The following is a 72,089-nucleotide window of genomic DNA, read 5'->3' as shown; positions in this document are numbered from 1 at the left end:
CAAACAACATCTTAAAGATAAATAAACACAGCAGACGGGTCAGGTATAGTTATGAAGAAGTTTAAAGCATGGTTAGTATATAAAACAATATATCAAGCTTTGTAAATCTGACTCAGGACTGTTCAATCCATCCTCTGAAAATGGAAAGAGTGTGGCCAGAAACAACTAGAAACATGGCCTAAACTGACAGGCTTGGCAGGGAGAGCATTAACTAGAGAAGCAGCCAGGAAACCCGTGTTAAATCTGCAGGAGCTGCAGAGTTCCACGGCTTAGCTGGGCAAATCTGCTGGTGGCACAACAATTAGTCATGCGCTCCACAGATTTGGCCTTAAGAGTGGGGAGAAGAAAGGCATAGGGGAGTACTGCTTAAAGTTTGCCACAAGCTATGTAGACAGCAAACATGTGGAAGAAGGTTTGTTGATTATATGGGACTGTTACGACCCGGCTCAGCCAGGGGTGAAGGAGGGGAAGTAACATAAAGAAAATGGAGATATGGGAAGTCTAATGAATGTTGTTTATTTGTAATGTTTAAAGTAACAGACACGTATGCAAAAGAATGCACCACTAACAGGAGGGAACAAACCAAACAGCCTGTAGCACAAAAGAAAAGAACCCTAAATAAATCACTCAAAGTTTTCTTGGTGAGTAGGCAATTAGCTAACATGGTACCAAAACAGTCTAAGCACACACAAAGGAGATCAAACCCTAGGTTTGATACCTATTTAACAAGTCTAGCTAATAACAAGCCAGCCAGCTCTAACCAAGTCGCCAGGGAAAACAGACAGGTTAAACAGTAACCAATAGCTTAACCACAACCAACAAATACCAGCACTAGCAAAGCTTCACAAACACACGAGGCGAGCTGCTCAGATTAAATCACAGCCGCGCTTATTGACAGGTGTAGAGAGTTTATATAGGCTGGACTCCGTGATGATTGGCGGCGCATTTGCGGAAGTAGAAGATAGACAGTCCATAGGATATCTTGGCGACATCCAGGAAGATCCGCCTCCACCAGCAACCAGCGGAGAAGAACACAAAAGGGGAATCCCACCGGGAGGGAGTCCCGCGCAGCCAAGCTGCCAGATATGAAGGAGCAGGGATTGCTCCTCTTCAGTGGAGCACATCAGCAGCCTGTACACAAGGTTATAAAAACAAAACACACCTACAACTACTGGTCGTAACAGGGACCAAACCTGAACTTTTTTGCCCTGCATGCAAAGGGCCCCATGCAGAAAAAAAGTAACGCAGTTAATCTCCCTGAACACATCATCCCCACGGTGAAACATAGTGGCGGTGGCAGCACCGTGGTGCAAGAATGCAATTTTCTTTATCAGTGACAGGGAAGTAGTCAGAGTTATTGATGTCAAGCAAGACAACAACCCTAAGCATACAGCCAGAGCTGCAATGAAATGGTTTAGATTAAAACATATTTATAAATGTGTTAGAATGGGCCAAAGTCCATCATGAAATCCAACTGAGAATCTGTGGTAAGACTTGCAAATAGTCTTCACAGGTACTCTCCCTCTAATCTGACTGAGCATTAGTAATTTGGCAAAAAAGAATGGGCAGAAATGCCTCCGGATATGTGAAAGAAGTCGTGGCACAGGCAGGAGCTAGGCAGTATGACAATAGTATTGATTTACAGTATTTAGTGAATAAATGACAACTTACAAACTAAAAACACAGAGGAAACCACAGGAGGACCCTTGAGCTGTGTGGAAGAGCAAAAGAATCCAGCAAACTGTCAATAAAAACAGATCTTAAATACTGAGAAAGACTGATGGCTGGAGTGAGGAACCCATATGTGTAATTATCTGAATGTGCTGCTGTGGGTGGAGCAAAACAGGAGTAGCTAAAGAAAAGTGACTAAATGACACAGAATCGGTAAACAGGGAAACATTCATATCAAGGAAACGAACCAAACATGGGAAACACTAAAAATGAACAGAGATACGAGGATAGCCCATAACTGAAAACCCAAATAAACTATAGTCAAAGAGCTCAAAGGGTTATGACAGGCAAAGACATAACTGAAAGTATTACAGCTGTAACTGCAGTGAAAGGTTGTTTCACCAAGTATTGACTTGGTGAAAAAGCCATGGAAAGCCATGAATCATTTTCCTTCTACTTCACAGGTATGTATGTTTGTCTGTCACATAAAATCCCAAAAATGCATTAAACTTTCTGCAATTTTATGTGACAAAATGAGAACATTTTTTAACCTTTGTGTATACTGTTGTAAGACACTGTTTAACCGCAATGCATGTGTTACAGTGATAAGTCAATGCTTAGACCCAGCCATTACTACTTCCTCGTTATCTTCTAGAAATAGATATACATAAGACTACTGAGTCTTTTTCTGCTCCTCCACAAATTACTACTGGGAAAAATCAAGGCTGCACCTGTGGAGATGCTTGGTCCTGCAGTAAATTAAATGTCACACCTACACAAAGCCTTCACTTGCTGCCCTGTAACAGAAAATAACACAGAAGGGTGTAGCTATTATCAAGAAGTTTTACTACAAACTCTTGTTTGAGCCACTGATGGTTTACAAACCTGACAGTCACCAGAGACAGTATATGCTCAGTAATGAGAGAGGGGCTGATCGAAGTGCAGAGCAGGAGGTCCACAGTTTAAGATATAATACATTAGCCATCAGTCAACCTGCCATGTGATGTCAACTCTCATGTCTCTGTCCACTTTCTAGCTGTTTACTAAAGATGAAGTTAAGGAATTGCATCCTCCTTTATTATTCTGTCCACCTTGTGCAATCCACCATTACACTGTGGGCTAAAAACTGTCCCACAGCATGATGGTATCACTATGAATATGTTATTTAATATCTAATATTAATACTTTAATATTTTATTAAATAATATTTTGGTGTGGCTGCACGGTGGCGCAGTTGGTAGCACTGTTGCCTTGCAGCAAGAAGGTCCTGGGTTCGATTCCCGGCCTGGGGTCTTTCTGTATGGAGTTTGCATGTTCTCCCTGTGCATGCGTGGGTTCTCACCGGGTACTCCGGCTTCCTCCCACAGTCCAAAGACATGCCTGTTAGGTTAATTGGTAACTCTAAATTGCCCTTAGGTGTGTGCATGTTTGTTTGTGTGTTGCCCTGCGATGGACTGGTGACCTGTCCAGGGTGTACCCTGCCTCTCACCCATAGACTGCTGGAGATAGGCACCAGCTCCCCCGCGACCCACAATGGAATAAGCGGTAGAAAATGACTGACTGAATATTTCAGTCTGTTAAGGGTTGTCCTGTGAATACCAGCCTAATAAGGTGATGGTATTATGACAAAACTGAAAGGGATGAGCCAAGCTCTGACATTATTGAACAGCATAAACTCTGCACACACTCAGAATGAATTCACACAATTTCTTAAAATACAACAATTTATTAACAAAAATAAGTTAACTCAAAGTCAAACATATTTCAATCAACAAACTCTTTACTATGCTAAAACAGTCCAACTAAACTACCAAGCAGAATTAAAGAATAACAAAGACTAATGGGCTATGTACAATATAAACAAGTTGATTAAAGATGACCAAAAAGAGTGATGCAACATTACCATGCAATGTTTATGTTTGAGAACCAAGGATTATCTTGAAGAATCTGGAATTGAAGTTAAGTTAGTCTTGGAACCAACTTAGGCAATAATCAGCAAACCTTTAGACAACCCTTCACAATGCAAGATCAGATAAAATATTATTTTGATAAAATAATGTTTTAAAGAATGATTTGCTGAATAAAACCAACCTTCTGGATGACCAATTCTCAATGGTGTTTAATTAGCTGCCTTTATTTATTAAAATAATATTTAAAGAAATATTATTTTGAATAAGAACCAAATCTTTGAGAAATGGGCTTAATTGTGTTACTTAGTTATCAAGTTTAGTAAAATAATATTTAGGGAAATATTATTTTACTCGATTGAAAACTAACAACCTTTTTGGGTAAATGATCTTTAGCAGCAAGCACGTGCAAAAGAAGCTGATAGCTTATCATCAGAATCAACACTTACCTTTAAAATGCCATTAATAAAAGGGTTAAAATGCATAAGCGTGGACGGTGCGTTATGGCTGACCTTCTGTGTTTAAAATAACCCTTTAAATAAAGTTTTAACTTAAAAAAAAAACACAAACAAAGAACACATAAACTGAGCACATGTGCTGAACAGACAATCTGCTAGTACTAAGATGGCTGAGTTTCAACACAAACAAAACCAAACGTCATAAAATGAAAAATGTTTAGATTATTTCATTCTAAACTACTTCTCTCTGCCCAAAACATAACCTCTTATGTGTGAACCGTGCTGAGGAAAGGTTGTCGGAGCGACGAAGTTGGAGAAAGCTTCCACAGTGAACAAAGGGTTAGTTGTAGCTAACCTCCGTAGCTGTGGGGAGGGGCGGCTCGCTCTGCCGGCCGGCCAAACTGCACGTTACTGCTGTAACCACAGGGATGCGGTCCTGTTGTCCTTCCTTCAGACCTGGAAAACTGCTCCACTCTGCGTTGTAGAGACAGAATCTCTGCTGGGAACACTCTGTAACACAGTTTGCTTCTGTAGACTTCAGAGAGAAAGTCAAGCAACGCTTGTACCTTAATTACCCCGTTCATGAATGAATAACGGATACAGAAACAGCAATTCATTCCTACTTAACTTAGTGCATATGATCGCGTGATCGTATGACACTCTTGGATCCAGTTTGAACAGTTATGTCTGTTTGCCAGCAAAGAGACATTAGCTCGCTGTGTCCCTCCGCCCAGTTCTCTGGGGACCTGCGTGGAAGAGGTCAGTTTGTTGCAAAAGCTGGGTTTTTATTTGGACAGTGATGTCACGGGAAGTCCGCTGTTACCCCTTTTCCTGGCTGTGCTGGAAGTAGGTTAATGCGATTTATTTTGAAAGTTCCAGAAAGGTTCGTACTAGCCTTTCATTTTGTATCCATGGCTGGGTCCCAACAGTGTCCAGGTTTTAACAAACTGACTGATTGATTTGAAGTGATGTGGATGGTTAACACGCACATGGTGTTACTGCCATCATGTTTCACTGTGGGGATGGTTAGTTTACAGTCATGTGCAGTGTAACATTTCTTGGCCTCCTCTGATGAGAGCCCCTTCTTACCCATGTTTCCTAGGTCCTGTACATGGATTGCTGCGAACAGAGCTTCCAATGGTTTGCTTTCAAAACTGGCTTTCTTCTTCCTCCTGCTCCTCCTCATAACCAGATCTGTGGAGTGCATGGATTATAGATGTCTTGTTGGCAGATTTCCCCAGCTAAGCTCTGGATATCTGTATCTCCTCCTCAGTTACCTTGAGTCCCAAAAGGTAAGGTACTCTAAGCTTGGAATATTGGTCAACAACGTAAACCTGCTATAAACTTTCTGAAAACATTATTTTTTAAATGAAACTGGCTGCATTAGGTGCTGATGACATTAGCAGATTTATGTTTTAAAAACATGTATCCTATACACAACTAGTTTGTGTTGTTGTATCATTAAAATTCCAATAAAATATATCAGTCCGCAGTTTTTGCATGACAAAATGGGAAAAACTTCAAGGGTTGTGAATATTTTTCCAAGGCACTGTGGGAGCCTAATTTAGAAAAAAAAAAAAGATTTTTTTCACATCTTGCCTGCAGTATTTTGCTGCCTGAATAATGTCATTGTGGAGAACAGGAAAAATGCTTCTAAAGAATGTTGCAGCAATCACAATGTCCTTTTTATAAACCTGTAAAAAAACTTTACATCAGACTTTTATTTGCTTGGAAGTTTTTACAGTAAAGACCATGATTGTCTGTGGTCCATTGCTAATACTGCTTCATGCAAAACTAAGCAAAGGAAAAGTAATCAAATGTTAAAAATTGAATTAGTATAAGTATGGAATTAAACTTGCTTTAACAAGCAAGCCTTTTATACTGCAGGACTTTTTAGTTAGTAACTCTGCCTGGTTACAGTTAACACACTCTATTTTGTAACATATATTACTCGTGAAAAATACATGATAGCAGATCAGAGGCTAACTCTGTCTTGATCTGTAAACCCACAGACTTCTATGCAAACAACTGCTGAATCAAAAGTGATGAAAGTGTTAGGGTTTATAAAATGATTTTTGATACTGTAGTTGTTTTAAGATGACTGAAATACACAATCATCCTGGCCCACCTAATATTTGTTAATTGAAATGTTCCCCGTCTACTGCAGGGAAGATACTAACTTTGATAACAACTCCAGAGAACCCCATCTTTAAATAGGTAAGCAATCCCTTCCCAGCACATTGCTGGAAAACGGTTGCTCTAGCTTTGAGATTACATTAAAATGTGTGTGTGTGTGTGTGTGTGTGTGTGTGTGTGTGTGTGTGTGTGTGTATCTAAGTAGAATTGTACATACAGTCCTATTACAATGTGAACCGATTCTCACGGCTGTAGCCTGACTTTACTGGATATATATGGATGCTGCTGCAGCATAATGTTAAATGTAACAAGAAGGGAAGGAGAGAAAGAGGACTTACTCAGCAGTGTAAAGGTGGTTCAACAAATATAAAGCCTTTAGAAGGAAAAATGGGTTTCCCACACCTTAAAGAAGAAATAACCCTGTCCAACTTTAGTGAGAGCTTATGGTAGGAACTAAGGATGGGAGAACAATTAGGAACCCCTCAGCATCTTTTAGCAAAAAAACAGGACAAATCTTAAGGTCAAATATTAATAAATTTAACATTTCATTTAGATAATGTATTTAAAAAAACATCACAAACATAACTGCAGACAGTTTTTATAGAACAGAGATGAGTCTAAAGTGCCAGGAGAAGTTAACTGTGTCTTGAACATAATGAAGTATCCTATTGTCGCAGGCTTGAAAACCATAATCCTGCATGACCTGGGTCAGATATAAACGAGTTAACAGAGTCTGTACATGACAGAGCTTTATTTGGAAAATGCTTCAGTGCTGGATAAGAGCATGCAGTTGGGCCAGCTTAAATATTCGCATGCAGCCTGTGTGAGAAATTCACATTTAAGACCAACACTCAATTGCAGAGCGTGAAAAGTAAAGATAGAGACATGGAGGACTGCTTCCTGATTGGCAAAAGATGGCACAAGGATTTTATAAATACAACACATCCCCTTCTCAATCAAATTACTTTGGTCTGTTAATATGTGAAGGGAATGTAAATCCCTGGCTGAGGTGTCTCTACTTAATTTGCAGGCGCAGAGAGGTTAACACTGAACCCTGCAGGTTGAACATTTACTGCAAAGTCTCGACTTCTGTGTTAAATCGAGAATGAATTAAACGCCTGAAGTGTTTTTTCATTTCATTTTCAGTTCACAAGACTTTTTTAAGATACTCAAAACAAGATCAGACCCAATTATTAGATAGATTTTTAGCAGACAAGGTCTTCATCATGGGTGAAACACTGGCAAAAACAGCATCATTAACCCTCTCATTTTGTTCCTGTAATGTGGTTGGCATCAACTTTAAATCCAGCACAGACAAGGACAAAATTGTTGGCAACTCTGATATAAAATAAATCCATCTTTTATTGCGGAAGCAAAATCTCACACTGATAAATTGGGTTTTACGTTGAGTACATTTACACAGTGGGGAATCACATATTGCTCAGTGGGGAGTCTCAATATAAGAAATAATTGCACTATTATTGTGCAATTATTTTTTCACATAGGGCAGCACTTAGACCTTTCCTTTAACTGTGGAATATACAGAGAGAGGAACCATTCCTCTTTGGACAATCTCTTTAGATCTTTCAGGCTTCATTGCTCAGGAAACATTGTTAAGATGCCACGCTATGCTGTGGTTCTTAACAGTAAGTATTGAAGCTTATTTAACCTCCTTGCCATCCTCCTTACTCCTCACCTCATCCAACCAAGCCACCAGTGGCTACAAAATTACAAATTATTTAAAGATGTTTTGCCAATGGTGATTTTGTTGAAAAACACAATGTGATTTTTTTTTTGTCCACGGAATAATGTAAATGTACAGGTCCTTCTCAAAATATTAGCATATTGTGATAAAGTTAATTATTTTCCATAATGTCATGATGAAAATTGAACATTCATATATTTTAGATTCATTGCACACTAACTGAAATATTTCAGGTGTTTTATTGTCTTAATACGGATGATTTTGGCATACAGCTCATGAAAACCCAAAATTCCTATCTCACAAAATTAGCATATTTAATCCGACCAATAAAAGAAAAGTGTTTTTAATACAAAAAACGTCAACCTTCAAATAATCATGTACAGTTATGCACTCAATACTTGGTCGGGAATCCTTTTACAAAAATGACTGCTTCAATGCGGCGTGGCATGGAGGCAATCAGCCTGTGGCACTGCTGAGGTCTTATGGAGGCCCAGGATGCTTCGATAGCGGCCTTTAGCTCATCCAGAGTGTTGGGTCTTGAGTCTCTCAACGTTCTCTTCACAATATCCCACAGATTCTCTATGGGGTTCAGGTCAGGAGAGTTGGCAGGCCAATTGAGCACAGTGATACCATGGTCAGTAAACCATTTACCAGTGGTTTTGGCACTGTGAGCAGGTGCCAGGTCGTGCTGAAAAATGAAATCTTCATCTCCATAAAGCTTTTCAGCAGATGGAAGCATGAAGTGCTCCAAAATCTCCTGATAGCTAGCTGCATTGACCCTGCCCTTGATAAAACACAGTGGACCAACACCAGCAGCTGACACGGCACCCCAGACCATCACTGACTGTGGGTACTTGACACTGGACTTCTGGCATTTTGGCATTTCCTTCTCCCCAGTCTTCCTCCAGACTCTGGCACCTTGATTTCCGAATGACATGGAGAATTTGCTTTCATCCGAAAAAAGTACTTTGGACCACTGAGCAACAGTCCAGTGCTGCTTCTCTGTAGCCCAAGTCAGGCGCTTCTGCCGCTGTTTCTGGTTCAAAAGTGGCTTGACCTGGGGAATGCGGCACTTGTAGCCCATTTCCTGCACACACCTGTGCACGGTGGCTCTGGATGTTTCTACTCCAGACTCAGTCCACTGCTTCAGCAGGTCCCCCAAGGTCTGGAATCGGCCCTTCTCCACAATCTTCCTCAGGGTCCGGTCACCTCTTCTCGTTGTGCAGCGTTTTCTGCCACACTTTTTCCTTCCCACAGACTTCCCACTGAGGTGCCTTGATACAGCACTCTGGGAACAGCCTATTCGTTCAGAAATTTCTTTCTGTGTCTTACCCTCTTGCTTGAGGGTGTCAATAGTGGCCTTCTGGACAGCAGTCAGGTCGGCAGTCTTACCCATGATTGGGGTTTTGAGTGATGAACCAGGCTGGGAGTTTTAAAGGCCTCAGGAATCTTTTGCAGGTGTTTAGAGTTAACTCGTTGATTCAGATGATTAGGTTCATAGCTCGTTTAGAGACCCTTTTAATGATATGCTAATTTTGTGAGATAGGAATTTTGGATTTTCATGAGCTGTATGCCAAAATCATCCGTATTAAGACAATGAAAGACCTGAAATATTTCAGTTGGTGTGCAATGAATCTAAAATATATGAATGTTCAATTTTCATCATGACATTATGGAAAATAATGAACTTTTTCACAATATGCTAATATTTTGAGAAGGACCTGTACTTTATTTATTTAATGGTATTTTTGACATACTTTTGTGAGTGCTGTCAAAGTCTACATCTGGGTCTAATGCAAATCCATCATTAAGAACCCCCTCCTTTAGACTTACAAGCACTGTATTTTCATAAATGTAGATTACTAAAGATGACTAAGTGGGAGCATAGTGAGAAAATAACCATTTGGTGGCATTCAAAATCCAAAAGTTCAGATAAAAGACCACACACTTTGCCATAGTCCTTGTACAAGACATTGAACTTAAAGCTGCGGCCAATACCAGGCCTTTTCCTCTAATTGGTGTGTGAGTGGGTGGACAAGGCTGTGAAGCTTTTACCATCTGCTAAGGTTATAAAAGCAGTATGAAAAAAGAGCCTATTTATCATTCAACAAATTCTGCTAAAGGTTGTAATTTGCAAGCATTGTTGATGTGCATATCTTTTGTAACTTGCATAGAAACACCCTTTTTTGTCTGCTTTTTCACGGTGATATTGTTGAGGTCATTTAGGAGTTTTATCTTTTCACATGAAACAGTGGGATGCAGTGTTTTTTCAACTGGATTATAATCTAAACTCATTAGCAAAACTGTTTTGTTGCTTGAATTATGTAATATGAAATTCAAACATAGGTACATCTTGTAAAATGTTCTGGAAAAGTGACCAAGTTGTGTATAAAGGGGCTAAATTAATCCCTCTTTGCCCAGTTCTGAATTTGATTCTAACATGATAAACAGCTGGTTATCATTGCTGTCCTGAGGGGGATTTCATTTTATAAGGAAAAAAAAGTCTTGATGGTGTTATTTAAATGAGTATGTCCCACAGAACAACTCGTACCGCTAAATACAATCACATAGTTATAATTACAAAAATTCATGCAGGCCAGTGTCACCTCTGTGTTTCTATGGCTACCAAAAGTGTCCAGTTTAAGAGCTTCTTGATGCCACTTAATGGTCTAGTTTGGCCCCAGCTAGCCTTTGTATTTTGGACTAGTGTGTGATGGTGATGATGACGATGATGCCTATTCAAAAATCTAATGAGTCAAATCGGGCAGATGATTGCTGCTATGTTACTGTCAGGCACTGATTCCCATCACTCAGCATCATTACCATATTACTCCAGCAAGTGTTATAGATGGAAGACAGAAAAACTTATTCACATTACCTATTAGCACATTAAAAGAGTAGATTGTTCATGTTTTACAGCTGCTGGGGTGTCCACAAAAAGAACAACGTGGGATCAAAGTACAAGCACCATAATCTCTGTAGTTGAAATCAATATCTAATCAGAGTTGATCAAGAAGCTGAAGATTTTCACCTCTTGCTTGCAGTCCATAACACCTACACATTGAGCAAAGAAGAATGCACTATGAGGGATTTCTTAAAACTGAGCCAAACATTAATCAAAAGCTGACGTGAAAGTTATGAAATAGAACAGAGAGTCATACCTGTAATTGCTGCTATGCGATATAACGGCAATATGTGCGGAAGACACACACAACCCCATTTCTTTGTCCTTTTACTCATACCTAGATTCTTCCATTATGCTTGTTTTTCCTGCGCAAGATTACAGGTGAGCTAGAGATGATCATGGCTAACATTAAACAACAGGTAGAGCAGAATCTGGAAACATCACCAGTCTGTGACATGGCACAACCAGACATGTTCAACCCCATCTTTAAAATGACCAATTACCCCAACATACAATACTGTGCAAAGGTTGTTTGGGATGTTGAGAAATATGTGTTTTTAAAAGGAGCTGTACATAAAAGTAAGTACTGTAAGTAAGTAAAGTTTATTTGTTAAGAGGCTTTAACAGATTAAACTCATCACAAAGCAGCTGTACAGAAAACCAATAACATAACTATTGAAATTAAGTGCTGATAAAAAAGATTAAATAACACACAATGGAAATAAACATTCAACCGAAAGCCTGTTTACACAATAAGGATTTTAACTGCTTTTTAAACAGGGGCACATAGTCAACTAAAAGTAGCTGTAGAGGTAAGCTGGTCCTCAGCCTTGGTGCCGCAGACTGGAGGCTTTGTCCCCCTCGGTCTTCAGTCTCTGAATGGAGACAACGAGCAGCAGTACGGTTTGTAAGCAGATTAGATAAGTAATCTGGGGCTTGGCTGTTTAGAGCTCTGTATGTTAGAGTGAGAATTTTAAAAAGAATCCTAAAATCTATTGGTAGCCAATGTAGAGAGTATAAAAAAGGGGTAATGTGAGCTCGCTTGTTGGAATGTGTTAGTAGTCTGGCTGCAGTATTTTGTATAGCTGGGAAGTGTAAAAGAAACAATTTATCCAAACCAATAAACAGGGTATTACAATAATCTAAATGCAATGACTCCAATGCAACAATTATTCTTTCCAGTTCAGCTGAAGAGACCAAATGTCACAGTTTAGAAATGTTCCTTAAATGAAAGAAACGAGACAAAGATTTTACATGTGAGTCAAACCCCGGAGAAAAATCAAATATTACACCAAGATTTCAAATGCTGGACTAAGAAGTTGGACAAAAAGAAGCAAGAGCCTGAGTGATTTTTGTATATAGTGCAGGGGGAACTATAATCATGTGTTATGATTTGGGGTTGTTTGGTGTTTGGTTTCTGGTTTTTTCTTATATGTTCTCACAGTTTTTGAATCATGCTTCTGTTTATTATTTTCCTGGTCATGCTTTAGTTTTTGTTTTGTATTCAAGATTCTCTGTTTTTGCTCCAGCCCCATTTTGTTCTGTCTGTCAATTAACCTTATCTGGTTCACCTGCTCCAAGCTAATCTGTCTCCTTGCTCCACCTGTTTCACACTCCATATATACACACCTGTTCAGTTATTCGGCGCGGAAACATTTCTCAAATCATGTCTTGTTGCCAAATCCTGCTCACGTCTTGTTTTGTGAATCATGCCAAGCCTGTCTTGCCTGTCCGTTTATTGTTTTGTTCCTGCCTCTCCTTGTGAGTAAGTTTTTTTGTTATTAAATCCTTTTGCACTTAACATCATGCTGCCTGCTAGTCTGCATTCCGGGGTCCTCTATCTCGCAAGCCCTGACATCATGGTCTCAGTCTTTTTGGTGTTTAAAACAAGATAACTGCTGGATAGCCATTCACTAACCTGAGGTAAATAGTGGACTAGGGTGGACAGTCCATCCAGCTAATGAGGCTATAGAGGCATACACAGCTGAATATCATCTGCATGAAAGTGATAATAAACGTTATTTAAAGACTGAATGATGAGCTAAAGCAGGGGTCCCCAAATAAAATAGCAAGAGGTCCACTACCTCCATCATTCAAACACTTTGGGGTCTGAACATTTTAAATCAACTGACAAAAATATTTTGTTTCATTTTTATTTAACATTTGATTAACACTAGTTTTTGTTTTTTCACTCCTGATCAATTATTCATATGCCCATGAAATCTTCTGCTGAGCAGAAAAGTGCAATCCAATTTAAGAACCAATATTAAACGCACTTTGAATGGCACAGTCGAGCTGGGTCAGTACATCATGGTAGAACAATTCTGCTCTCCTTGTGCTTATGGCAGGCAGGGCAATATCAGCCAATATCATATCAATATGATTCTGTCCATTCATCTTTAAACGTGCGATTTTCAGAGCACAGCACAGCGCACCACGCTGACAGCTGGAGGCGGACCTTCAGCCGCCATGGCTCGAGCGGTCAGTGGGTCAGTAGAAACACAACAACTATTATACAGAGTCGAGTGAAACCGAGTAGAGAGAGACCAAGTAGAGCAGAGCCGCACCGCCAAAATAGAGCCAGTGGAAAAGGAGCATTAGTAACCCGCGTTCAAGGACCCCGCGTAGCTTCTTCTTTGTCATTTTCTGGTGGTTGGCATATAAAGATTTGGTGCATTAACGCCAGCAGCTGGTTTGGAGTGTGGATCAGAATGACGCTGACCCACATAGCTGCATGTCCTGCCTGTTTTAAAAGTCAGACACGGCAGCCGACAGGAATAAAATATCTATATCTACATAGTAAATGGGAAAATGCTTTATGGTCCAGACAAAACTCTCTTTGAGTCCAGATTTAGACCAGGGTTTGGGGATCCCTGAGCTAAATAATAAAAGCAAGGCAGGTTTATTTGTATAGCATTTTTCAGCAACAAGACAAAGTGCTTTACATGATGAAAAAAGGTTTACTGTAGTGGCATGATAAAGTAAAGTAATGAAACGTTGGACTACAGGCTGAAATGAATGAGGTTTCAGTTAATGGTTTAAAAAGCAACTCTAAGCAAATGTATCCTTGCTCCAGATTAGTTGAGCTTCTCCATGTTTGGTTCTGATTCTGGGGAAACAAAGTAGACTTGAACCAGAAGACCTGAGTGGTCTGGAAGGTTGATACAATGACAAGTGTTTTGGTGCTAAGCCATTCAGTGACTTACAATATAACATTAAAGTCTATTCTCTGAGATACAGGGAGCCAATGTAAGGACTTTAAAACTGGGGTGATGTGCTCTACTTTCTTAGTTTTAGTGAGGACCAGGGCAGCATCAATCTGGATCAGCTGCAGCTGTCTACTTGACTCCTTGTGAAGACTCTGGGGGGGTGATCAAGCAAAGACCTGACAGAGGACCTGAAAGTTCCATCATCCTTTAGTTATTTATCTACTGCCTCCAATGCTTTCAGCCAAAAGGTACAGATGTCCTGACTGACTGCTGCATATTGGATTAGGGTCCCAGTCAAGGTATATTATCGGTTTCACTGTCCCACGCCAAGTTCAACTGCCAATCCAGATACAGGGAGCCAGTGTAGGGACTTTAGAACTGGGGTGATGTGCTCCACTTTCTTAGTTTTATTGACGATTTAGGGTAGTAGTGTTCTGGATCAGCTGCAGCTGTCTGACTCAATATGCAGCATCAACAAGGATCAAACTTTCATAGCGGAAACTGTATGCTGCCATGTAAACAACAACACTATGAGAACAGCAGAACTGCTGAGATCAGTTTTCTTAAGGTATGTACCAGACAACAACAAGGAGAACTTAAACTACTTCCTGTATTATTGATATTCAGTTAACACTCAGGAGAAGGTCTGTCAAGTCTTTCTGATGATGTTATCGGCTGCAATGTTTTAGGTCTCAAGGCAATCGCTGCATTGTGAGCTGATATTCTGCATATATTTGTAATAGTCTACATATTTCAAGTTTAAACCAGTCACAATGAGACATCTGTTTTTTTCTTTGGAAGTTGTGATCAGTCACAACATTGAAATGTACAAATAAAGAGAGATCATGTGCTCCTATTGCTTTACAGACCTTTGTTTTGCAGTGCTGTGCCCAGTAATGTGATGAAATGGCTGTGTCAGTGCAACAGTATGCAACTGAACCAATATCAAAATTTAGCACTTTGATGATTTTTTTTTTTGTGCCAAAGGTGCTGGATTTTGTAAATCCATATCAAGATTATTTTAAACCTTTGGTGACTTTCTGTCAGTCTCACAAATCCAAGGCATTATGGAAATATTGTGTGGGGGTTTCTTGCATGTAGTGATGTGAGTGTTGCACAAACGTCAGCTTTAAAGTGAAAGAGACATATGCAGCTTGGAGGGTTTTGGTTTTCTCAGCAATTAGCTTCTAAGCCCACATCTCAATTACACGGAACAGAAAATAATTTTCAAGACTGTGCAAGACAGATGGCTGGTCAAGGTTCATGTCAGATTCTTTGTAAGGGAGCACCCATAATGATCTGTCTAAGCCTAAAACAAAATTGGCAGATTGGGAGACAATTTATACAACAGACATGCAGGAGGTGGAAGTGCCTCAGTATGAATGTTCTCATGGCAAGGCTGCTTGCCTGCTGTATGGGTCTTTCTTTGCATGACTCAAAAAATTGTGGCTTTCCAAAGCTCCGGTAATGACGTACATCTTTGTGAAGGAAATTTATATCAAATCCAGAAATAGCAGTATTGGTCTGTCCACAAAAATCGTCAAAGTGAAAAGGAAAACCAACAAGGCGTCTATTCAGAACGTCTATACAGTAGCTACCAAAAGTATTCATATCCTGTTAACATTTTCAGACTTTGCTTTTCAGGGCTGCATGGTGGAAAAGTTGGTAACACTGTTGCCTTGAAGCCAAAAGGTCCTGGGTTTGAATCCCAGCCTTTCTGCATGGAATTTGTGTTCCCTCTGCTCCGGCTTCCTCCAACAGTCCAAAACATGACTGTTATGTTCATTTTTGTCTCTAAATTATATCTAAAGGTCTAAGTGTGTGTGCATGGTTGTGTGTCCTGTTTGTCTCTCTGTTGCCCTGTGATGGTCTGGTTTCCTGACCAGGAGGGTGTACCCCACCTCTCTCCACATGACTCCTGGCGATAAACATGGAGTTTATCTCCAATCAGTCTTGGTCCAATCTGATCAGGGTACCTTATTCCACATGTTTGCTGCATTTCCTGCATGGCTTGTTGCATGCAAACTACAAATCAGACTTCTTACAGCTTTCTTTCAACAACGGCTTTCTTCTAGCAATATTTCCATGAGGGAGAGATGTGTGGGGTGCACAAGTAATAGTTGTCCTCTCAACAGATTTTCCCACCTGAGCTGCAGATCTCTGTAACTCCTCCAAATATACGACACGCCTCTTCTCTGTTTACTCCTGCCCTTGCCGATCCTGTCAGTTTGGGTGGACAACCACGTCTTTGGACAACCACGTCTTTGTAGGCTTGCAGTTGTAGCATATTGTTGCCATTTTCTCTTGTTGGATTGAATAGTGACGGATTTAATTTTTTTTTTCCCCAATTCTGCTTTCCTCTCCACAACGTTCTCCATGACCTGTAAGTTCTGTTCCTTAGTCTTTAAGTTGGTGTTGTTCACTGTTCTCTAACAAAAACCCGAGGCCTTTACAGAACAGCTGGAGTTTTAATAAGATTTGGTTGCACTAGATTTTATTCAAAGGTACTGGAGTAAAGGGGCTGCATACAAATACACACAACATTTGTAATGTGCTACTGTGTCTTTAAAATATCAATATAATGGATTATAAAATGGTTGAAAGTGTTAGGGTGTAATGCGACAGAATGTGAAAAGATTTAGTCTGCATGGATTCTTTTTTGCAAGGTGCCGCACCTGGTTAAGGTGTCAAAAAGGTCAAATCCCTATTTGACATTGTGATGATTACATTCGCAGTGGAAGACCCTTCCAGAGGCCAAAGGCCACAGGATCAAAGTGGTCATCAAACCCCTCCACCATGTTAAGATTGCCATTCTGTGTAGATCGAACATTTAATGTTTGACTGGATGCAGTCTCCACCTACATTCTCTCCATGAAATATTCTGTTCATGCAACCAGAGAACTGGAGATGGATATAAAACCCTTCCCAAACACTTTAAATAAGTCTGTGTGTTTTCAAAGTACCTGGAAGTCAATTATTCTTCTAGACAACCAACTTTTTCCTGTGTATGAAATAAAAATGAAGATGAGAAACAGGCAAGATTTCCTCTTACTTTTTGAAACCAAAGCATTCTGAAGAAGACTGGGTCACTTGAATAGATTTTTAAAAAGAATTATATATATAGCTACCAACACCTTTGATGCTCCTTTAAATCTACAACTTACAAACATTAAACAATTTTAACCTGAAATCTAACTAGCATCACTGCAACATTTAAAACAATTATCAGTTGGTCCTGGACCAGTTCATTTAATGTTTGGCCCTACACCAGATTACATGAGTTAACTATTATAGTCCTAAAGCACCAAACACCTCTGTGCAATATGCAGCTCTTTCTCCTTTGTGAAAAGGAGTAGACATCATACCCCTCTCTAACTTAGAGGCGGTCTCTAAGTTCGGGTAACACTCTAGGCCATTCAGTGGCAGGAAGACAGTGTGTCATAAACTCTACATAATATGATCAGTGCATGGTGACACTCACAGAGAACATGTGCTGTGAAACTCAGCTCCTCCTCCCGTCACATCAACAAGCAATAAAAATTGGAAAAAACATTGTCCATTTATTTTCTATATTTATACTTTTAAAGTGTAGCTTTATCTTTTTTATTTCATTGTTTTTTATTTCATCCTTTTGTTTTTATTTTGTCAAATTAATGCTTAGACTGGGAAAAAAGTCACTTCGACTACATAGAAAGTTTTCGTTTGCCAGGTGAAAGTGCTAGTACCTCATTTTTACATTTTTTCATGTTACAACCTCAAACTTAAAAATATATGAGTAGGATTTTATGTGACAGAGCAACACAACGTACTGCACACTTGGGAAGTTGTGGGAAAATTATAAATGAATTCACAAATTCCAATTAATTTACAGTTCAAATTCAGATGTGTGCATTAGGGTTGCACAATATATCACAAGCAATATCATCATCATAGTATCAATGTGTGCAATATTCATATAAAAAAGTAATGTCTGGAACTCAATAATTGGCTCAAAATGTCACAAGCTCACACCCAACGTGTCGCTGTAATATTTAGTCTGTTGAATGAAGTTTTAATGCGGTAGATGCTCACACCTGACTCAGATGTTCAGGATGCAAAAAGACACACAGAGTCTTGGAAGCACAGGAGAGAAAGAGACATACAACTGATCATCATCGTAGTATTAACCAGTATCATTATTGCATGATTCTCCATTATTCTGCAGCCCTATATGACATTAGCATGACTTTTGACAGTTTGACTAATAAACTTATCTCTGGTTCTAAGAGCAAAACAGAACCAATAGACAAAAAAACTACTCACAGTAACCTGGGCTGTAATACCAATTCATTATCTGCTGATCCTTACATGGGTTTAGGTGTTTTTAAATAGAAGTCCTCAAAGGTTCAGTCACATTTTAGTTGGTTAGTATCATGGAGTGACATTTTGGACTTTGTGGGTTCTTGTGATGGTTTATTTTGTAATTTTGATTCTCCTTATGGCTCTTTGTTTATTTCTTAAGTTATTGTTTCTATGTTCCCCTCTAGTTTCTCTGTTTACTTAGTTCATAGTTATTCTAGTTCTTTATTTCCTCCTCTGATTTATTCTCTTGCTTAGTTTGTGTTTTCTGTTTGTTTAGTCCTTTCACCCATCCTCAGCCTTTGTATTTGTTTCACCTGTTCCCTGTTTCTTTGATTACCTGCCTTTTGTTTCCCTCTCTGTGCTCTGTGTATATTAGTTGTTCTGTGTGCTTAGTTCCTGGCTGGTTCCTAATGTCGAGGGAGGATTTTGGGTCGGACCAAAGTGCAGACAAGAGCTCGGTAGCCACATCATAGTTTATTTATTAAAGGGTCAAAAACGTAGCAAAACACGGCAGTTACCTTGGCAAAACGTAGCATAAAATCCAAGCGAAGCATAAACAAAGCATAGACGTGGTAGGGAACGGGGTAGTAACAGAAGGAACCAGCGAGGAACTAAGCACACAGAACAACTAATATACACAGAGCACATAGAAGGGAACAAAAGGCAGGTAATCAAAGAAACAGGGAACAGGTGAAACAAATACAAAGGCTGAGGATGGGTGAAAGGACTAAACAAACAGAAAACACAAACTAAGCAAGAGAATAAATCAGAGGAGGAAATAAAGAACTAGAATAACTATGAACTAAAGTAAACAGAGAAACTAGAGAGGAACATAGAAACAATAACCTAAGAAATAAACAAAGAGCCATAAGGAGAATCTAAATTACAAAATAAACCATCACAAGAACCCACAAAGTCCAAATGTCACTCCATGACGGTTAGTGTTTGTGATTAACAAGATGGGAAAGAATAACTCATGTTTCTCCAAGTAAAACCAAGATTTTCTTCTTTTATTTGTTGCTTTTTATTGGTTGTAATTAAGAGTAAAACACATACAGGATTTTTCGTCATTTATTTGCATCTTGTGCCCAATTTGCAGCTGGATCGAAGCATGACAAATCTTTCAGAAAGAGCTGAAATAACACTGTACATGATTTTAGAAAACATTTGAAGTTTTTTCACACTCTCCAGGGTTAAATGTATAGAAATTAAGAGTGCAGAGAGGTTGTTTTTCTTAATTCTCTCAGTGTGAGTGTAGGTCTGTTCTGCAGAGTGTGAAATAACCGTGAGGAAAAATGTTCAACTTTATCATGATTTTCTATAGAAAGGTTAAGTGGTGAAATATGTTTGAAATCAATTTATGTACCCTGGAAAGTGGACCTAAGTTTGTATGTTTTACTAGTAAGTAATTTATTCTCTTAACAAGAATAGAGCCGGAGGAACAGACACTTGCACAAAACAAGAAGCAGATCAAGAGTCATCTCCATTTATTCCTTTATTTGTTTTATTATTTAGTACTTCACACCATTTTTTTTGTCCGCTAATTTCTTTGTGTATCTGGTTTTAATTGTGGACACAGCAATTTCTCCAGCAGAAAGAGATCAATTGGTCCATATATCAGCTGCACTGCTTTTGTGTTCATTATATTTGCAGGAATAAAAAAGGGCAGAACATCCATTCTATAAATCCTTGACCGAAGCCACTTTTAAGCCACTTAACTCTCACATATTAATTAATCAGTCGCTGAAATTACCTAAAAGAAGCCAGTGTTTACACATACTGTATGTAAGGAATAGACTGTCTCAGTAATAATGGATCATTTACTGTAACAACGAGCCACAAAAGGCTTCTTAATTATGTTCTTGTATTAAAATTTTTATGAGTTAATATTCATGCACACATCCTAAAAAGAAATAAGATAAATAGAATAGGAAAATGTTCACAATATATTCACAATATTATATTGGGTCTGGTCATTAATATAATCACTAGCAATCTTACCAGCAACCAAAATTATATATTTCAGTGACCAACATAAAAACCAACATGACATCTAACTACTTAAAGAGGGATTCTGAAGATCTGAAGAAGATCAAACAAAAGCCTTAATCATAGAACGAGACTGGAGTTCCTACATTTGGATCAGATGGCCGTTTTGCTTTCTTGGAACCATCATGGGCGTCTGCTCTGGATTCAGTCTGGCTCTTTTCTCTCGTCTCTCTCTCAGCCGGAGGAAATAACAGCCTTGGCTTCACAGCTGCTCTGTCTGCCCAGGGAGGCCCATCTCAGGCTGAGAGGCTGTTGGATGGCTGGAAGTTCTTCTCTTTGTGATTCAAAACTGAATTGTGAGCAATTAAAAATATATATATATATATATATATATATATCTTGCCGGCTTATCTCTGCAGCTGTTGCATCAAAGAAAAATCAAACCAGGCTTACTAGAACTTTTAACGAATAATAAGCTGGACAAAATTAAACCAAATTGTAGAACAAGTGGTGGAAAAGACTTGTCTATGGGTGTCTTGTCTTCTTTGACATTTCCGTGTGCCTCTTTGTCCAGCCTTATCTGGCATGCATGTGAGTAAACAATTTAACATAACAGCTACATAGTCATTTGAGCATAGTCTGTAACAGAAAAAGATTAGTTTAGCTTAATAAATTGTAACAACGAAGGACTTTTTAACAGTCTTTGTTAGAGTGGGATTCAGTTAAACCCATAATTGTTCATCCCCCTGGCAGATTTAGGTCTAAAGTAATCTTTTAATGTTCTTCTGACTGGACCAGCCAGAGTACTAAATTCAAATCTATTTTATTTGTATTTGTGGGGGGACCAGAATACATATTAGGGTGATAGCAAGTAGGCCTTCCAACCTTAAAGTCCTAGAGCTCAACTTAACAACATTAATTGTCTCTGTGGATTCAACAATTAAAAGGTTCTCATTGCTTCAATGCCAACAAAGCATTTTCCACCATGAAAAAAGTATTACTTCTAAATCTGCTACAGGTCCTTCTCAAAATATTAGCATATTGTGATAAAGTTCATTATTTTCCATAATGTCATGATGAAAATTTAATATATTTCATATATTTTAGATTCATTGCACACTAACTGAAATATTTCAGGTCTTTTATTGTCTTAATACGGATGATTTTGGCATACAGCTCATGAAAACCCAAAATTACTATCTCACAAAATTAGCATATCATTAAAAGGGTCTCTAAACGAGCTATGAACCTAATCATCTGAATCAACGAGTTAACTCTAAACACCTGCAAAAGATTCCTGAGGCCTTTAAAACTCCCAGCCTGGTTCATCACTCAAAACCCCAATCATGGGTAAGACTGCCGACCTGACTGCTGTCCAGAAGGCCACTATTGACACCCTCAAGCAAGAGGGTAAGACACAGAAAGACATTTCTGAACGAATAGGCTGTTCCCAGAGTGCTGTATCAAGGCACCTCTGTGGGAAGTCTGTGGGAAGGAAAAAGTGTGGCAGAAAACGCTGCACAACGAGAAGAGGTGACCGGACCCTGAGGAAGATTGTAGAGAAGGGCCGATTCCAGACCTTGGGGGACCTTCTGAAGCAGTGGACTGAGTCTAGAGTAGAAACATCCAGAGCCACCGTGCACAGGCGTGTGCAGGAAATGGGCTACAGGTGCCGCATTCCCCAGGTCAAGCCACTTTTGAACCAGAAACAGCGGCAGAAGCGCCTGACCTGGGCTACAGAGAAGCAGCACTGGACTGTTGCTCAGTGGTCCAAAGTACTTTTTTCGGATGAAAGCAAATTCTGCATGTCATTCGGAAATCAAGGTGCCAGAGTCTGGAGGAAGACTGGGGAGAAGGAAATGCCAAAATGCCAGAAGTCCAGTGTCAAGTACCCACAGTCAGTGATGGTCTGGGGTGCCGTGTCAGCTGCTGGTGTTGGTCCACTGTGTTTTATCAAGGGCAGGGTCAATGCAGCTAGCTATCAGGAGATTTTGGAGCACTTCATGCTTCCATCTGCTGAAAAGCTTTATGAAGATGAAGATTTCATTTTTCAGCACGACCTGGCACCGGCTCACAGTGCCAAAACCACTGGTAAATGGTTTACTGACCATGGTATCACTGTGCTCAATTGGTCTGCCAACTCTCCTGACCTGAACCCCATAGAGAATCTGTGGGATATTGTGAAGAGAACGTTGAGAGACTCAAGACCCAACACTCTGGATGAGCTAAAGGCCGCTATCGAAGCATCCTGGGCCTCCATAAGACCTCAGCAGTGCCACAGGCTGATTGCCTCCATGCCACGCCGCATTGAAGCAGTCATTTCTGCCAAAGGATTCCCGACCAAGTATTGAGTGCATAACTGTACATGATTATTTGAAGGTTGACGTTTTTTGTATTAAAAACACTTTTCTTTTATTGGTCGGATGAAATATGCTAATTTTGTGAGATAGGAATTTTGGGTTTTCATGAGCTGTATGTCAAAATCATCCGTATTAAGACAATAAAAGACCTGATATATTTCAGTTAGTGTGCAATGAATCTAAAATATATGAATGTTAAATTTTCATCATGACATTATGGTAAATAATGAACTTTATCACAATATGCAAATATTTTGAGAAGGACCTGTATAGGTATGAATAATTTTGGGTTTGACTGCATGTCTGCTTCAAAGTCAGATTTCTGTGCATCTCAACACCAAATGTAACACAACCTCGCATAGATAATATTTTTCTTAAGGCATTTTTTAACAGACATTCACAAAGACATTCACAAATTTTCAAAATACTTTGGTTAATTCCATAAAAGTATCTTAAATATAACATTTTCACAGACTTTAATATTATATTAAACAGAGCCAGCAATGTAAATCCCATGTCATGTTTAGTAGATGTAATGGACCCAAATGCAGGCAGACCAGAAGCAGGGTGGAATGAAAACAGATTTAATGAAACAACAAGACAAACATACAAAATGGCACAGAGAGAACATGCCATTCTATTGGCAAGCACAACTGAAGAAACCAGCAGTGAAGAGTGGAAACCAGGGAGCTTAAATACAGAGGAGGTTTGATGAGTCACGCGAAAACCAGGTGAGACTTATCAGGACAATGTTGAACACCTGAGGGAGAGGACTCAGCAGGAGAGCTAGGGGAAGGAGACTAATTAACACAGAGGGAGCTGAACAAGAGACAAAGGAACATGAAACAAATAACCCAAAATACACAGAGAACAGAACACAAATAACTAGCAAACTCAACATAAGGAATGAACTAATATAGAGAGATTCTAATGACAACAATGCACAACAGAGAATGAACTAAATATGGCAAGACCTTACCAACAATAATAAACCTAGAAAAGACCAAAAACCAAAAACATGAAAAAAACCAAAGCACAAAAACCCACTGATCAAGAGAACTGCTGGATCTCTCCTGTTAGGTTGGGATGAATATTTTCCTGTTTACTTAAGACATGATTTTCAGACTCTTCATCTGCTGGAGATAGTTTTTATAAGCCAGACAACTGGTCTTTTGTTTTCCACTTGTCCAAGGATATCATTTTTAAACCATGCCCTCCGCACTTCCATGCCAGAAAATATAGTAAGTAATAATTGATTAATATTTTATTGGATTATAATCTGACACAGAAACAAAATCCAAAGCCGTTGGCGCAGCTAATAAGTCCTCCAAGGTAAAATTGAAAATTGAGTTTCTAGGAATGTTTAGTCAGTAATCCGTGCCCTGCTGGTTCCCTCGAGTACATGTGACTCGATGAAACCCTCAGCCATATATTAATCCAAACTCCCACCATAGTTTCCATTACATCTATTTTGCAGTCACTCAAGAAGTTTTCCTATCACAAAGGTTGTAGCTCTGAGCTTACTAAACTGTATTAACCTCTGAACATGTTTGTATTATAATTACAGTGGCTTGTAAAAGTATTCATACCCACTGTAGAATGTACATAATTCCAACCTGTCTGATCTTGAGATGTTGCTTTTCCTAAACTATTTTGAAGATATTTCATCAAAGCCTTCCCAGACATATAATAAGAATTTAACTAAACCCTTTATGACCTTTCATCAGATTTTTTGCTTCTTTTGTGGCTGCACACAGCTTTTGCTGCACAAAGCAAGTTTTTAAAGGAAATTTCTGAGGACATGATGAGGTAATTGTGTCTCAGAACAGTCTTATGTGAAAGTTTGCCACTTGTCTAAAATGAAAGAGGATTCTGTGATGTTTCCACCGTTTTGATCTGTCTCTTTTGTGTTAGCACTTGTGCCTCCTTCTTAGATGCCATTTTCTTACTGTCAATGCTGCTGCCCTTTAATCTCCGAATACTCAGAGAGAGTAAGGGAGTGATGACATTCAGGGTCTAGGAGACACCTTTAAAGTCTCACTTAAGCTTCCGGTTCTGACTCAGTCCTGATTATTACCATACAATGTGATACAATGTACTTTGACTGTTACTCCGTCTGAGTACAAGCTGAAGATATTTTATGCTTATCTTCTTTCTCTGCAGTGACCATGTAATCAGTGAAGATTGTGGTTTTAAATTGGCTTGGTAAGTGTATGGACACCACCTGAAAAGATAACTTTTACAAGGACCACAAAACAATATCCTTGGACAGCCCCATACTGTATCAGAGCCTGGGTTTTTGTTTCAAGGCAGAACTTTTTGGATCATCTTTCACCTGGAAACATAGGATGCTGTTTTCATCCACATAAAGATATGTCAGATTCACCTGACTAAGATACACTTCATGATCCAGTCCACACACCCATGAGCCCAGAGAAGTTAACTACTCTCCTGTGCCCCACAGCTCTTTGTCAAGATCTCCTTTGTCCATTTATTTCTTCCAGCTGTTACCTGTTTTTTGGCACAGCAGAAGATCAGGGGATTTGGAGAGGATGGGTATGTTCTTGATCTGTGGATTTTTCTCTATATTCTTTCCAAAACTTACAAACTTTAGGCTAATAAATATGCAAACTAAATATCCACTTCCCATCTTTGCTTCACAAAGACTCAGGCTTTTGTGGATACAGCATTTATGCAAAATCATGATTACAATCACCTGCTTGAAATGACATCAAAGCTATGTTTACCTCACCGATCTAAAAACTATTTTCTTTCCTGTTGAAAGTACTCTTGGCTCAGTGCTTCTGTATTTAGCTGTGTCTCATATTTTAGGCAAAGCTATTAACAATGTGTAGTCTTTTTTTTTTCTTCTTTTCTATAGAAAGTACTACTGGCTCGCTGTTTAGCTGTGTGACCACAGGAATAGAACCATTAATTTCTACCCCTATTCCATCCCATTTGGACCAGTAATGCGTCTTTCTGTATTATAACTGTATTATAATTTAGATTGATTTGGACCAATTAAATACTGGATCTGAACCTGGATATATGATTGAATTGTACTGGAATGAGTGAGATTGATTTGAATTAATTTTGGACTAAATTGGATTCCTGTTGGTCTTGCAAAGTACCCTGAGACAGTATTTTATATGCATTCCCCATTATTTCAATACCTTGTAGTTTCATTATTTTCTCCTGATGTTATTTCCCAGATAAGTCTTCACAAGAAAATGTATCTAATCCTTTGAAAATGGGACCTTGTGATAGCACAAAGGTTTAAAATATGCCAGAAGAGGGTTTTTTATTATTTTTGATTGTTTAAATTATTTTTTAAACACATCCCAACATTGGGTCTCATACACTTTTCAGTTCTGTCAAAACACTGCACATTGTTTCACTGCATCAACATTCATTTAAATGTTAATGCTTTCTATCACCTTTCATCCCCGCAAACACTTTAGCATTAATACAACTCAGTCCATTTTTTTAACAAGGAAACCATCAACTTTAAGTTTGACATGTGCAACACTTCCACTGCATATACACCATTTACATTAAAATGCAGGATGGAAAAACAAAAGCTGCTGCGCCTGGAGATGAGGTTGGTGTCCAGTGGAATACAGATGTTTGCAGATTGCTGCTGTGCAACAAAATCAGGCAATACGTTTAGACAAAGGATCTGACAGGTACATTATTAAGAATAGGCTTGTGATATTTATGGTAAATTTAAAACAACTCTACATTAAAATTCAGATGTGGGAGTTGTTTGGACGCTACTACTTTTATGGACATAATGGTGAGAGGAAATAAAGATTCAAGAAGTTGTAGAAAGAGTTTGCATTAAAAATTGTCAGTCTGAAGGTAATTTGTCCATCAGTTCAGCTGTGTGTCCTGTCTAATTACATTCAGTGAGTTTTCCATCCACTGTGGAACAGTTTTTTTTCCACAATGCTTATTTCCATTTAAATTACCTGTTTACATAGGACAAAATGAACCATAAACCATTTTTTTTTAGCTGCAAAAGGCCTGTTCGCTTATTCACATTTACATTTTGGTGCTTGGAAATATCTTTGCACATCTAAAGAGGGTTTATTTAAAACTACCACATCCCAGTTAAGCAAAGTCATGAGTATAAACAGTGAAATGCTGTCCCCTTGTGTTAAAATGCCCAAATAGCAGCAGGAAGCTTTACCTTGCAGGTAACCGGTGCTCAGGCTCATCATGTTTGCAAATCTCCTCTACAAGCTGAGATCCATATCTGTCTTTTTGGCGTTTATTATGGAGAACATGACTTCTTTTTTCTTAATGGAGCCACTTTCTAATAGACCAGAACATTATTTTGTACCCCTAACACATGTTGAGCCACCGCTCTTTACTAATTTCATCCTGACAAGAACATGAATATAAATCAATTACAGTGATGCTGGTTCTGTGCAATAGCCGGCCTCGCTTTCTCGAGACTTTGAAATCAATGAGGCAAAGGATCTTCAAGGAGCTGAGCTCAACGGACCCTGACGGCTAGGAAGATTAATGAGGGGAGCCTCTGCTGAACAAGCAAGTTGTCTCTCAAAAGACACACGTAGCTGAGTTCACCGTGGCTGGGGAGCACAAGTATGATCCCCGGTGAAAAGTTTATCTACCTGCCAGGTTACAAAAGACAAAAAAGTCTGAATATTTTAGTTCTATTGATGTATTGCTTGACTTCTGAGGGTAGATACAAAGGCCACTGTCTGCTAGAGCCAATCTTTTGTCCTGCATGCAAAACATCACCCTGAATGCGCCATCACCACTGGTGGCTTTGGGATTTTTTTTTTCTGTTGGAAACGTGGTCAGAGTTGAGGGGAAGATGGATGGAGAACCCTGGAGAAAGCATGTTGGAGCAGGAGTGTCCAAGGGGCTGTTGTTGGAATTATGATTATCGATTCATTAATATTTATCAAGAATTATAATTAACAATCATAATTTCACCAAATTAATTTCTTAACCAAAATCCTCATTTATGAATCAAGACCAGAGATGTCTTCTGGTGTTGTAATTGTGGCTCAACGCCTTTGATAATTACAACCGTTAAATACTCAGTAATAATTAATAACTATTACCAGAGATGTCACTGTTTAATTGACCATTTCTGCCGAAACGTGTGGAACTTTAACCTTATTTTGACTGACGAATCACTCTTGCAAAAAATAAACACAAAAAACGCCTTTTCTTTATCTATGTGAATATTTATTAAATCACAGCCTGATACAATCCGCTCTTCTGATTTAATAATCTTCACCTAATCAAACGTGCAAAGTTCTACACAAAAAGGGTAAAATATCTAACTAAACAAAATAACAGCAGTATGAGATCAAACCAGCAGTTATGGCAAAAGTGATAATATGACAAAGGGAATATGGTGTTGAACGAAGGTTTGGGATCGCAGCCCGCCAGAAAGTGTAGCTCAGTGAAATGCAGGCAGTCATAAAACATTCCCCCCCCCCAGCAAGGTTGTAAACCCAGAGGACAAAGGGTAATAAAACTTTTGGTGGCAAGCCAGTAAGCAGTAAAGTTGAAGACAAAAAAAATGGTTGATTTTCACCATAAGGTTATTATAGCGGTCCAGTTTCACAGCGCACCTGCGCTCAGGTGTTTGCACGGTAAAGACACACTTGTGAGACACGGCGGCCTCCGACAGTACCAGCAAGTTTCACAACAATGGCATGTACATACAATTCAGAACACATGAGACTCTAAATGGCGACTCTAATCGCACTAAAAATCCTACTCTACCCTGCCCAGCTATTCCTAATAAAGAAATAAAAAGAAAAAGAAAAGGATGGGTATTACTTTGTTGAAGTCTTCCTTCTGAGCAGAGGGAGAGACGAGGAAGGGGAAAGTTGGAAGTTAATGTGCGTCCACAGTTAACTTCGGGAAGAGCGGTCAATCTTCGTCCTTTGGCCTCCTTGGCGAAAGGGAAAAATATGATCTGACCATCAGCAGTCCACTAGAACCAAGCAAGGAGGGAAAGTTGCGTCTTCTTGAAACTCCGTGGTTTTGGTTACGTGTTAAACTCACGTCTTCGATAGACAAAGTGAAATTTCTGGCCTTCTCATTCCAGAAACCTCTTTCATGAATTTTTCGTTGGCCAACGAAGGAGAATAAATGAAGACTCCACGTGGGACCTCTTCTTCTCCAGAGAGAGATGCTTCAGTTGCGTGGTAACCGGGTCAAGGTCTCCAGCTTGAAAAGCAGCTTCTTTCAAATGTTCGCCTTCCTATATTGCCTCCTGTGACGTCAGACCTGGGACAGCCCCGTCATATCAGCTGCAGTGGCTGCTGGGTTTTGTAGGACAGACTATCCTGCGGTACAAAATGGCCGATGACGTTGGAAAGGCATGGTGGCGTCCAGCAACGTGCAAATGGTCCAATATTCAGCAAACAAGTGGTCCAACACTGTCCATAGGCTTTTTGTGCCCCTCAGCATAATTGAGTGGGACCTCAGGACTTCTACTCCAGAAAGATATAAATTTCACCCTACAGCCATTGGTTGATGCAGATGTACACTATATTAAAGGTTTCTAACTAAAATGGACTATGTTAGGTACAACAGAGAGAATTTGTCATTTATCAGCTATTTGTTTTTGCTTTCATTGTGCTTTCATGTAATAAGACAACAAACATCGATTTTCAGTAAAAAGCTGGCCTGGGTTCATTATTCTTAAACTTGGCAGCTTGCAGTAAATGTTTCTGAAGAAAGAGTGACCCGCATCCAGTTCTTGCTGAGAATAAGGCATGATTTGGCTCTAGAGTGATTTACACATCCTTTTTTCTACTACTACTCAAATATTGTGTTTAGTTTACTGTGGAAAAAAATACGCTCAAAATGAAATTATTGCATTTTTAGGAAAACAAATTTTTGTGCCTTCAACTTGATGATTTTGGCCTGCTTGGAAAATGTCAGGACACCATTGTTTGACATACATTTAATTGAGAACCTGTGGCAAAACATGGAAATTAATGTAGATTTTAATCCCATCTCAATGAGATTAAGCTATTTAGCAAAGAAGAAGGTCATTTATTTTGTCTAGATGGGCAACGCCAGTAGAGACACTCAACAGACCTGCAGCTCTAATTGCAACTAAATGTGGTTTTGTACTGAGTACTGACACAGGGAGACTGAATGCAAATGCATGCCATACTTTTCAGATGTTTGTTGCTAAAATGATCTAAAACTTGATTATTCAACAGTTGTTCATGCATACACAGAACATGGTGTGAATGGCATCTGGTACTAATCCAGAGCTAGCCGTTCATAGTGGTGATAAATGCTGTTCACATGGGAATACTGTTTTATGCACATCCACCCTGAAATATTGTTTAAGAGAAACAGGTTTTACCTTTGACGTATCTACATCACCTTTTTCATTTTTGGTAAATTTCCATGGCAGCAATATGGCGCCACATACAGGCCTGGCATGAATAATACAGCATGATTTCTTTTTTAAATGAATGTTTTAGAAATAAATACAAGATTATCTTGGGAGAGAAAACATTTCCTGGGGACTACATGTTATTTAGTATTAACAACCCCCATTTTTTGTTTCCATTCGTAAAATATTCCACATGGACTCCAATAAAGCAGAGATTTATTTTCATCCCAGGACCAAAATCAGTTTTTTATTTCCATCTTGGTCCACAATTTACAGAACAGATACTCAAAGGCAAGAGGAAAAAAATAGATTTTTTTTTTTCTGTCCAGGTCTGGGACACAGTGAGGTAACAGACAGAAATAAATTATTCAGTTACTTAAAAACACTTTCCATTAATCATATCAATAATACAAAAATGGTATCAAACACACATGATGCAATAGTTTCATGAACACATTCAGTATGTTTGCTCCCCTTCCATCCCGTCTGTTTGTTCAAAAGTCAGCAAGTTGTTTTTTTATGAGTCTTTCTCTGGAAAAATGTCCCTTTTAGCAGAAGCTGCTGATAAAAGCAGAGTTTCTTCTTCTGCTGAGGTTCCACTTCCAGGCGTCGGTCATTCAGTCAAACATCATATATAAGCACCTTAATTTAAAACTGGGTAATAATGCAACTTTTGCTTCCCATACAATTTCAATGATTTCACCTCAAATTAGTTGATCTGTTTTACAATCATGGCCAAGGCAACAGGCATACGCAGGCACACAAGGCTAAACTCCAATCAGCGGTTTGCTTACTTTATCATTTTACATTCAGATATACACATACTTGTTTAACCGTGCCTTTCAGCTCACTTACAGGTTTAAAAAAGAAAACAACATGCCAACAGGAAAAAGTCAGAGATTGTTTTCAAAGTGCAAAAACGTATTCCTTGAAGAGTTGGTGCGCATCCTGAAGAGAAAGCCGCCCACCAAAACTTTAGTCTAATAACAGTACGAGCCATTTTCATAGATTAATCTGCACGTTCCACCTCACCGTGACACTGATCTGGTCTGTGGCTACTGTAGGACAACATGGCTTCATGCCAGAAGAGCGCAACACTGCACTAACCTTCAAGCAGGATTCCTGACACTGACCGATTCCTCCTCTTACTTTACTGAGCACTGATCACCGTATGTCGTAGTCCTGAAGTCAATGGAGGAGGCAGGAAATGCCCCTGGATTGAGATAAAGTGACATCACATTGTTTTGGTTTGTGGCCAGTGCAAATCAGCAGCTCCAGCCCCTTGTCTGCTCATTTATCTCTTATCTATTCTATTTTATTAACAAATTCATAGATTTTATTTTCTGGGAAACAGCAGTGAATTTGTCAACATTGCCACATATAGTTACATATTTTTATAATCACATCTGTCATTTGTACAGTTCGAAAGTAAAAAAAAAAAAAAAAGAATGAGAGGAAACAAAACATAATGCTCATACAGTATTGATCAAGGATCATCACACCACTTACAAACACACAAGAGATTAACAAACACACATTTTTAAATAGGTATAATGAAGTGGCTCTTGTTTGAGTGGGGAAATAAAATCCTGTAGAAGTATCTGTAAACATGGCTCTTACTAGATCTTAATACATAACAATAATTTATTATTTTTTTAATTATAATCATAAAAAGACATACTCCACAGCTGACATGGCCATTCTATACGACACATTTCTATTTCCGTGACCTCATGATGCGTGTTATACGCTTAATACACCAAATTAACTGCAACGCCACCAAAATAACCATCACCACTTCCACATTCAGTCATACCATCGCTTCTGATGCCCACTCTCTAATAAAAGAAGCCCACTGGGAAACAACTGTGGCTTTATTTCCCCCCGAAGCTGTTGTAGTGAGATAATATTTCATCAATGAAAAAACAAGAGGCACCACTTTGTGCCAGTTATTCCCTTTTCCTTTGCTCCCTCTAAAGGGCTCAAACAAGTTTCATATCTCCGTATTTTTCTCCCAGAGGGTTTGAAGTCTTGTGTCGGAGTTAGTTACGCTCACCAGTCCAACAGTCAGCTGTTGTTCTGCTTCAGTGTTCATTACAAAAAGAGGAGAGAGGCTGGAAAAAACCTCTGACAGAAGAGGAGAGTAAAGCAGTCTTCCCGATGCACCACGAAGGACTGAGCAGACACCCGTAAGTTCAGCCTTCATCTCTCAGGATCCATGAAGCTGTTCAGTAAAACATCTACCCCCTTCTGGCTTTTATGCTCCAGTAGTTAAACACTGCTGGGGAGTTCCCTGACATCCAAAGCTGTTTTGTTTTTTTTGTCGGTTTGTGTGTGTATGCGATGAATGATGCAGAGGAGAAGGGAGGTCATAATATGGAGCAGTGGAATCTGTGGGAACCAGTGGAACGTTCTGCCCTCCACTTCATCTTCTTTTTCTTCTTCTGGTTTCGCTCTGGGACCTGTTGTCTGCAGGTGGAAAAAAAGATTTTGATATTACGATACAGTGCCAAAATGTTTGAAGCAATTAGTAGTTTCTGATCACAAATACGTATTTTGAGATGCATTTACTGCATGATCAGTAATACTTTCGTTGATACGAATCATACTCCTCAATGCACCTGTATTTATATATTATTACCAAAGCATTGCTGAATAACTGTTCACAAAAGAGAACAAATGCTCAGTTTTAGGGTGGAGGTTTTGAAGACCCACAACTTTAGTTTGTGGGTCAAGTCAAATTATGCTATGAGGCTAATGATACACCACCCAGTTGATGCAACCAGTGGAGGCTACTCTGGGTAAGTCCCATCTCTGTTTTAACCCATTACCTAATTTCTGAACAAATTAGTTTTGACAGCCATCTGCTGGTCACACTCTCCGACGGTGTGGAACGTGATGACGGAGTTTGCAACGCAGTTAAATGAAGCAGTAAGCTTGACTGTGTCTCTCCCCTCCAGGGTGGGCAGCCGCTCTTGCATCGTTTTCATCCGCTCTGGCTTTCACACTGGAGGCTATTCTGGGCCCGGGACCCCTAGACCCATTTGTCCACACCAGGCCCACCTGTGTGGATTACAGGGGTTGCTGCAGACATCTGGAGTGAATTTTATGTCAATGGCCACATTAAAAATATTTTAATATTTATATTTGATCTTGCTTTCCAACTGTTGGCCTGTAGACTGATTTCTCTCAGAATTATTTGCAGCTAATATTAAAAATGATTAGTGACTGGCAGCAACACGAGTCATACCACACAGAATAATATATCATTTGAACAGTGCTTTATTAAAAGTACCTATTCATGTGTTTCATATTAAAAGGGGTTTACCTCTAAGCTCAATAGAAATTTGACATGCCACGCAGACCAACTTAAAGAGAAGAAAGAATGACTGCACTGCTGTTGATTGAGCCCTTTATACTACTGCAATACTACTGCAATACTACTGCAATACTATACTCTTACCTCAAGATGGTAATGTTGATACATCCAGTTATTCTTCATGAGTATCTACAACAACCTTGCAGCAACTCCTCTTAGAACTGAAACCCTACAACAGTTCCTAAACCCTCTGACTCCAGCTGTGGACAAATATTGAGACTGGAAGAAAACTTGGTTTCCATCAGCAAATTTATTGAAAGGAAATTCGAATGAACATAGTCACAAACAACTCTTTTCGACCCTGCCTCAAAATGTGGTGATGCAAATTGATGGATGGAACACCACGCCACAGGGCAAAAGTAATACTCCCTAAAGTGACTCAAAGATCAAACCTTTCAACTTATGTGTCCATGGCCAGAGAACCTTGAGCTCAAGCCTCAAAAGGTTAGCAGGCCAAGTACTGACCATCAGTCACCATTGGTTAGGTTTAGCCCTGAAGCTGACATCCAGTATGATTGGGAAAATTGCAGAACTCTTGAAAAAGAAATGTCAAAACTGTAAATATTGTTTGCCAAGTTAAGCTGAGGGCATTTTCCAAAATTTGCACCTTTATAATGTTTAATATTAACATTAAACATCTGAAAGAATGACGTAACACTGAAGCAGCTTGAGAAGAAAACATTTCTGATCCAAACCTTGGTTCCCCTATAACTGTAAGGTTCACTCCTTCCTCTGACAGCAATACCACACTGTTACCACAAGATGGCATCGGAGATTCATCCAGATACCTTTCCCTCATGGATCCTGCTAATGAGAGCCTTCTACCAGCTGAGGAGATAAATCAGCTATTTAAGTCAGGTGCTGGAGCTTAGACTCATCTAAAGCAGGCAGGACACCAGAGGATCATTGTTAAACCATCTGATCAAACTCAGTCCAAGCAACAGCAATCAGACTAAAAGGCCACCATGAAAATGGATGCTTAAGCAAAATTCCTCTGAAATTATACGTCAAGACAAATTGGGTTAACTTTCTAAATACCCTTTCACTGCCTTCTTATGACTATCCCAACCTTTGGAGAGCTCAGATACACTAAATGTACCTCATCCTAAAATTAGAAGGGCATTCATGTTTGTGAAGGACTCGAGTGAAGCTGAATTTACCTTATAACTCGGACCAGTTCATGAAAGGCTTTGTCCACATTCATTGGAGGATCCTTGGCACTGGTTTCAATATAAGTTATCTGAGGAAACACAGAAATCATCAGATCTAATCCATGCTTACAGGTGTGGCACAACTTTCCATTCAACCAATTTTTTGGATTGTACCGATTATATATTGCTCTATAAAAATCATTTATGTTTGTCTCACATGATGTAACTTCAGCAACATTAGCCAGCATAGCCATCATCAAGCCAGACAGATTTCCTCTGTCTGCAATAATTAGTACTGTCTTAAGCTTTTAAACACCAATAAATAATCAAAGGAAGTCAGTATAACAGGTTTTCATTGTAATAGCACCTTTTTTAGATTACAATCCAATACTTTTTTTTTCTACCAACTGCACCATCAGAGGCTTTAATTCTTCTCTCTCTGCAGGTGATACCCACGGTCCAATGATGGTCTGACAGCCTCACAATGTCATTCATGACAACGTACTATAAGTTCAGTTGGCAGATAAACACATTCATAGATTATTCTGGTCCATATTGTCTTAACGTTTTTTTGCCATTGTGTATTGTGTTTGTAGTGCAGACTACCTCAATAGAAAGGTTTTCATACAAAGAGAAATTAATGCTGCATGTGTCCAATAAAAAGGCCGAGAGGAGAGCTTTAGGACTTACATTATGTTTGGCAGCCATCTCTTGGCCTTGGTCTGTTGTCACCTTCCTTAGATGAACTAAGTCAACTTTGTTAGCAACCAGCACCATGGGGAAGGCCTCCCTGGTTGTAAAGGAAAAACAACAAAAGTAATTTATTGTAGAAAAATGAATGTGAACTCCTCCATATAGTAAGTAAAGATACTTATTATCAACTGCTGCCAAATGATTAACTGGTAGTACACTGCTCAAAAAGATTAAAGGAACACTTTAAAAACAAATCAAACTCCAACTGGAAAAAAGCAATCATGCTGGATATCCACGCAGATAAGGAATGGGTAATGTGTTAGGAACCAAAGGATGCCACATCATTTGATGGAAATGTAAATTATGAACCCACAGAGGGCTTAGTCCACAGACACAGAGGAATTTAATCTGAAAAACCGATGCTGCAGGCTGGTCCAATTTGATTAAATGTCAATGCAGCAACTCAGATGCACGCCTGACAAGGTCAGAGCTTGCTCCTTATGAGATGAGAGATGGACCTAAACATGATGCCCCAGAAATGTTCTATTGGATTTAGTGGAGCATGGAGGCAAGTCAATGGTATCTATTCCTTCATCCTCCAGCAACTGTCTGTATACTCTTGTCACATGAGGCCAGGCATAATCATGCCCCCAAGAGGAACCCAGGACCCACTGCACCAGCAAAGGGTCTAACAATGGGTCTAAGGATTTCATCCCGATACTTCATGTCAGTCAGGGTATCATCGTTTATCCTGTACAGGTCTGTGTATCCCTCCATGGATATGCCTCCCCAGAGCAACACTGACCCACCACCAAACTCATCATGCTGATCGATGTTGCAGGCAACACAAAGTTCCCAGCAGCTTCTCCAATCCCTTTCACTTCTGTCACATGAGCTCAGCGTGAACCTGCTCAAATCTGTAAAAAGAACTGGGCGCCAGAACCTGCCAATTCCGGTGTTCTCTGGCAAATGCCAGTTGAGCTCCACGGTGCCGGGTAGTGAGCACATGGTCTACTGGAGGACGTCAGGCCCTCAGGCCACCTCATGAAGTCTGTTCCTAATGGTTTGGTCAGAGACATTCACACCAGTGAATGCTAATGGGTAAAGGACCTCCAATGGCCCTGTCCAGCTCTCCCAGAGTCACGGCCCATCTCCTGGCATCTCCTCCGTGCTCTTGAGACTGTGCTGGCAGACAGAGCAAACCTCTGTAGGTTCTAGGTTTGGCCTCATGCTGCCAGTAGTGACAATGACACTGGTCGAATGCAAATCTACTGAAAAGCATTTGAGGGGTGGGGGGAGGGAAATAATGTTGCTTTAATTTTTCTTAGCAGTATATGTGGCATTAAATAACATTAAATCTGCCTGCAGGCATCTTAAAATGTTCAAACTGTCCAAGCACAACAGTTTCTGAGAGGTGTCAGATTTCTGCAACACTTCAATCTTCTGACAAAAAAAAACAAAAAAAAACTGTTCACAATCTAAAAAAACGTCAAAAACAGACCGACAGCAGTGTGCTCAGTTCTAGCTTCTATTTTTATTTCATTTGCAGTTACTTTTAGAGAACAGAGGCCTGTCTTAAACAGTCTTTTACATCTCTGACAGAAAGCTGTATTTGAGGCCTGCCGACTCAACAAAGCTAAAAAAAAAAACAACCTGAAGGAGGTGCTGACGACACCAGGCGCAAGATAAAAATGTCAGCAGAAAATAATCAAGAGCCAAGTCCTTCGTGTCTCTCAGACAAGTTTCAAAACAATTTAACTCAGTTAAATAAATAAAAAAGACTGAATCAAAATAATTAAGTGAGAAGTAAATGTATACACCGTTTAACCACAATGTAAATGCCTGTTTCATTTAAGAGAGATAGTTCCTCTTATCTTAGACTTGCTATATTTAGCACTGCTGTGCACTCATTCTTTGGAGGCCCATGGTTGAAAGTATTATGACTGCAATCTGTCTTTTGTCCCACATTTGTAATAACAGTTATTCAATCCAAACAACGCAATGATCAGCAGCTGATATTCAATCTGTCAAATAAAATAAGTTAAAAAAACAATAACTTCAAAATTCAACTTAAAAAGACTCTTTTTTTTTTTTTAATCAAGTTAGGGTATTCTCAGAGACTAACTCAAGAGTTACTGGTCTACATGGAGAGCCAAGGCTGTTCCCGTTTACCTGTCTTTGACGCGTAGTATGAGTTGATGGAATCGGTCGACGTGTTCGAAGCTGGCCTTGTCCGTGACAGAGAAGACTATGAGGAAACCATCTCCTGTCCTCATGTACTGCTCCCTCATCGCACTAAACTCCTCCTGCCCGGCGGTGTCCAGCACTGGGTACATGTAAGCACACCAACCGATCAGCTTAAACTCCCTTAATAACCAAAGTTACTGCTTGATATCGCACACGTTAAACACATTTCCTGCTTTCCAGAAAGCATTTAAAACATTTGACCACAAGATTTCCTTTAATTAAAATTCTAGGCCTTATGCCCTCATGTGTTAAGGAAGTGGTGTAGTTCAACTACTGTTTTATAAATCACATCATCATATAATTATCTGGTCTTAATCAGGTTCTAAAATTAGGTACACCTAACCTTATGTGTGGAAAAACATTTTGCTGTCCTCTAGATCCTGCAGCAAAGCAAGCCCAAATGGTCAACTCTCCACCAGCATGCTTGACAGCTGTAATGAGATGTCTGTGCAGTTTGGTGCTGAGCTTTATGGCCAGAAATCTCTACTTTTCTGATACATCAACTGGTTCAGCCAAGTGAGTTTATCTCTTAGAAAATCCTGTTTGTACAAAAGCATTCTTATGGAAACTTAGTTTTGGTATTTTAAAAAAGAACTGAGAACTAACTGCTAAAATGCCTGAAGATAAAATACATGAACCCATTTGTTATTTGTATGTAGTAGTGGTTTATTCCTCGAGTTGGTATGCGTCCTCATTTTTGACTCTACGACACTTTGGAACCCAGAGAGGTTAAGGTCTAACTCCCTGACTGCAGGGTTCCTAGGTTTTATGGCTGCAAAAAGCCCAAATCTTAAACCCCACTAGTTCCATACTGAATAATTTCGGTTGATTTTTTTTTTGCATTTCCTTTTCTTCAAACTGTGCATTTTGGCCAAACTGTTCTCTTCTGTGTTTTTGTGGTTTATTCAGATGCAACATTGTAAATCTAAGTTGTGCTGCTTTGATTATAGAGGCAAGAAGCTTTAACCTGGCAACTCTTCCAAACAAGCCACTCACCATCTTTTTTATTGTCCTGCCATGAACTTTAACATTACCTTGCTACACCCCCACATGCAGCGAAGCGCATTCTTTAGAGGTCACTGATGCATACAACCCTTACAGATAATAACTTTTTTTTTTTTTTTTCCCTCATATTTTCAATTATGTACACTTTCCCCCCAAATAAACCAGGCACTTTGAAGCAAAACAATGAGCTGTTTGATGTTACATAATTTATTCCACATGCAAACCCACAGTATGTCATTCCTGCCGTCAGAGAACTGCTATTAACCTGGGGTGTAAACAAAAAGAGCAATGTAGTCCAAGGCAACAAACATTATCAAAAATATCCATCCAACTCACCATCCAGTATCGCCCACTGTCCATCTATTTCAGTGTGTTTAAGATACGAGTCCTCTATAGTGGGGTCGTAGTCTGGCACAAAGATCTTTTGGAAAAATTGGATAGTTAGAGCGCTTTTCCCAACGCCACCGTCCCCCACCACCACCAGCTTGTAGGTTGGCAGGTTGTCGCTCGGCACGGCGCTGGTCGCCATGGCTACCTTGACAGTGGTGGGAAGAAGGCTAGAAGGTGGCTGGTGAGACACACCTGGTTGAAATGGAGGACAGAGAAGAGGGGTTGGGAAGGGGGGCAGGGAAATAAACAAGGATTGACAACAAAGGAGGAGAACAGGAGAGAGATGTTAAGGCTTTTTTGTTGCAGCTGCTTTCTCGTCACCATGGAGACGACAGAAAGATAAAAAGCATGCATTTAAAATTACTTTTACCCAGAGCTGAGAGGCATTAAATTACCACTTAAAGCTGCACAGAACAGAAAACATTGGAATGTCATCTAAGAGAGAATTGAATTAGATTACAGAGTAAATATAAAATAAAAATAATGATGGTTATCATTTATAATGAGAAAAAAAAAACATTTTAAATGTTCAAACCAACGTGGCCCAATGTGACCTAAACCTAATAACTGGTTGGCCAACCCGTCATTATGATTTTATTTATTAAATGGGGGAAAAAAAAGTAAAACAATGTAATTTCATTACCATTAAGATTTCATAAAGCAACAATCAAGCAGTGCCCTAAAGAAATTCAAGAACAAATGAGACATCTATTATTCTGGGAAGGGTTAACAAAGCCATTTCTAGGGCTCTGGGATTCCACTGAATCACAGGGAGACCCATTTTCCAGAAATGAAGAAAAACATAAAACAGTGGGAAACCTTCCCAGCAGAGGCAATACCACAAGGTTGCTCTAAAACTGCATTGATGATTCATCCAGGAGGCCACAAAATAACTCAAACCAAAATCTGCAACGGTTAGGGTCAGAGTTCATGAATCTACAATAAGATAGACTGGAGAAAAAAATGGCATCCATGCAAGAGTTACAAGGTGAAAACCACTGCTCACCAAAGAGCAGAAAAGCCCATCTCATATTTGCCAAAAAAAAAAAAAAACACTTGACTTCAGGTCAAAAATCCCGTGGACAGATGAGACAAAAGTAGAACCTTTTGGAAGCTCATATCACATGTGACATAAAAACATCAGAAAGGGAAACATGGTGATGGTCTAGGGCTGCTTTAGGACCTGGACAATTGATGGATCCATAAATTCTGCTCTCTGTCCGTTAATCAGTCTATGACTTTAAGCTCGAGCCCAATTTGCAGCAGGACTATGATCCAAAGCATGCCAGCAAGTCCACCAAAATTTATGCAATTCCTCCACAGTGATGTCACAGTGATGGTGTTTTTAATTCGGTCATCTTTGTCGGATAATAAAATGTACATGATAATCTTAAATATGATAGACAAAAAAGTAGAAACTGAAGAAATCTGTAAGGGGGAAATGTCAGTCCTGTATGAGACCTTGCTATTTAACCTAAAGGAGCCACTAAAAACAGAATAATGAACCTCAGATGTGTCACCTTGTGAAATTATGCAAGTAACATTCTGGATATTTCTGAATCATTTCCGTTTCTTTGTGGTATTTTGTAGACCAACACTACAGTAAAGACTAAAATGATGTAATTCCAGCCTTTTTGCATGGAGTTTGCATGTTCTCCCAGTGTTCTTGTGTGTGTGTGTGTGTGTGTGTGTGTGTGTGTGTGTGTGTGTGTGTGTTTCCAGGGTGAACCTCACCTCTGGCCCACTGACTGCTGAAGATATGCACCAGCCTATCTGAACAGATGCACTCCAAGCTGATCTGCTTAATCTCATTGCACATAACATATATTGCACACACCCACTACTTAGTCATCTTGGGGTATTGCACCGTCCTTCATCCTTAAGCAGTATTAATTGACAATTGGAGGAAGTCGAGGATAAGTGAGTTCTTAAACTTGTCGAATTCACTGTGGAAGACTTGATTTCTACCAAATGGCAGGAGGTTTTAAATTCACAGGTTAGGGTTAGTGGATTTTTTAAACTGAAACATAGGGTCTCATATTCCAGGCCGACCGGCTTTAAAAAGCCCAAACAGATAACATATGTTAAAACACACTATAGACAATACAATTCATACAACCTGGAAATAAAATATTAAGACAGAAAGAAACAATAAAACGTTAGAAACAGGAGCAGCGATCCACTGATGCTTTCTCAAATGTCCTTCAAACACGTGAATGACTGGGCCTGAAGCTGTGCAGAAAAGTCAACTGAAGGATTTTAGTTTGTGAGGAGTCGTTCGCTATACCCGGTCCCTGGCTAAAGACAGAAAGCCAATAAATCATCTGGAGAGCCTGGTATTCCTGTACCTCCACTTTCGCGGCTGTATAAACCAAACAAGTCAGTTTAGATTTCGGTTCAACTGTGAGACATCATGATGACATCCCACAGACTCTAGAGTTCAGGCTTCTGTAATTAAAATCAGGATCCAAATCCTTTGACTCAACATAAAAAGAATCATCTCTGCTGAATCAATATGAACCGTACAACTTTAGCTGTCATATAGTGAAAACATTTCTTGGACTTTAGACAACAAAAAGAATAAATTCAAATAATCCTTCATTTGTCACTCAGAGGGGAAACACGTGCACGTGAAAATAAGCAATAATAATAAATATAAAACATTTAGCCATAGATTCTAAGAAATGTACAAGTGTATTTAGACAATATAAAAACTGCACCTGCTGTGCTGTTTGCATATTTGTGCAAAAACAAGCAATTTGCAAGAATATGGAAACCTGTGCAAATAATAGCACAAATGTCAACAGCTTGTTTGGTTTGTTGGGAACACTGATGATGTGACAGTGTCACTCATGGGGTGTGAGACAGATACATATATATGCCAAAACCTAGAGGCCCACTGTTTAGACCCATTTGTTTTAAAAGGTCAGTTAGCAAATCGTTCAAAATCAAGGGGGTTGGTAGATTACAGAACCCGTCGCTTCATCCATCTTCCAACTTCAGTTCATGCCACAAACTAGAGATGGGACTGATTCAGTATCTGTTGTGACCCGATACGAACGTCATTCTTGGATCTGATATCTGGCTGAGGCCATCGATCCAGACTTCACGTTTCTGTATTGCTGCAGGTCATATTCTGGGTTTTTTTTTTACTTTGGTGGTTTTATACATGCAGGTGGAGGTCTTGTTACCGAAGGCTGGAGCAAGTCTCCACTTGCTGTGGGGAAAGCTGTGTGGAATTATCACACAGAAGGATTTCTACGTAATTTTAAAAAGTCTGAATAAGTAGAAGAATTAAATTAAGAATGGAAAAATAGCTTAATTTATTTCACATTTCTTTAAAAAAAAAAATGTTATATGAATTATTGAACAGATGTTTTACGTCTTTTACAACTTGGGACAAAATGACTTCTAAAAATAAAAACAGATCAGTACAAACGTCTAAATATTTCAGAATTAAATTGTGTGCAACTTTTTTCTTCTTCTTGGGCGTGTTGGGTGTGTGTCATGAGTGTGAGAAAAACAAGGAGGAAAACAAGGTAGAGGAGGTATAAAGCAAAATAACCATAAGTATCCTTTAATGTGAGGCGTACTGAATTCGGTGCATTCCAATGAAAAACGTCCCTCCGGGAGGAGGGAATGCTGCAAGTCACTGACTGGATGCAATCTGCTGGGTTTCCTTAGACAGAAAAACTTTTTATTCAATTTGAATAAATAACTGAATCTGACTGCACTGTTCAATGATTAGGATTAATTGGAATGTATGAACCTGACTGTTGTGAAGTGCCTTGAGACAACATGTGTTGTGAAATGGCGCTATATAAATAAACTGAATTGAATTGAGTGTTTTTCTGTTTACCTGAAATCAGAGAAATGTTCTACAGAGTCCATCTTAACATGAAGACAAAAGGACCCACAGACAGAGAGACACAAATAGATTAGGTGATGTGGAGAGAGCAGGAGACGTAAGAGGAACAAGATGATTAGATTATTCATAAACTGTAGAAAGAGGCTGAGGAAGCAGGGGCACACGAGGACAGAGTCCTGCAGTTAGAACTAGGCCTGAGTCACCACAACAAGCACCACCGTTTCATGGGTTGCTTCCTTTTTTTTTTTTTTTTTTTGAGTAAATACACTTTTAGACCCAACCAGCTCTGTTCTGCTTGTTCCTGTTTATGAAACACAACTTAAAGCTACACTTAGCACCACAAGTCTGTTTTCTTTCAAGCAGCCAATAAATATATACAAACATTAGGAGCAATTAAAGGTGTACTTCCAAAGAGAACACGTTGATCAGGATTTTATGCAATATTTTGTGCTGCTAATCTAGTATTAGCCTGATTTAACAATGTCCTATTTTGTTCCACAGCTAAACATTTCTGCTTGTAAAAGATTTCTGCTTTTTAGTTCAAAAAGAACTCCAAATAACATTGTTCTGCTTTTATATTCAATATACAAACATATCTAAAGCAGCAAGCATTTCATTTTCTTTAAAAATGGCTGTATATTGTTTAATACACTAGAAAAGCCATGAAATACTTTACCTATTTCAATAAAGACAAAGAAATAGGTGACACGTAGCAGAAGCAAGTTCGTCCCCCACAATTCCCCATCTTTTCTTTGCTACATTAACAACTAATTTTCACTAATCCTTTAAAAGGCAGCATTAACAAGGGACACACTGGAGATTGAGGGTTCCGTGGAGCTGCTAAAGTAGTTAGTATCTTACTTCCAGCCAGTAATTCTCTTAAAAACCCCAGCTTGGATAAAAAGAAAGAAGTTCTGACTGTTCAGGAAAGCCGGTAGACTAAGACCAAGACTAAACGAGATTTCTGAAAATATTACATTTATCTTACCATCACATTTAGCTTAGACAGTCCTTTACAAAGAAGAACAAAATGTGGTCAAAATAACGATCCAATGGAATAGTAATATGAAGAAAAACAAATAGAACAATGTTTGCTCTTTTCACTATGAATCTTTTGCTTCTTGAAGTAGATTGCTTTTTCATCTGACAGTTACGGAACAACTCATCAGCATAAATAACTACTTCTATGTGAACAAGCATCCTTCCAGCAATTTTATTTACCTGCCAATTCCTGATAAAAGTCACAGAAGAACAGAATCTTACCACAAAAAAAAGATATGCTTTATGCTTCTATGGCATATAAGATTACACAGCTTTAAGTAAATGGTCTTCCAGCACCTTTTTTACACAGCTGATACTATAGAAAAGGTAACTTGAACCCCTACGGGGGCAGGTGGGAGCACTGGACCCTCCTGAAATCGGATTGCCCCCCCCCCCAGATGATTCACATGTCACGACACCAGGTCATTCCTCTACAGTAATAAGTGCCTTGTAATTTCCCCCATTTTCACTGTGTAACAAGGGGAAGGACCAGACCCAAGAAGAAGAAGAGCCACGTAAAGAAGATGAGACCTGCCAGGAGATGTACAACCTGTTTGACTCCAAGATAACATACCAGAAAAACAACATCCAAAGTACGTTTAACGATGGTTTCCTGAAAAGGCGATATTTAAATTAACTTATGTGTTCACATACGAGATCCTTTTTGGTAGTCCAGCAACAAGCTACAAGTCATGAGCATCAAACTAACGTTACCCAGCATCTACGAACAGCCGCTCCACATTTATGTCTACATTTAATACGGGTTGTCGCACATGAATGTGTTTCTCTAATGATTTAAGAGCAATGAAACTAGCAGGCAATCAGCTTGCTAGCAGATTGTTGCTCTGATGGTTAGGTGAGATGTAACAGGATTATGCTACCCTGGTCAAGAAGCTGAAAAGTTTTATTCAAAGGCTCAGAACTTTCTAGGTATTCCATGCAAATAAACTTTACTTACTAACGGTTTGAGTACTCAAGTTTACAGCTACAATCTGTCTGGCATAGCTTTTTGAGGTAATAAGAGGGAAATTGATAACATTGTGCAAGTAGTATTTGGAGCGATATGACTGATATGATTGAGAATAAAAAAGGCAGGGAGACAGGAGACATGACTTCTTTTTAAAAAGAAGCAAATCAGGCAGAAATTAAATAGAGATCTGCTCTGGTATCAGCACCCCTGATGGCTCCCATTCTGAGACCAGTTAGGAGAGGGAATGTCAGACAAGCCAGCCAACCATCACCAGGTCAGAGTATCTACAGAAACAGTCACTACCCAGTTCAGTAATTACCTTCAGATTTCCATTATTTTGTGTCGTTTTTGATAAATTTGTGGTTGTGTTTTTATTTTGTAAATTCTCATATTTTTGATTTAATGTAGTTCTATCGAGGGAGGAGTCTGAAGTCACAGAGGCCTCTGCCTCTGACCAGGATGACGGTGAGCCAGTCCCAGGAGATACCACTGACCTCTTTCCAGCTGTGTCCAGTACTGCTTTTGCTCCTCCGAAAGGACCCAGTGGTAATTCTACTTAACTGAAACCTGCTAGTTAGCTGCCTTGACTGTTTTTACTTTTTTTTTTTTTCATTTATTTATTTTTTTAATTAACTTCATTCATCTATGTTCTATACCCGCTTCTTCCGTATAGGTCTCCTTTTGAATACATAATGTGCAAATAGCGTAAAAAAAAAAAAAAAAAATAGGGTGGAAAAAAAAGAATATGAAAAGAAAAAATGTTGACAAGTACTCAATTTTAGGTGTACAGGTCCTTCTCAAAATATTAGCATATTGTGATAAAGTTAATTATTTTCCATAATGTCATGATGAAAATTTAACATTCATATATTTTAGATTCATTGCACACTACCTGAAATATTTCAGGTCTTTTATTGTCTTAATACGGATGATTTTGGCATACAGCTCATGAAAACCCAAAATTCCTATCTCACAAAATTAGCATATTTCATCCGACCAATAAAAGAAAAGTGTTTTTAATACAAAAGACGTCAACCTTCAAATAATCATGTACAGTTATGCACTCAATACTTGGTCGGGAATCCTTTTGCAGAAATGACTGCTTCAATGCGGCGTGGCATGGAGGCAATCACCCTGTGGCACTGCTGAGGTCTTATGGAGGCCCAGGATGCTTCGATAGCGGCCTTTAGCTCATCCAGAGTGTTGGGTCTTGAGTCTCTCAACGTTCTCTTCACAATATCCCACAGATTCTCTATGGGGTTCAGGTCAGGAGAGTTGGCAGGCCAATTGAGCACAGTGATACCATGGTCAGTAAACCATTTACCAGTGGTTTTGGTACTGTGAGCAGGTGCCAGGTCATGCTGAAAAATGAAATCTTCATCTCCATAAAGCTTTTCAGCAGATGGAAGCATGAAGTGCTCTAAAATCTCCTGATAGCTAGCTGTATTGACCCTGCCCTTGATAAAACACAGTGGACCAACACCAGCAGCTGACACGGCACCCCAGACCATCACTGACTGTGGGTACTTGACACTGGACTTCTGGCATTTTGGCATTTCCTTCTCCCCAGTCTTCCTCCAGACTCTGGCACCTTGATTTCCGAATGACATGCAGAATTTGCTTTCATCCGAAAAAAGTACTTTGGACCACTGAGCAACAGTCCAGTGCTGCTTCTCTGTAGCCCAGGTCTGGGGAATGCGGCACCTGTAGCCCATTTCCTGCACACGCCTGTGCACGGTGGCTCTGGATGTTTCTACTCCAGACTCAGTCCACTGCTTCCGCGGGTCCCCCAAGGTCTGGAATCGGCCCTTCTCCAAAATCTTCCTCAAGGTCCAGTCACCTCTTCTCGTTGTGCAACGTTTTCTGCCACACTTTTTCCTTCCCACAGACTTCCCACTGAGGTGCCTTGATACAGCACTCTGGGAACAGCCTATTCGTACAGAAATTTCTTTCTGTGTCTTACCCTCTTGCTTGAGGGTGTCAATAGTGGCCTTCTGAACAGCAGTCAGGTCGGCAGTCTTACCCATGATTGGGGTTTTGAGTGATGAACCAGGCTGGGAGTTTTAAAGGCCTCAGGAATCTTTTGCAGGTGTTTAGAGTTAACTCGTTGATTCAGATGATTAGGTTCACAGCTTGTTTAGAGACCCTTTTAATGATATGATCATTTTGTGAGATAGGAATTTTGGGTTTTCATGAGCTGTATGCCAAAATCATCCGTATTAAGACAATAAAAGACCTGAAATATTTCAGTTAGTGTGCAATGAATCTAAAATATATGAATGTTAAATTTTCATCATGACATTATGGAAAATAATGAACTTTATCACAATATGCTAATATTTTGAGAAGGACCTGTATATGGGTGCAGAAGTGAGAAGGCAGAGGGTTTGGATTAGGGAAGGTTTTCACCACTCTGTTGATCATGTTTAGTGTCTATACTTCACACTTACCAGCTATCCATCATGTCTGCTATTCCAGACTGTCACTTTGATGTTGGACTATCATCTATTTTAAAGTTGGTCAATAAATGGGAGCACCCCACAACTTTTTTCCCCAGTCTGGACATTTTGTTTATAAGCGCGTAGGAACCTGGATCCGCCCAAACCCGTAAGAGAGCAAAGAGATGAAATCTTTTGATATAATTGATATATTTACAAATAATATATTATACATTATATTTACATACAAGGAACAATATTTCTACCAATAAAAGCAGGAACAGCAACATTAATAATAACAATTACAATAGCCTTAAGTGTAATATCCATTTCTAATCTTCTTTTTATACTTTTTAATGCTTGGACATTGCTTCAGCTCCACATTTGGAATATTCCAAAGCTTCATCACAATGGTGTCATTGTTCAAAAGTTGATGCGAAGTGTTGTTTTATTTGTTTCATTTTGTTTATTTTTTGTGTTACATTGTTAAACTTCAAATTATATACCCAAATCTCATCTCCTTAGTACTTAGTACGTACTTTAATATAGGTAAGTTAGAAACGTATTGTTAGAGAAACAAATTCATTCTCATAGTCTGTGGACCCCCTAAGATAGTCTTGGCCTCCCTCTGGCCCCCCCAATGATAAAAGTCTAGCTCCGTCCCTGGTCTTAAGAAAGTAAACATTTGGAGGGAAAAAAGCGAACACCCCCCAATTGGAGGTGGCATTATTATGTTGCCAGGGTATCTCGCTGCAGGGGGGGGATTGGTGTAGTTTCAAAATAAATGACCTGAGGAAAGAACACGTCAAAATATCAAAGCAGCATCTTATGATATAGGGTCAGACAAAAAAAAATAATTTTATTTTTATAAAGTGTATCTGATTTTACTATACTAAAAAACATGTTTAAATGATGTAAAGAAAGACTTTGTTTAGATACTTTTGACTCCTAGCAGTGAATGGGTTAACCCATGAATCCCCCGCTTTTTACACAAGTATGCAAGTTCAACATAACAAGTCTTCTCTGTCTTACTTTAAAGCCTCACGACTGAAGCTGAAGCACACATTCGCCAACCACTCGCACAACACCCCCACCCACGTACCCATTCCTCCTCCATCCACCAGGAAACAGCTGTCAGCTGGCCGGAGTCCATTCTTTCCTGCTCGGCACAATAGAGGGAAGGAAGATGTTTCCTTCCTTTCCCGGGCTAACCAGTCATTTACCCAGGCTGAGCCTAAGAGCCACGTTCCTGACATAAAAAAGCCTCACCAGTTGTTGAGTTAGTTTGGCTGTCAAAATGTTGGGACTAAAATCTGAACCACACTAATCCAGCAGTGCTGAAGGCAGATCCTCAGGAAAAAAAAACCCATCAAAAACAGCTAAATAAAATACCTGCCACCAGTTTTGGTTTTCAAGCTCGTTATGCTTGGGGAAGCTTTGCAGTAACCCAGTCAGGTCACAACCCAGCAGGGCTGGTCAGGATTTCCCACTGGTGAGGCGAACACTTCTCTGAAATGCCCCCTTAATTCAATAATAGGTGGGAATGAAAGGCAGTAAACTGATTTCAGATGCATCCGATCACTGCTCTCTCCAGCTTTGGAAACCTGGCCATGAGTTCGCTCTTTAAATATTACAATCAGCAGGGCTGTACTTGGAGTACTATCCACATGAGGACCTCCGTTAATTTTGTTTTAAACGCATGGATGTTTAATCTGCCAAACCATAATTAATAGTAACTTTCCACATTTAGTGAGACAGCCAAAAAAAAAGTGCTCCATCTAAATGTCACAGAGCCTGTAAATTTCAGACACATCTGCTCAGCTGACATACAACCTTAGCAGCTACAGGGACATTAACATGTTAAATGGCGGATGTTTGCGTTTTAGCAGCAAATATTTTCTCTTACAATGGCTTCGGAATGCCTCTCAGGGCTTTTCAGATAAATCGCCTGTTGCCGTCTTGATTAAGGATTAAGAGACCTCCTTGTTCACGTGGGAACGGAGCTGCAGCATAACTCGCACAACACCAAAAAGGAAGCACACACCCCAGCCTCCAGAGCAGCACCGTTACCAACACTCATCGATCATTGATTCAGAGGTCTTGAAACATCTGACACATGAAAAGCTTCAAACGGCTCATTAGACCATTTTAACAGCAGATACATTTATATCCCTCTGTTGCTGTTTTTTAATCCAATCTAAGATGGATCTATAACAACTAGGACTCAAAATCTAAAACACATTTTCTTTTGAACCGTACCATTCAGGAGGACAAACAAACAAAGTCAAATAAATACTCCAGTACAGATTAGAGTTATGCATTAAAAACTCACAGTACTTTTTTCCTATGGATAATAAGGTGCTAATAAGGTGAGCTCGAGAGAGGAAAACACGAGCGCTATTGTTTTATGTTCATCAGCTTCCAACACCAGAATTGCTACAGATAAATCTGCTCTCTCTCTCTCTCAGCTGGTGGAAAGTTGGCTTTTCTTTTCTGTCTGCCTGAGATTGCTCGGAAAGGGGAGGCTATATTGGTCTCTAGCCCAGATCCTCCCTTTGGATTCAGAATTTCTCTTCATTCTCTGGGTCAGAACACACACCCCAGCTGTTATGCAGCTTCCGGTGAACAAGACTTCACAAGCTTCTTAACTAGTGAGAAAAGGACTTTGGGAGATCTTTGTCACATTACACAGCTAATCAAAAAAATCAGATCTGTTATGTTGTCCAACTACATTCCTTAAACTGTCAAAGTGAAAATACCATCTATTGCTGGTTGGATCAGTCAAATCCACTGTCAGACACGTAGTCATTCTATGAAATAAAATAAAAAGACTGGCGTACATTCCAGTGTTTCTAATACAATAATCACCATTTCAATGTAGAACTAGTCACAAATGGGTTATTTTATAGGCTCTCTGAATTTTCAATGGATAAAAATTATATTATGCATATTTAAAAGGGACACTGACATGTTTGACAGGCGTCCAAACAAACAGCTTTTAATTACAACTGCCAAAGCAATGTCTTAACAACATCCATATCTTCAAGATTTAAGATTATGAGATGCAGTCTGCATGGAGTAAGCGGTCATATAAAGTGATGGCGAAACCCACGAGTCACGCAAAGAGATTTTTAAAAAGGTACTTGGAGGAGGAAGCTAAATGTGTGTGCCAGGTCAAGCTTTGGTGTTTATGGTTACTTCATCATTAGGTTGCAAGACAGCTCTTTGCTCATTTGGGTATGATTTTGATAAGTATTTTAGGTTCCTTTTGCTGGATTTGAATAAACATCCAATGGCCTGAAAAAGAAAAAAAAATACAAAAAGCCTACTTGAGGGCTAATCTCTTAGTTACATTGGAGCTTCAATTTTTGAAATAATTCTGCCTAAATTCAACAACCTCTAATGAATTTCTATGAATAGTCATGCCATACACACACCCTTTCATCAGCTACAGACACTTTCTTTCCTTTTTGGAGATGAACAAGGCTGGACCTTCACTAGCAGACAGTTTCCATCCAACCATGACAAGAAGAAAGTCTGCAGGTTTAAACATAGATTTTGTTTTAGCATGAGGCAACATATCTGACACAGACATACGTTACACCCTGCAAAGTCCAAGCACTTCAAGAAGTTACTGTAGTTTGCAAAGACCATGTCCTGCTCTAACCTTTGTCAACACTTGGACAACTTTGTTTTCCTTTACTGGCTTTTAAGGAATGTCTGGATTTTCATGACGGAAAACTCTCTGCCACACAGACAGAACCACAATTTATGAGTGAGGCACAATTTACAAGGCATGGGCCCGTTACCAGTATTAGGGTATAACAACAAAGGGTTGCATTGTAAGGTTCCTACAGCTTAAAGTCCTTCTTATGAGATACCAAAGAAAAAGCTGGAGTGACAGGTTTTCTCAAACTGCACAGAATGTAGAGTAACACAGAGCTGCCCCTCCCCAACCTGTTGCTGGGCACTCTGTGAGCTAGCTAAAAGAAGGCACCAATTTGCTTTCTTTTCTTAGCAGAAAGAAAAAAAAATTTACCATTAGGAAAAATGGCCAGTTTTAAAAAATGTAAAAAAAAACATCCATGATGCGGAAACCTGACTGCATCATGAGTGTCTGCATCAGCAAACACCAGATTGTTACACTTGTTTAGAGTGTTACCTCTCTGTACAGAGTTAAATGGCAACTGGGGATGTTCTGTCCAAGCGATTGAAAACTACTAAATTTAGGAGTGTTTATACAGATGTTTTAATTCGACATAGCAGTAAATAAGCGTTTAAAGGAATACATTATTATAGCTGTAATAATCATTGCAGAAATAGGAATTATTGTCGCTTTTCTGTTTTTAATAGCAATTAGAAAATGTTTTACATTTGTATATAATTTTTTTTGTAAGTATTATGATACCAAGGTGTTTTATGTTTGCGTTCTAACATAGGGTTCTGGTACTTTCTAATGCCTACACAAAACCTAATGTCTTAAAGTAATAGCAAGAGAATATACAATTTTAACCTACAATGTTATTCAAAGTTTCAGCCATAATATCTACATGCTAGATCCTTTCCAGGCAGTAGCAGCAACAGTATACAGGACCTTTATGTGGCTGACATACAAAACTGAGCCCATTCTGGAAATTCCTGTGGCAAGTCCAGTAGTCCCATCCCATCAGAATAAAACCAGAGACGTTGTAAACAAAGTCTCGGTTATCCTTTTTAAATCCTTTAATATGCCCCACATATTAGGCAGTACTCATCACAGTTTTTTTAAAATGCATTGCCTTGTCAAAAAGTTAATGCGTAACATGGTTGTCATGGTGATAAGTTATTTAACCAAAACTGATGTGTAAATGGTTTCCTTATTTCCTTACCAACCTACCAGAAGACACTAATAAATATTCTGTGTCACAAGGGCCACATTTCTGGTCCAAGTAAAGCAAACAATGCAACTGAGGAGGAGATCACCAAGACTAATAAAAGTGGGTTAAGAAGTGTCCACCAGATAACTGAAACATGGGAGAATAATGGTGAACTATTAGCTTTCATTAATACATTTTGCTGAAAATTACATCTCCATTGAAATACGTCGTAAAAGTCAAAGCATTTACAAATGCACAGAGCTATTAGAACAAGAGCCAAATAAAAAGCACCCGTCAGTGAGACAAATTTGATTTTTCACGGCAGGGGAAAACACCGAACTCTGGAAGAAAACTTTGAATAGTGGAGCGCAGATTTACAGAGCCCCAGAGGGATGGGTAGATCAGAGCAATACATGAAAAGAACCTAAGCTGGTATTTGCTTAACAATCTAGAGATGATTCATTTGTTTGATGCATAAATTCGGTTAATCCTGTTTTCCCCTCATTTTCAGTTGTAAAAAGAAAACACGTCCTCATGTAACATCAAGGAAGCTGCATTTTTAATACTTCTATAGTCCATGTTTGTTATATTAAGTAGTTGAACATTGGATAAATGCAGTATAGTCCTAATCAGAATCAACTGCTCTCATCTGAGAAGAACAGAAGTCAGTATGAGCAAGTTAAAAGCCTGATCGGTGCATTTCTATTAGGAGTTCATTATTCTCTCTTGGAAAACAACTTCATGTCATGTGAAATTACTTCATGATATGGTATATACAGCGCCTTCCAAAATTATTCTAATTGCTTTCACATTTTGTCATCCAAAAACCACAACTTTTATGTATTTTGTTTGGATTTTATGTCATAGCACAATAGAAAGTAGTAAAAGGTGAAGTGGAAGAAAATGATACATAATGTTTGAATATTTTTACAACCGAAAAGCTTGTGATATTGTGACATTTAAACTCAGGCAGTCTAAAGTCTTTGTAGAACCACTTGGACCCTCTGTCCTGCATGTTTTAGGTGATCTCCTGCTGACACACACTTGCTGTTTCCTGCTGACTTGCAGGCATCTGCAGCACTTCATAGTATGTCAAGGAGGTAATGCATTGACTTGAATCAGGTTTACGGGAGCAGAGACACATGTAAAACATAAAGGACAGTGGGTCCAGAGGACCAGCATTTAGGCCCACTTCTAACAGGTCTTCCTCCAGGATTGACCTGTATTTAGCTCCATCCATCTTCCAATCAACTCTCACCAGCTTCCATGTCCCTGCTGAGGAGAAGCATCTCCGTGGCATGATGCTCACACCACCCAGTTTTATTGTGGGCTTTGTGTATTTAGGTTGCTAGTTTTCTGCAACACACTGTTTTGTATGTAGGTTCAGATTTGGTCTCCTCCGACCAGAGAATATTCTTCAACATGCTTGCTATCCCTTAAAACGTTTGTGGCAGACACGAAGTGCAAAAAGGACGTTCTATGGCTTTGTCTCATCAATAGCTTTGTTCTTATCAACTTTCTAAAGACCACATCTGTGGATGGCATAGCTAGTTATTCTGTCAACAGATTCTCCCACCTGATCTGAGGATCGGTACAGTTCGATTTATCGGTTTAGGTGGTTTACCATGCTCGCTAGGTTTGCAGCTGTACCGTATTCTTTCTCATATTCAGATGGTGGATTTAACAGTGCTCTGAGATATCTTCAAAGCTTGGGAGATTGCTTTATAACCTAACCCTGCTTTAAAGTCAACTTTTTCCCGGAACTGTCTGCACTCTTTGTTGGTCTTCATTATGCCGTTTGTTCTCTAACAAACCTCTGAGCCCTTCACAGAACAGCTTGATTTACAGGTACTTCTAAAAAAATTTGAATATTGAGAAAAAGACCAATATTTTTTGTCAGAGTATAGACTCATTACACATACAGTGAAATATTTCCAGATTTTATTTCTTGTAATTTGGATGAATATGGCTTACAGATAATACTTGACAACTAGAATATTACATAACATTAATTTACAAAAACATTTTTAATGTTTAAATGGTATGTAGGTTAAGTGGAAAGAAAAAAGTGTGCACCAGTAACAGGGATACATGCAGCTTTAAGAGGGTTGTCAAAATTAATTCAAAAATTTGGAAGGAGTGGTCTGGGGCTGGAGTCAGCACATCAAGAGTCACTACACACAGACCAGTACTACTACGCACAGACCAGTACTACACAGGGACTACAAATGTTGCATTCCTCGTGTCAGGGCACCTCTGAACCAGAGACAACGTCAGAGGCATCTTACCTGGGCTGCAGAGAAAAAGATCTAGACTGTTGCTTAGTGGTCCAAAGTCATCTTTTTAGGTGAAATTAAAGTTTGCATTTGATTTAGAAATCAAGGTCCTGGAGTCTGGAGGAAAAGTGGAGAGGTACAGAATCCACTTTGCTTGAAGTCCAGTGTAATGTTTCTACAGTCAGTATTGACTGGGATGTCATCTGTTGGTGTTGGTCCACCGGGTTTTCTGAAGAGCACAATCAATGCAGCCATCTACCAGGAATTTCCAGAGCAGTTCCCAATTCCTTCTGCTGAACATTTATGAAGATTTCATTTTCCAGCAGGACTTGATGCCTGCCTACACTGCCAAAAGGTACCAAAAGCTGGTTCAGTCACCATGGTTCAGTCATACTGTAACTGACTGGCCATCAAACTCCCCTGACCTGAACACCATAACAAATCTATGGGGTATTGTTGAGAGGAAGATGAGAGACACCAGAAAGAACAATGCAAGATGACCTGAAGGCCTCTATCAAAGCAACCTGGCCTTCCATTACACCTAAGCAGAACCAGATCGCCCATGGCACACTGCACTGATGCAGTACTTGATGCAAAAGGAGCTCAAACCAAGTACTGACTCCATTGAAATGAACGTACTTTTCAGAATCCTGCCATTTCTATTTAAAATATCATTTTTTATTGATCTAATGTAATATTCTAGTTTTCCAAGACAATGAAACTTGGGTTTTCAATATGGTAAGTCATAACCATCAAAATTACAAAAAATAAAATGCTTTCATTGTTTCACCCAGGGTGTAATGAATGTATATAATACATGAGTTTTGCATTTTTTGATGTGTACCTGAATAAAGAGATGAAATTTCAAACAGATGGACTACTTATTAGAAGGACATACAGTTGGTTGTATCAAACTTTACTTTGAGGTTACAGAGTAAAAGGGGTCCAAATACAAATATGAAAAGGTTTAAGCGATGCCTTTTCATATTGAAGATTTCCTTATTAGAAAGTTTAAAAATCAGAACCTAGAACATCATTTGCTTTTTAAAAGTCATCACCATGCAACTTTTCTAACAAAAAAAAGCATGCGTTTTCACCTCTGCAGGTACTGAAGTCTATCTGAGAGGAATCATGACATAATGCCGAGGTCATTGCATTGTGATCAACAGCAGAAATAAGGTTTTTCCTCCCCAGACGGACAGCCTGCCAGATGCTGTGATGATTTCACAACACTATTAATAGTGATTAAAGTGCGCTTCCTTCCTGACTGCTGCTTCTGAATGATCTCATGATATGATCTCATGATATGATCTGATACAAGAAGAATCTCTCCGTGTCCAGCTCCTAAATGTCCTCACTAATCCCGCTTCGTGTTGGAAAAATGAGAAATACATGAAACACTGCAGCAGAGCTTTCCCTCATCACTTGTGACAAACGCCGTGTTTTTCTCACGTCTCCACGGGGGGATTTTCTTTTTTTTTTTTTTTTGCTACACTGGAAAAGAAAAACAGAGCCAAGGCCCGTTTTGTTTTCTGGCTGCCTCCGTCTCTGTCAGCAGGAGTTAGAAGAAAAAAATAAAAATAAAAAAAAGACAGCAGCCGCCCCTGAATATAACATTTGTTTAGCTTCTTATTCACCTTTTTAAGTGAGCAACAAAAACGCCTAATTAAAAGCAGCTCACCTTCTCTAGCTGCTCAGCTAACTGTCATCAGTCTGAGCAGCTTCTGGACGGAGGGGTCCTTTATGAGTTCCTCACATTTTTCGAGATTTTCTTTTTTTTTTTTTCTTAATCATATCAACCGAAGGTTTTCCGTTAACAGACACACAAACACAAAGACCTCCCGTGTCTCCAGCAGGGACCAGCCACTCACCGATACAAGATTTCCCTCTGTGCTGACAGAACCGTCCTCACAGCGACATGTTCCTCCTCATCTCTGCCGTTTTTCACACCGCCGCCCGCCGCCCCTCAGCATCCACACGCCGAGCTGCCCACAGTCTGCGAAACAATACGCTCAGCAGCCAAGCTTTGTATTGCAACAGCTGATGCTATAAATAGAAATGCCCAGAGGGGTGGACGAGGCTTCTGTATGACACATTAAAGGTCATTAATGTGGATTTTTTTTCTGATTTAAATCATTTTAATTCACCTAGATACGTCAAGGTTTCTGGCTGCTGCTTGTTGCCGCGGTTATTTTCGGTTATTTTGGTGAAATTTACCAAAGCGCTGACACAGTTCCCCTTTTTTAGCGAAATGGTCCGTTCCCTTTCTGTAGTGGACTTCTTTAAAGGGATATTCCGGAGAAAAACGACGTTCTGAAAATTCAGCCAGAAAAACGTCTGCTACCATACTGGAAAAAGGGAAAAATCAAAGAAGAAATGCTTTTCTTTTTTTGCATATACGTCATACATTTTGTCTAAGGCAAAGTCACTTCACCCTGATATTTTCCTCTGCAACAATAACTTTTTATTTTCAATGCATTGCACAAATCTGGCCTTTATGAGAGATTGTCAAGAAGAGTCATTCTTGAAAGAAACCCATACAAGGTTCTGGACACGGAGGTTTCATTCCTACACTAATAACACTATATAGTGGAAAATTGACAGGTGTCAAACTCCAGTTCTCCAGGGCCAGTGTCCCACAAATTTTAGACCTGCTCGAACACACATTAAGTAATTACCAGGACTCTTTAGAACAGGGGTCTGCAACTCAAGCCCTCAAGTACCACCGTCCTGCAAATTTTGGATGCATCCCTGCTCCAAAACACTTGAATCTAAAAGGTGAATTACCTCCTTGGCAAGTCTGTGATGCATCCAAAAGTTGCAGGACGGTGGTACTTGAGGACTTGAGTTGAAGACCTCTTCTTTAGAACTTGACTGCATGCTGACAAGGTAATTCAGCCATTTGATTCAGGCTTGTTGGACCAGGTATAGATCTATAATTTACTGCACCTCTGCCCTTCATCCTCTAACATCCCTGCTCTATTCACCCTGAACACATTAACTCCATCAGGAAACATGGAATAGACAGCATCGTGCTGTGTGCAGGTATGTTAATCAAAGCTGATGGGGAGATGAATGGGGCTAAATACAGGGCACTACTGGAAGAAAACCTGTTAGACACTGCAGAAGACTTGAGACTGGTGCAGCTTTACGCATAGATGGATTGAAAAATATTGAAACTAGATCCCCAAATGTTACATTTTGCATACCTACCCTGGGAGTTCCTGTTTTGAAGAAAAACAACAGCTACATATCTCAGTTAACATGTTAGAAATTGTATCAGTGTTGCACTGGTCAGATAAATCACAGATCTGTGTTCAGATGCAAGTTCAGCATTATAGTCATTATTATCTGACAGCAGACAAGATATTCTCAAGGAAATGTATGAATTAGATACGGTATATGGAGATTTATGTGGATCAGTTCCCATAGAGGAATAAAAGGCAAAAAAAAAAAAGCAAATATTGACCCTAACTCAAGGCATGAACCTTTATTTTATAAAAGAGTACTTCTGCACTTACAAAGTAATCACTATGTCTCCATAAAAGTACACTTGCAAACAGAACACTTGGTACGTTGTGAAACCAGCTATAACATGTACAAATACTCTGTACAAACTATGGCTGAAGGTTCCACATAATGAACACCTAGGTCAATTACAACTTCAGTCTTTAGAGGACTAATTACTGACAAGTCAAATGCCCAAAAACATGAAAAATAAAACATTTCCTGTCTCTGACTGGTTATTTCTAGCATGGAATTACAACCCATTTGTCCCTAGCTGATGCCTTGAGACGTTGCCTCTGCCTTTTCTCATAATGTGCATTTGTCATGATGTCATCAGTGTTTTGCAGAGCCCAAAAATTAAGCAATGCCGGGGATATAATGCTACCTTGTCTTACTCCATTACAGACCTGAAAGGGTACAGTCACACAGTTGGCCCACTTGACCTGCATAGAGATCTTACTGTATATTTAGGTTCACCAGCCTGGCACAGTTTTGAAAATTGTTTTCTGGGATTTACACGATCAAAAGCCTTAGAGGCATCTAGGAAACATTTAAAAACTGTACAGTTTTTGCTATTATAATTACTTAGTAATTCTTTTAAGGCAGTTGTAAGCCATGTATGCACATATCAGTGTCATGTTTAGTCTCAAACCCAGATTGATTCTCTGTAGACATTATTTTTTTTTCAAATCTAGGTAAAATAATAAGTTCAAATACTTTTGATAGTATATTTGCAAGGGCAATGAGTCTGTAAATATCTGAGCAGCCCACTTTACCTGTGTTGTCCTTCACAGGAGATACAAATACTTTCATCAAGGAGTCTGGGATAAAACCATGCACAATAAAACTAGTAAAGCACAAGGCAAGTAGAGGAGCTAACCTCGAACTAGCAGGTTTGAGATGCTCAACAGAAATAAGATCCATTCCTGTAGTCCTATTTGCAAACAGCTGTTTGATTTCTTTGTAATTCTCGTGAGTTTTGATAGCTTCAGCAATATCAACATGATCAACCTGGTAAGATTCATTCTGTACACAGGAAAATAATTTGCTATAATGCTGTCACCATTGATCAAGAATCATATTTGTTCCAGAGACACGTACTGTACAAGGAAAGGTGACATCATCATCTGGGCTTGTTTTCTTAAAGTTATAGTAATCTTGATTTATATAAACTTCGGAATATAAAGAAATGAATAACAATACTCGAAAAATATTCATTCTCTTTTTTTAATAACTCTAAAACATTGTTGGTCATTTTCACTGATCAAAAACAGGATGAAGTTAGTCTGATTTAATGTTAAATGGTGATTGAAATAATAAATGAATATAAGCAGCTGAAACCAGATATTAACAAACACTCCATATTAACAAATGACCCTTGTTCTAAGTTTGCAAACTTAATTCAGTTTTACCTTGAACATTTTATAAGTTGGTAATGATGCAGAAGAAAGTTTACTTTGAAGCCTAATTTATTAAGGGCTTCGTGTGCTAAAGTTGCATCAAACCGCCAGAGTATTACTGTGCTCTATATAGTATAAAATCTAGTTAAAATGCACCTTTTTGCTTTCGTAGATATTGACAACATGTTCACACCACAAACACAAGGCAAAGCAATTTGAATCCATTTGGTCTTAGGAGTTAAGGTCTACATTTGCCATGTTCAAACAGATCCAGCGTTCTGCATGACTTAGAAGTTAGTACTAGTAGCCACTTAAAAGAAGTGCTTCCCCGAAACCTTGGTAATTACGAGGTTGTTTGTCAGCAGGAACTCTGAATGGTTGCTTCCAACCACAGAAGACAAGAGAAAAACACTCAGGAACGTGGTTGTTCCATGAAAAATGCCTGTGCAGATACATTATTCAAGAAGACACACAGTACGTGGTTAGAAAGTGTTCACTCAGTCGTGCATAAATAAAAAGGGGGGAAATACCGAGCACCACATCTAATGCACAGACAGATATAGCAGGTTTCAGAATGCATTTAATATAGCCATGGAAAAAAGAGAGGGAGTGTAAAACATTAAACTAATATTTGGAGCAAAACCTGATCTGCATTGTTTCTCTGCAAATATTTTGGCATTACATATTTCATTGTGCTTGTTTCAGCTGACATGAGTGACAGGAAATTAGTAATGTTTAATGATGTTGTTATCTTACGTATTTACATGAATTCCAGATACATTTGAAAGTACCCAGACACCTAGTATGCATGGATACACAATATTTTCATAATGTGTAAATATGCTCTCCAGAAGGTCACTGGAGACTGCTCCTACTGTGCTGTGTACTCATGTGTTTTCAATCATTTCATCAAACAGCAGTTTAAGAGGACCAGCAGGCTCTCCAACACTGCCAGACTGTCCCACTTGGTTGCAGTAGCCTAGCTCTCCCAGTTGCCATGCCCATAGTGATTCCTTGTTCCTCAGATAGTGTCTCTTTGTAGCTTACAACTACCACCTTGGGACTTACCTCACGCCCCTACCTGAGATGAGTTTCCAAGGAAGAGATTTCCTCGAAGGAGCAAATCTCTTTCTGGGTCACACCATAACTGCCTTACCGACCAAATTACTATAACTCACCTATATATCCACCCTCATCAAAAAACAAACCCACGGAGATCACCAAATGTGCCAGAGGAAACACAGATCAAATACTCACCTGAGATTGCCTGTCCAGTGCTTGCTTCAGCCAGCCCTGGATCTACAGCCCTTCCCCTGCACCAGTTCTCTTCATAACACAAGTAAGGTTCAATCAGAGCTCTCAACATCAACATCCAGTTCCCCTGATTTCCTGCTCTGCTTCTTAAGAATGGTAGCTTCTCCAAGACATTTAATCAATATTTTGTACAGTTTGTAAAATCAGCATTGTCCCAACCTTAGAGAACAAAATCTTCCATCACAGCTGCAAGTTTTTCCTTAGCTCATACTTGACACTGTTAAACACACTTTGTAGAAATCTATAAGAGTCACAGAATATCCTTTAAATATAAAATTCCCCTTAGGTCAGAAATAACTGGAATTATCATATCTGCACCTAGGAGGTCGAAGCTTGTCCTTTTAGAAATGCAAGAATTCATTGATTTAGGCTTTGGACAAAGCAATCAAGAGGTGGTGAACTAATTGTCTGGGGTATTGATTTAGCTATTTATTGAGAGGTCACCAGAATGGACAGAAAGTTCAAAAGATTTTAATTGGACAGCTAACTGCTTTGCTTTTTGCAGATTCTAAACATTTTTTTGAGAAGAGCACAGTGTGAGCATTGCTCATGGACACTTTCTTATTGACATTCACGTCATATGAACAAACTGCAATACTGATTTCCTTTAAGGCTTTCAAACTACAATTCATGTCTCTCTAATGAACCTTTAAACACTAAATCAGTGCCTCAACTTTGACTCATATTGTGGATGCAGATATAGTTCGTGCAAATGTATTCAAGGGCAATACAACACCAAAACCAGAGTACAGTTTGCTCTCATGAGACCTTCCACACCTTAAAATTTGTCAAGTGTTGCTAAGATAAATCCCCCTTATAAAACAACTGTTCCTGCATTAACCTGAAATGCTTTTGTGCATTTTGTGACCTCAGATCTTTAGATTTGGTAGGTGTGAAGATTATCTAAAATTTTTAAGAACGTGACAAATGGTGATAGAACTTCAGGTATGTTATCAAAAGTAACTACTGTCCATCTATCTTTTCAGCTTTATGAACCAAGAAAGTGACTTATTTTCCTCCTCTAACAGAATTAAGTTTGCCAAATCTGTACACATAGTGATTGCAGGAACAAATTCCTGGAACTGTTTTTTTTAACTCTGTGTTTATTAATTCACTCTATCTGTATAAACTATTTTATATTTTCCTTTTTGTTGCTTTTTTATTAAATGCATATATTTCTTTTTTATTTATTTATTCTGCAACACGCAAGCTATATTTTAGTTCCTTTATTGTTTCATTCCTCTGTATTTTTAAATAATAAATATAATAATATAAAATAAATATCTGGAAAACCCCTAATTTTCCCGTTCTCATGCTGTCGTTAACTTGTCGTAACACGCTTTGATTACGGCAGCTTAATCGCTTTACGGACTCCAGCGGCAGTGTTTTGAACCACGTAACTGTCCTTGTAAATATGCAGCGGACATGTGAGTTTATTTTCTCTAAAACAGGGTAAAAACAGCAGATTATTTAATATTGTTTCTATCTTGATAATGTGTTTAGAAATATTGTTTACAGGCCTAGCATAGCAACGTTCGTAGCTACACTGAGTTAGGTACACTCAAAGTTAGCTTAACACTCCCTTGTGTTCGGATACGATTTATTCGCCTGTTTCTCTGGAAAGAACCTTGTCTTTTTCTGAGCTAAACTCGCTCGCTTTTGTGCAAACCCCCTTTCGTCAACACACACTTTTTTCTATAACATTAAACATGTTCGGATCAGTTTCCAGTTTTAAAAAAAAAACATTCTTGCGACCTATTTTCAGTTTTCTGGCAGAAGCCATCAGATGTTTCTTGGGACTGAGCAGGAATGTCAAAAGGTTCATGATGGTATGACCTCTGACAAGGTTCGGAGGGCTTTTGGAAGCGAAACAGGCCCTCAGCATCACAGATCCTCCCTACTAAACCATGGGCATGAGGTGCTATTCCACTATATGTACCCTTAGTTTCAATCCAAATCAGCCGGGACACATTGTTGCTCAATCTTAGTTTCATCTCACCAAAGCAGTTCCAGTTAAAGTCCCAGTAGGGTTTGTGATTCCAATGGTAGGACAGTAAAGGCTTTTTCCTGGTAGCACGCCCAAAAACATCACATCTTCATCAGCCTACAGTCAATAGCTAAAATTGGCCTCTTACATACCCCAGTGAAATTAAAAGACATGGATTACTAATTAAAACTTCATAGAAACTCCGATCAGCTTAGGTTAGAAATACATTTTTAAAAATGTTTCAATTCATTTATTTTATCGGAATTGTACCAATAATTGTCCCAACAGGGAGTTGTTGAAAACAAATGTTAATGCGTTATTTCCAGGCTTGTTATTTAGTTGCAGCCTACTAATGCAGAGAGGTAGTGATTGCATTCTTTAAAAGATGATGCCAATGTCTCAAGAAATCCAAAGGCAGTTTAGACATTAGCTGTTGTTCAAAACATGTTTTTAAAATCATGATATAACAGTTCCAATCACAGCTTTGTAAAAAGAAAAAAAAAAAAAAAACGTTTTTAGCTGACAGTACCTACTAAGATCCACTTCTGCTTGGGAATCAAAATGATAAATCGCCCCTGAATAGAAAACAGGACCACAGCGAACATTCTTGCAATAATTTATCACTGCACTTCAATGTGATGTTTTCCTTTATTTATTCATATTCATCTTATATATCTTCCCATTTTTAAAATTTTTTAATGTTTTTCTTCTTTGTTTATTGCATGTAGAGCCTGATGAAAGATTTTTTTCCCCTTCACAGATGTCACGTACTGAAAGCTGCTGCACCAGGTTGAAACATCATAAAACCACGCGATGGCATCTCGTTTGCTCCAGTTCTCGGTGCTTCTTCAGAAGTACCGGGCTCCACTGCTCATTTCGAGCTGTGGAGGAGTCTTTGCAGCCAAAATGTTCTACCATGCTTTCCCTGACTTATCCTACCGTCAGCTCTATCAGGCCTGGTATAAAGGAGAGCCAGTGGTGCTGTCGGAAAAGCTGGAGAGTATCTTTCAGCAGGTGGTTTCGCTTGTCTTCTGTCCCATTGTCTCTCCACTAAAGATAACATTCAAATACAATTTTTTAAAATATTTCTTTTTAGGCACTAGTGGCTTTTATTGAATAGTATTTTGACACGAAAGAGGGGGTAGAGAGAAAGGGAAGACATGCAACAAATGGGCCGAGACCTGGAAATGAACCCAGGACAACCATGTTGAGGACTATGTTCTCTGCACATAGTGTGCCTGCTCTACCAACTGAAATAAATAAATGTAATCAGATTTGCAGTCTTGGTAAATAAAATGAAGGACAGTAAGACCTTTGTCTGCACAGTTCCATTTATACAAATGTTTTAAATTACATTTTCAGCAGTTTTAAGTCTTTTTAGTTATGTTCAAATTTGTTTATTATCAATATGTTTAAATATGTAAGAAAAACACAGACTTCGGTAGTGTAACCTAATTATTTCCTAATTATTGTTGTTTTCTGGAGTTTGCATGTTCTCCCCATGCATGTGTGGGTTCTCACCGGGTTCTCCGGCTTCCTCCCACAGTCCAAAGACATGCCTGTTAGGTTAATTGGTCTCTCTTAATTGCCCTTAGGTGTATGAATGAGTGTGTCCGTGGTTGTTTGTGTGTTGCCCTGCGATGGACTGGCGACCTGTCCAGGGTGTACCCTGCCTCTCACCCATAGACTGCTGGAGATAGGCACCAGCTTCCCCGTGACCCACTATGGAATAAGCGTTGGAAAATGACTGACTGACTGACTGTTGTTTTCTGTGTTATTGTCATTTTAGGTGCTTAAGGACTTTGGTGTCAACCCACCCAAGACCTTCTCTGCTTTTGCCTCCTTTGGGTTCCACCCAGTCGGTGCTGGAGTTCCGTGGCTTCCTGCCGGGGCCCAAATCGGCATCCCGGCCAACTTTAACAGCAGTGCAGACGATCCGAGCGGAATAACCAACCGCAACATCTTCATCAACGGTAAAACAGTGGACTGGAGCAGCGAGGCCGGCTGTGCTTTGAAGGAGGCGCTGGTGTTCTCTCTTGAGGCGCAGAAGTTTGCCATCGCTCGGGAGGTGGCCCGCTTACAATCCGGGGGACCTGTCATGACGGCTACTGTTGCTCCGTTCTGTCTGGGTGGGGTTTGGGTGTACAGCGTGGTGCTAAAACAGGTGTTGGGGCTGCATGGCGGCCCCGTGCTGATGCGTGGGGTAGTGAATGTTTTGGCGCTGGGAATCGGGGCTGTTTCTTATTTCCTCTCCTCAGACGCTCTCAGCCAGTGGATTGACTATAGCTCAGACCGGCGTGCAGCTAGAGTGTCTCGGGAATACGCCAGAGGAGGAGTGGAGTTTTATGATAAAATCCTGTCCAGAAACAAGACGCTGCGCTCACTGATGGGACAGAAGGGTGAGGAGATGTACGCCCCCAGCGGGAACCTGTTTCCTGCTCATGTCTTTCAGTTGAAGCACACGCCTTACACCTCCAGGAAAGAGGGCATCCTCGCTCTGCTGAAAGAGGAGAAAGCATAAGAGCTTTTACAGATGTTAGAAATGTTTAATATTTAACTGCAAAGCTGTTACCAGCAGGCAGGTATTTCTAATAGAAATACATCATTCTGTATCTGCTGAATGTTTTATTGTTTGCTATGAAAGTATACAACTATTTTAATTTAAATAAAGTGGATGCAGATGTGTAATGGCTTGTGTGACTGTTGTCCAATAAAAAGATGTGGTTTATTCTGAAATCACCTGACAGTTACTGTTTTAATGAATTGGCATTCAAGGATGTGTGTTAAATACAAAACCCCTTGAACATTTTCACATTTTAGCCATTAACTTCAACCTATTTAAATGGGGTTGTACATGATAGATCCATGGAAAGTAGAAAGTAATGGTGAAGTTGAAGGAAAATTATGTCCTGCCACAGATTCTCAACTGGATTTAAGTCTGGACTTGGACTAGGCCATCCCCAACAGCATGATTCTGCAGATTGTGAATTTGTGATTGTGGCGTACTCTTCTCCATTTTAATATTTTACTGCTCTATGTAATGTTTATATTCTGGAATATGGTTTGCTGTGTTCTTTTGTCTTCATGGTGCTGTTTGTTCATTAATGTTCTCTAACAACCCTCTGAGGTTCACAGAACAGCTGGATGTATGCAGACATTGAATTACACGCACATTTTGACTCCATTTACTAATTAAGTGACTTGTTAAGGGAGATGGCTACACTGGATTTTATTTAGCGGAAACGGAATAAAGGGGGATGAAAGTAAATGCATGGCACATTTTTTACATTTTTCTATGTAATTAAAAAAAAATTGATCCTTTCCTTTTACTTCACAACTACAGGTCCTTCTCAAAATATTAGCATATTGTGATAAAGTTCATTATTTTCCGTAATGTCATGATGAAAATTCAACATTCATATATTTTAGATTCATTGCACACTAACTGAAATATTTCAGGTCTTTTATTGTCTTAATACGGATGATTTTGGCATACAGCTCATGAAAACCCAAAATTCCTATCTCACAAAATTAGCATATCATTAAAAGGGTCTCTAAACGATCTATGAACCTAATCATCTGAATCAACGAGTTAACTCTAAACACCTCAAAAGATTCCTGAGGCCTTTAAAACTCTCAGCCTGGTTCATCACTCAAAACCCCAATCATGGGTAAGACTGCCGACCTGACTGCTGTCCAGAAGGCCACTATTGACACCCTCAAACAAGAGGGTAAGACACAGAAAGACATTTCTGAACCAATAGGCTGTTCCCAGAGTGCTGTATCAAGGCACCTCAGTGGGAAGTCTGTGGGAAGGAAAAAGTGCGGCAGAAAACGCTGCACAACGAGAAGAGGTGACCGGACCCTGAGGAAGATTGTGGAGAAGGGCCGATTCCAGACCTTGGGGGACCTGCGGAACCAGTGGACTGAGTCTGGAGTAGAAACATCCAGAGCCACCGTGCACAGGCGTGTGCAGGAAATGGGCTACAGGTGCCGCATTCCCAGGTCAAGCCACTTTGACCAGAACAGCGGCAGAAGCGCCTGACCTGGGCTACAGAGAAGCAGCACTGGACTGTTGCTCAGTGGTCCAAAGTACTTTTTTCGGATGAAAGCAAATTCTGCATGTCATTCGGAAATCAAGGTGCCAGAGTCTGGAGGAAGACTGGGGAGAAGGAAATGCCAAAATGCCAGAAGTCCAGTGTCAAGTACCCACAGTCAGTGATGGTCTGGGGTGCCGTGTCAGCTGCTGGTGTTGGTCCACTGTGTTTTATCAAGGGCAGGGTCAATGCAGCTAGCTATCAGGCGATTTTGGAGCACTTCATGCTTCCATCTGCTGAAAAGCTTTATGGAGATGAAGATTTCATTTGTCAGCACGACCTGGCACCTGCTCACAGTGCCAAAACCACTGGTAAATGGTTTACTGACCATGGTATCACTGTGCTCAATTGGCCTGCCAACTCTCCTGACCTGAACCCCATAGAGAATCTGTGGGATATTGTGAAGAGAACGTTGAGAGACTCAAGACCCAACACTCTGGATGAGCTAAAGGCCGCTATCGAAGCATCCTGGGCCTCCATAAGACCTCAGCAGTGCCACAGGCTGATTGCCTCCATGCCACGCCCCATTGAAGCAGTCATTTCTGCAAAAGAATTCCTGACCAAGTATTGAGTGCATAACTGTACATGATTATTTGAAGGTTGATGTTTTTTGTATTAAAAACACTTTTCTTTTATTGGTCGGATGAAATATGCTAATTTTGTGAGATAGTAATTTTGGGTTTTTATGAGCTGTATGCCAAAATCATCTGTATTAAGACAATAAAAGACCTGAAATATTTCAGTTAGTGTGCAATAAATCTAAAATATATGAATGTTAAATTTTCATCATGACATTATGGAAAATAATGAACTTTATCACAATATGCTAATATTTTGAGAAGGACCTGTATGCACTACTTTGTGTTGGTTTAGGAAGTGAAATCCTTGTAAAATACACTGACGTTTTTGGTTGTAGCATGAGAAGATATGGTTAAGTTAAAGGGGTGGGCAAACTTTCATAAGATGAAATATGAACAGACCTTTTCGATTCACCGTTCTAAATAAATAGTACATTTAAGTAAAGTCTGGGATGTTAGACTTAACCAATTTTTGTATATCATCATCATCACAACATTGATGTGTGAAATATTCATAAGGCCTGTTTGGAATGCAATATTTGTTGGGTATTATATTCCAAAGGATTTGCATACCAATAGTACTATATTCAGCCTGTTCAGTGGAAATTCACACCTGACCATCATGACAGTACCCAAGGTGCTGAAGGTCATGGTTGAGTAGAAAGCATTGTCATGATGAGAGGAGTGAGAACGTTGTGGATTTATTCCTACTGATTTTAACAATATTCAAAATACTGCAGTTGTTTGACTTTCTAATATGCAGCTCAGGTTTAGTTTAATGGAGTCGTGATCCAGAAACTGGTAAAAACGTGTGATCTGAAAACAGCTAAATCACCCAGCTGTAACCCCTTATTTTTAGTCTGGAAATCACTGCCGTTGATGCAAGATAATGCCAGGGTAATACTACTGAGGCAGCAACTGGTTTAACGGCAATAATATTTTGATAATCTATGCCCAGGTAAAAACCTCAAATTGTTGAGCAGTTTCGTTATTACATTCATGTGTCTCAGAGAAATTTGCTGGACTGATTGTCAGAAAAGTGCAGGTTTCAGATAAAGGGCGCCTCCTGCTGGCTGGGAATAACACCAAAACATCCACATCCAGGAATTATATGAAAGAGAAACAAAAACACGTTGTAAATATTTGTAATAGGAGAAAGCACAAGTTATACTTGACCTTGAATTGGGACTAATTGGAATTAATCTATAGTGTGTTATCTTTTAATATTAAGTATCTGCTGATGCTAGATTTTGCATAAGTATTGAAGTAGGCTAAACCATATGAAGAAATCCAAAAGATTGTTTCCAGCCACCGAAACGTGGCAGTATATCCAGCCCATTTGATTGTAGTGAAGTCAGATCAGTTTTTAGTGTCGTTTTGATCATTGGTCCCAACATATGCAGAAATGAAAATAATTTCAAAAACTTTTATTGAATGTGCTAAAAATATGAGAAATCCCCATCACTTTTAGACTTTATCAAACGTGTAATATTTGATCATTTTGACGGTAATGAAGGCCCATAAATTCAGAACCATGCAACATCAGGAGCCAACCTTAACTTTCATAGGCTCTACTAAATGCTTCTGTGCAGTGTGTTGTCGCTAGGTGCTGGTAAAGAATGTGAAACATTCTCATCTGTGGTTACGATATATTTAACTGTGTAAGCATCCCGTAAAAAGGCAATAGAAAAGCTTTTTTAAAGTAAGGGAAAAAATGTCGGATTTATTCAAAATCAAATATCTGTGATGCCATAAAAATTACACTCTTTTTCCGATTCTCCATCTGTTTCATCTTTCTTTTTAACATATAGAAAACTGTGATATCTCTGTATTCCCCGCAGGTCAAAGAAAAAAGCATTGGAGCCCACAAAGGATCTCTGATTTAGCATGACCCAACTAAACTGCTTAGTGATTGAATATGTAACCTGCAGCTCATTACGACTCAGAGCTCATCATCCAGCACTTGTATTTCCCCCAGGTCATCTGTCTGCATATTAACAAGGTTCAGATATGCAGTTTTAACTACATCTTCAATCCAACTCCCTGTAGACTGAACCAAATATAGAAACACATAATTAGGTTGCAAATAGCAGTTATTAGATTTTGGCCCTACTGTCCTTTGGAGCTAAGCCACACTCAAGAGCTGTTTCATAGATCAAATCCAAACCTGTAGACGACGAGTGCCCAAGTCCAGTCTTCGAAATCTACTATCTTCTCCAACACAGCTGAATAAAATAGCTGAACCCCTCATCAGTGTGTCAATCAGTTCTGCAGAGGCCATTCATTTGATTCACATGTGTTGGAGAAGGTATGCATCTAACCATAACCCTAAAAGTTGTAGGAGAGTTGCTCTCGAGGACTGGAGTTGGGCACCCCTGATGTAGAGCATAAAGCTGGGAGAAGGTATTGGAGGGACTGTGCCTTCAAGATATGATGAGTTCTCTCACAGCTTGCACGCTGTCTGTATTAGTGCTCTTGACCAAACAAGATAGCATTTATTGTATTGTAATGGTTCTGCTGCAGATTGTGAGGTTTGTAGTGTCAAAGTCAATGTTTAGGCTTAAACTCAGTTGAGAATTTTTCGCAAGAATTGAAATAAAAAATTTGCAATGATGTCTGGGCTTAAAGTTCTACCTCAAAATGTACAAAGCTGGTTGAGACATATGAATCTATGCCGCACTTTTCAGATTTTTATTTGTGGAAAGAGTTAGAAAAACTACATATAATATTTCCTCCTCTTCACTATAATGCACTCCATTGTGTTGGTCTAAAACTTAAAATCACAATAAAATACATTACAGTTTGTGCTTGTAAAGTGTTCATATATTGTTTGATGCTGTTGCTCTGAAATATTGTTCATGAAATCCTGGAATTAATAAAACAGAGCAATAAAACTGAAAAAAAAAAACAACAATATTGAACTGTCATATTCACTTTATTATGTGTCAGACTACAAAGTGGCCGGCAGATCATCAACACTAGATTCATTGTGTTGTTCTCTCCACTCGGCTTCATCAGGGTACTTTATTATGTGCCGGACAGAGCCGTCTGTACAATGGCCCTATTGTGTGCTGCAGCGAAACATGTACTGTAGCTTGTCTTTTCATGCCACTTGAGGTCAGTACAACTCACTTTACCATTCTCACAGTTTAGAGCTTTACTGGTTAGCAATGTTCATGAATGACTGGGGGGCTCCCACTGGCTTTTAAATAGACGGTCCAGAGATTTAAATAAAATGAATTAAATCTTTTTTAAGAAATATGTTTTTTCAAATAAGCTAATTTTGTCCCAAATAGGGATTTATTTTGACATCATGCATCCTGTACTGTAGGAACAAAGACTTTTATGAATAGGACTAGTAAGATAGTCAGCTAAGGCATAAATGAAATGCTTTACAAAGCTTTAAATCTTTCTGACTGCAAAACAGAATAATAACATTTATAGTGCTGTAAGTTTATGCACACACGCTGGATTCTATTGAAATTATTTCTATCATTTTTTATAATACACTGAAATACATATTTTATTTTGGCTGTTTTATTTACAGTAGCCAATCTTTCTTTAAAATAAAACTCTTGAGAGGAAAAGTAAGGCAGTTGCTTTGCACTACATTGATTTTCTATGATTCTACACAGAGGGCATACTATAGAGGCAGTAACAATGAAGCAATGCATTTAGAGATAATGACAATATCTTAATTTATTCAGTCCTCACACACTAAGCCCTTATCATCTAATCAACAATATTTGCATCTGTCTTATTTTATTTTCAAACTCGTTGTATATTTCACAGAGAAAACCTCCTTCAGGTCCTGCTGCTTTTGCTCTGCTTCATAGCAGATGGTATGTTTTTGCAAATGCACTTTTCCCATTTAAATGGAGACATGGTTAATAGGAATCATCATTGCAAACTAATCCGGCATTTGAGATGTGAGCAGACCAAAGGTTAGCTCAATATATCGTATGGATTTTTTTTTTTGTCATGGTTGGAATTTTTTTTACTTTTTCATTTTTGTCTTGACTGTATGGTAAACTTAGGACAGGAGCTATTAACGTGTAGCCATTATCTGACTTATGAAAATCAGCACACATAAGGCTGTGTCCCATCACATTTCTACACCAGGGAAACAGAAAGTCCTGAATTACTAATTAGAAGTTCCTAGAAACTCTAATAGTAAAATATAGACTTCAAAAACATTTATTTTGAAGGGGACTGTTAGCAGTGCCAATAAATGTGTGACTGGTGACCATGTTAAAATCAATTAATGTGTTTTTTTACCCCTCCTGAATAAATATACTCAAATAAAAGGTATAATTTTGTATGTGTGTGGGTGTGTGTGAGATAATACTACTGTAAAATACGTTACTGTAATTAAGTGGGGTAGACACTCTGATGACATAAAGCTGACACCTCAAGTCTCTTTATTCCTAAAGGTAATGAAAATATTTGATTAAAATGTCTTGTGTAGAGGGCCTAAATTACTATGGTATGTTATATTTATTTTATGATAAAAAGTCTTGACTTCTGCATTAAATACCAACAGAATGGACAACCCTGAGCATCTGCTTCTCAACACAGTGACTGAGCAACAGAGCACAATTACAGGGTGCCCACTCTTCATTGACTGGAAGTGAAATGAACAATAGAAAACTCTTTTGTGGCACAACACACAAACACCTTTTTTCCTGAGTATTTGTGCTGCCCTTAATTTAATGCCACCCTGGGCATTGGTCCACATCCTAAACATGGCAGTGTTTACATGTCATAAACCTCAAATGTCTGCAAAAGCAAGGAGAGTAA

The 72,089-nt window shown here is 39.2% G+C and overlaps 2 protein-coding genes across 3 annotated transcripts; one reads left to right on the top strand and one right to left on the bottom strand.

Annotated features, from left to right (window-relative positions):
• Positions 1 to 30,291: 30,291 nt before the first annotated feature.
• On the bottom strand, positions 30,292 to 56,431 carry mrasa (muscle RAS oncogene homolog a). The gene is made up of 6 exons (XM_047370703.1): positions 56,278 to 56,431; positions 38,904 to 39,149; positions 37,488 to 37,641; positions 35,313 to 35,412; positions 34,632 to 34,711; positions 30,292 to 32,561 (listed from the first exon to the last, which is right to left on the bottom strand). Exons 2-6 carry the CDS (start codon positions 39,094 to 39,096, stop codon positions 32,462 to 32,464), a joined length of 627 nt encoding a protein of 208 aa, XP_047226659.1. The 5' UTR covers positions 39,097 to 39,149; positions 56,278 to 56,431; the 3' UTR covers positions 30,292 to 32,461.
• A 5,515-nt stretch (positions 56,432 to 61,946) lies between these two features.
• On the top strand, positions 61,947 to 65,350 carry tmem177 (transmembrane protein 177). Of its 2 annotated transcripts, none has more exons than XM_047370833.1 (3): positions 61,947 to 62,054; positions 63,375 to 63,628; positions 64,404 to 65,350. In XM_047370833.1, exons 2-3 carry the CDS (start codon positions 63,428 to 63,430, stop codon positions 65,133 to 65,135), a joined length of 933 nt encoding a protein of 310 aa, XP_047226789.1. In that variant the 5' UTR covers positions 61,947 to 62,054; positions 63,375 to 63,427; the 3' UTR covers positions 65,136 to 65,350. The 2 variants fall into 2 exon arrangements, with proteins under 2 accessions (XP_047226789.1, XP_047226788.1); XM_047370832.1 differs by having other exon boundaries at positions 62,000 to 62,079.
• The last annotated feature ends 6,739 nt before the right edge of the window (positions 65,351 to 72,089 follow it).

This window comes from Girardinichthys multiradiatus, chromosome 7 (genome assembly GCF_021462225.1).
Source record: "Girardinichthys multiradiatus isolate DD_20200921_A chromosome 7, DD_fGirMul_XY1, whole genome shotgun sequence".
Lineage (NCBI taxonomy): Eukaryota > Metazoa > Chordata > Actinopteri > Cyprinodontiformes > Goodeidae > Girardinichthys > Girardinichthys multiradiatus.
This window is presented reverse-complemented; position numbering and strand designations above follow the sequence as displayed.

Excerpts from the sequence above, each read along its gene's own strand:
- mrasa (XM_047370703.1), bottom strand. The coding sequence starts at position 39,096 with ATGGCGACCAGCGCCGTGCCGAGCGACAACCTGCCAACCTACAAGCTG. Across the intron at positions 34,712-35,312 it reads AGATGGCTGCCAAACATAAT|ATAACTTATATTGAAACCAG; the intron begins GTAAGTCCTAAA and ends GTGTTTCCTCAG. Across the intron at positions 32,562-34,631 it reads GAACTGGTCCGAGTTATAAG|ACAACAGGTCCCAGAGCGAA; the intron begins GTAAATTCAGCT and ends TTCCACCTGCAG.
- tmem177 (XM_047370833.1), top strand. The coding sequence starts at position 63,428 with ATGGCATCTCGTTTGCTCCAGTTCTCGGTGCTTCTTCAGAAGTACCGG. Across the intron at positions 63,629-64,403 it reads TGGAGAGTATCTTTCAGCAG|GTGCTTAAGGACTTTGGTGT; the intron begins GTGGTTTCGCTT and ends TTGTCATTTTAG.